The sequence below is a fragment of the Schistocerca gregaria genome, chromosome X (assembly GCF_023897955.1).
Source record: "Schistocerca gregaria isolate iqSchGreg1 chromosome X, iqSchGreg1.2, whole genome shotgun sequence".
NCBI lineage: Eukaryota > Metazoa > Arthropoda > Insecta > Orthoptera > Acrididae > Schistocerca > Schistocerca gregaria.
The window spans coordinates 97,832,515-97,904,603 of NC_064931.1; the positions used below are offsets into that span (position 1 = coordinate 97,832,515).

The window sequence follows — 72,089 nt, forward strand, 5'->3', positions numbered from 1 at the left end:
ATGAGTGAGTTCCAGGGTCAACAGTCGCAGCTCATGGGAATCGTAGTAGCAGTTAGCTTCGCCGCTAACTCAGAGACAGGCAGCACATAGCAACCCTAATAGTGTACATAGCTAACTTAGGACTTCACCAGCAGTGAGGCTAAAGAGGACTATTACAGAGAGTTTGTACCAAAACACAATCTTGAGATAAACAACTTTCTATTCTTATGAATAAAGAACCCAGTCAATGAATGCAGTTTGTATTATAGAAAGAGGATACCGGTCACCAAACAACATTCTCTCCTTGCTTCCCGTGGTACAGTTCTATGGAGAAAGGAAGACGACAAAAAACAACAGTTGTGGAATACATGTGGAGTACTTGTCCGATGTTGGAGAATGCAAAGTACGCCCCATCTTTAAACACAAATCGTCCACAGTAACCGTAAAACCCTTGTGTGTTTGCAACTATCTTTGCTCTTTGTTATTGTATAATGCGTTGGATGTTGTGTAACGCCTGTACATTTATACCACAAGTTGTACAATTCCTGTTATCAGCGAGTAGGTTAAAGGACAGTTATATAGTATTAATGCATACACTGCAGTGCCCACACGGAAGTTATGGCTTATTAGAATTCAATACGTATAGCCTTAGTTCCAGTCTTCACCAACTCTCGTTGCTTCGAACGATCTATCAACACTATTGGTGACAAATTCCTTAAACTTCTGTAGGCTTACCGTGCATCCGAAACCATCGCCAATCTCACAATATGAGTTAAATCTTGCCTCCGTCTCATACAATAGTCCATACGCGTTTCTGCCCCAGCCGAGCTGTAAATTATCAAACAGAAAAAAACTGGGAGTAGGTAAACTCTTGCACGGATTAGATTTCAACTGTCAAATACGCTTAAATCATTTCCAGGATTCACCTTTCTACATGTCTGCATGGTTAAAATAACTAAGCAAGGCATTTCTAGTCGGGTAGAAGTCTTAAGAATCCATGCTCGTCGTGATGATTGCGGAAGTATCGGGTATTCAAACAATTGCCAAGAGCGGAAAGTTACGGGCAGTTGTACTCCTGAATTCAGAACACATAAAAGTTTCAGATTCTCTTCGTATGGTAGCTATAGGTGCGGCACATTTCTACATGAATTTATGCTCTTCTTCTCCCCGTCCTAGAATGTGTTGTAAGTAGGCTGTTTAGGTTCTCATATTGGTAACGTCGCCGCCACGTAGCGCTCTGTATGAAAATCACTGGCTGTGCTGTGTGCAGTCTGTGGCTGCTTTGCATTGTTGTCTGCCATTGTAGTGTTGGGCAGCGGCAGCTGGATGTGAACAGCGCGTAGCGTTGCGCAGTTGGAGGTGAGCCGCCAGCAGTGGTGGATGTGGGGAGAGAAATGGCGGATTTTTGAAATTTGTAAGACTGGATGTCATGAACTGCTATATATATTATGACTTTTGATGATATTAAGGTAAATACATTGTTTATTCTGTATTAAAATCTTTCATTAGCTAACTATCCCTATCAGTAGTAAGTGCCTTCTGTAGTTTGAATCTTTTATTTAGCTGGCAGTAGCGGCGCTCGCTGTATTGCAGTAGTTCGAGTAACGAAGATTTTTGGTGAGGTAAGTGATTTGTGAAAGGTATAGGTTAATGTTAGTCAGGGCCATTCTTTCGTAGGGATTTTTAAAAGTCAGATTGCGTTGCGCTAAAAAATATTGTGTGTCAGTTTAAGCACAGTCTTGTATAATTGTTCAAAGGGGACGTTTCATAGTGTGACTTCTAGCCTGTAACGCTTCGAACTAGAAGCAGCTCCTGCTTAGCGTTCATCAAAATTCGATTGCTGTCTTCAAAGAAGACCATTAAAAGTTTGAACTGAATGCACACCATAGAAGAGTTATTTATCGATCTGTCTGTGAACCATACTGCGTTTGTAGAGCATTCAGACCCGATGCTGAAGCAGAGACGTATGCCTTGAGTGTAGATGTGATCCCCACGTTTCTGGTGCAGTCGGTTTCATCTCCATTAAACTCGTATCTTATTTTTTGAAACAGAAAGGCAAATGCACTACGTGTAAGGAACGATGTCACTAATTGCGCCACGGCTTTCTTAGGAGTAAATACCCTCTCCAAGCATAGGAAGTTCTTGCTTGGAAGTGTCAATCCATATTGATGTTGTACAATAATTCGTTCCTCATCATTAAATTAAACGTTACTGATGCAAACTGTTTGTGTGAATAATATTCTTGGCTAATGATACACTCGTTGTACTAAATTGGAGTCGTTACTTCTTGTGACGTCACTACAAGGTTTCAAACCAATGGATTTAACGTACTCGTAATTCTCGCGTATTATCGCATTCTGTTTCCACTGGAGTAGATAAGCCATATTTATGTTTAATACCCATGATTTTGCTTCAGAAGAAAACGTACTATAATTATTCACCGCGTAAATAAACTAGATTTGAGTTTTGATCTACGATATTCTGCTCGAGATGGTCCAATGCCTGAACAGTCAAGGGAGATATATGTTATTACTGGGAACCTTTGGAATTTTATAACTGGGGCCCACTATAGGAAATAATGCCTATATGGTATGGACTAATCTGTCGTTAAGGTAAGAATTTGTTACGATATTACAATCTATACTAAATGTACCCACTAGCAGTATGTACACTGGCTGATTCGACTCCTAATTTTATCAGTATCACGCTCCAGCACTTGTATCCATCTAAGAAACCTGGTAGCGGAACTTTAGTGACGAAAGCCAACTGTCTCTTCTTCAGATGGAATTATTCCACCAGATGTCTTAGGCATCGGCAGGACACTAGGCGTTTGAAGACTGCTTTTCCTTCCTCCTTTCTGCCTCAAAGCCCCTTTCGCCGCTGTTAGCGTTGATTCGATGCAACGTTTTAAACATCCCATATTCTTCTTCTTCTTCTTTTGTGTGCGACGAGCTGAATTCATTATCTGCTTGAGGGTTATGTCAGCATCCAATTTAAGTTTGGCACACATTGCCTTATCGATCACACCTGCAGCAATACGTTGCCCTACACCAATATCCTTTCTCCAACGTATCTGTCTAGCCTTATCACATAATATTTGATCTGCAATGCGACGATCTTTATTTGTAGCAAAAGCAATGTTGTGCTCTTTGCATGCGTTGTCAAGGATCTTAATTCCCTTATCTCCATGGGTTAGGCGCTGTTTCAGTTTCGTTCTAGGTTAAAAAGAATTGTATCCAGGGATGGGGAGTTCGAATGGTAGATTCTCGAGAATACCGCCTCCACCTCTGTTTTTTTTGCTAACAGTCATGTCACGCTACTCTGTCATTTGAGGTTCTCGTTTCCTATTGTACGGGATGAATCACGTAAAACTTGCACTCCGGTTATTGCGGAAATGGAAAGTGTTATTGATGTGCGGTTTTAACAGAATGGATTGGTAGTGAGGCGCTTGTATTGTTATCCAAGAAATAGATTGTAATAACACAAATTGTGACTTATGTGCAAACATACACTTTTTTAAATGGAACAATGTCAGTTGACATCAACAAACTAAAAGCAGTTTAAATTAGAATGACAGTAGTGTCTGTTGCAGGATTCTAGTGTGCGTCGTTTACGAGATATCGTTTTTTCAATAGTTTCCACACCGACATTTGTTCGTGCCATCCAACCGTCTTAGTTGCAAGATGCGATGTTGTTATTTTGATTACAGTGTGCGTCTGTGTTTCTTTTGTGCATTGCGAGTTGCTAGCCACACAGTGTGTGACAGTTCAAGCTGTAGGTCGTGAGTGGACGATGGGATTTACCAATGCAGAAACCACCGACATTCTCATGGTGTATGAATAGTGTAATAAGAATGCAGTTCGTTCTCGTATGGTGTATGCAGCAAGATATCTCAATGAAGGTCAACCATCTAGGCAATTATTTATCAACCCCTTCAACTAATTACATGAAAGTGATAGAGTAGCGGCTAGACAGCGTAACAGAAGGAAACAAGTGACGACAGAAGAGGAGAAAATTAATGTTCTTACTGCTGTTGCAGTTGATCCGCATTTATTCCCACCCTATCCCACGAGGAAGTGGCACGTGTCAGGCAAGTGTCCTACGCATTTTCCATCGACATAGTTCCCATCCCTATGGCATCTTTCTCTGCATAAAGAGCTGCATGAAAACGACTACGATAATCGTGTTAACTTCTGTACATGGGCATTAAGATGGTATACTCCACATGTATCATGTATCTTGTTTAGTGATGAAGCCACATTTACCAGTCATAACCAGGTCAACATGCACTATTGGTTTGTTAACAATCCTCGTTGGCTTCATCGAGTGGAACGTCAGCTTCCATGGAGTATAAACGTGTGATGTGGTACAGTGAGCCAGCAGCTCAGGGGTCCGTGTTTCATAGATGGAATACTGAATGCGTACAAGTATCACAGCCTCCTAAGAGACCATCTTCTGCGGATGCTAGACAACATTCCTCTGCAGACAAGGAGGGACTTGTGGCACGAAAATGGTGTCTGTCCAGTTAATAGTGTATGAAGTACTACAACATGTCTTCTCGAATTGTTTACAAGTAGTTGGATTGGACGCAGGGTACCTGTACCTTGGCTGGCCCATACCCCAGATTTGACTCCTGTAGACTTTTTTCTGTGGGGAAAGCTGAAAGACGCTGTCTATAAGGACATACCAACTACATCTGATGTATGCAATATCATATTATTGCAGCTTGCTTGGACATCTCTGCTGAAATGCTTTTTTTGTACAAAATTGTGTGCGTTATTTAGGAACACACATTTTCAATAACTTGCCAGCAGCCATAAAAAGCTTAACAGCCAATTAAATTCAGTTTAAGAGAAGCCTAAAGGATTTATTGATGGCCAAATCCTTCTACTCCATTGATGAATTTCTCAGTAGAACCAACTGAAACTTGTGCACAATTTCAGTGCAGTAATGTGTTAATTGTAAATAAGTGTGTGTATGTGTGTGAGTGTGTGTGTAAGTACAATCTAACTTCTGCACCAGTTCAGTGCAGTAATGTGTTCATTGTAAATAAGTATTATAGTAGTTGTATTACACGTTTATTACCTCATAAATAAATAAAAAACTTTTTATTTTAAATTCAGTGCATTAGTATTTGTAAAATGATTCTTTCATGTAGCGTTCATTAAAAAATGACGACCATGCCGCTTGGGACCTGAGGAATGGTACATTAGCTTATTTGTTTGAGTTGTAAATATTTGTCATGTATTGTTGTTTTTCTAACATGTTCTACGTCCTGGAGGACCTCCTCACTACGGATCAATTGGAATGAAAGTAAATCTAATCTAATCTAATCTAATCATGTATAAAGCAGTCATTCCAGACCACACTGGAAGTGTGTATTACTGCTGTCGATGGTCAGTTTGAATACAACCTTTGGTGTCAACGGTTTCATTGCTGGTCAGAATCCACATAACTAGTGTATGCAGTTGCGTTCTTCTTTAGTATACTACCACAGGTATTGTGCAAGTGTCAGTGTGGGAACTTTCCAAAATGCGATATCTCGTAAATAACTCACACTAGAATCCTGCAACAAACGCCACTGACCCTCTAATTTATCCTACTTTTAGTCTTTTAATGTCAGTAGGCATTGCTCCATTGAAAAAGTGTATGTTTGCACAAAAAAATACAGTTTCTAAGGATTATTACAATCTGCTTATTGGATAACAATACGAGCCCCTCACTACCAATCCATTCTTTGAAAATCGCACATCAATAGACTTTCCGCTTCCTCAATATTTGCGGTGCAAGATTTAGGTGATTCTCCACTTATAGCAAATTAAAAACTTTCACCCAGCTGTTGTGCTTTGATGAGAAGCCACGCCATTCCACCAGTGCACTGTTCCCCTAACGTCTTATGACCCGCTCTATGAGGAACATTTTTGGTTCAGAGCTTTCCTGGAATTCCTGTGTGTAAACATTCCCCGCAATTTCTTTACCGTCACTGTCTTTTAAGATGTGCGTTCCGAGGTTTGTGTGCTGCACCTTGGAAATTGTAAATATCTCTGTTGACCAGTTCGGTAGGTAGGACTTCTCAAACGCGGTTTTGTATTTCGAAATACATAGCAAATCATCTACGTCGAGCTTCTACTTGCGTACGGTTGTACACTGTAGTTAGAAGTCCATTATCATGGAGACCAATAGGTCTCTCTGTGCAGCTGGTCCCGCTGGAGGTTCGAGGCCTCCCTCGGGCATGGGTGTGTGTTTGTCGTTAGGATAATTTAGGTGAAGTAGTGTGTAAGCTTAGGGACTGATGACCTTAGCAGTTAAGTCCCATAAGATTTCACACACATTTGAACATTTTTTTCTTCTGAATTGTATGGTAAATAGTGTTGGTAAATAGTGTTGGTAAATAGTGCATTCATACTCGTCAATGATTTGTGGCAGGATGTTTAGCCGTTTGTATGTCCCTTGGAGATTAAACTGCTTCCACAACTGGATTTTGATAGTGTTGTTCAATCATTCGACAATACTAGCTTCCAAATAGGAGACTGTTGAGTAATGATTTATCCCTAATCGTATTGTATAATTCACCTCCATGGATGGTCTGAAGGATGTTCGGACACCAGTTCATTCCATTCTGCAGCAGTTGTTGAAAAATGTTCGAAACTTCCTGCCCCATCTTTATTTTCATCTTTACCCTCACAGGTAGGGCCCAAGTGAATTTGGAATATGTATCTATGACCATTAGAATGTACTTGAAACCGTTATTTGATTGTGAGTAGTGTGGCATATCTGCAAGGTCAGTCTGCCATAAATCATCCAATCCTCGTATTATCACGTCTGTGCATAAATGTTCCGTTGCAGGTCTGTGAAGCTCATGAACAACTGACTCCATAACTACTGAATGATGGATCGTTGTCGAAGCTCAGATATGACGGATAACATTTGATTCGGGTGACCTGTATTCATGGTGGCAGGTGTGCTTAAGTAGTCATAATCAATCTAACATTTCATTTGAGTCATCGTAATATACACACTCTAGAGGTAGTTCGTTCAGTCTTTTACACCGATCTTCAACTCCTTTACCCACGATATGTGCAGCAGCTACCGCTAGTTTTATTATATTCTTGTATTTATCACTCTTTGACGATTTCATTCGTCCTTTTGGGGTTCTATGTATGTTGATCATGTGTAACACACTGAGGAAAAAAAATCGCAACACCAGAAAGTAATTAATGCAATCTAATGAAATTTTTGGAATAGGTTTGTCTAGGTAACATATTTAAGTGATTAACATTGCAAGATCACAGGTTAATGTATGCGCTGAGGTAAACCATTAAAAATGTGAAATCCTGGTACATTAATAACCGGTGTAACCGCCAGAATATTGAATGCAAGTATGCAACTGTGCAAGCAATCTGTTATAGAGGTGCCACATGTCAGTTTCTGGGATGGAGTTCCATGCCTGTAGCACTCGGACAGCCAATACACCGTTAAAGCTGTTTGTGGGTGATGCTGGAATTTTCGTCTGATGGTGTTCCATATGTGCTCGACTGGAGACACATCTGGTGATCAAGCAGGCCAAGGGAACATGTCGATATTCTGTAGAGCATGCTGGGTTAGAACAACGGTATGTGGGCGCGCGTTATCCTGTTGCAGAACAACCATTGGCTTACAAAATTGTTTTTCGTGGCCATTTGTTGACAAACTGCCTATTGGCTCCTGTCTCGGGTTCTTCGGCCGACGTTCATCTAGTGATTTTACTGACGTTTCGCCAGCATGAATGGCTGGCATTGTCGAAGCTTCGCCCTCCATTGCCGGTGGTGAACTGGAGCCGAGCTCGCGGTCGCAGACTATATGTATCTGACGCGCCAACGTCCGAGGGCTTCTCCTCGGTCATTTCCGGTGCGGTTCTCCTCTTGCTACCTGCGACAGTCTTTCGCTGTAATATGGGAAGCCTTGATCAGTTTACCTTAAGGCTTCCTCTTTCCTCTTGAAACTGTTCCTGTGTTTTTGTATTTCTACAGCTTCTCTGAACAAGCGCTTCTATACAGCCAGAACTTCCGTGTCGGCGAATTTTATTACGTGGTCGGTCTCACTCAGAGCGTGTTCTGCCACGGCCGATTTTCTCCACCTGCACCAACCTGCAATGTCGCTTATGTTCTTTGATCCTGGTACTGATTGATCGTCCAGTCATTCCAACATAAACATTTCCCCATGTGCATAGTATACGGTATATTCCCGACATTGCAAGTGGGTCCCTTTTCTCCTTTGCTGATCTAAGACACTCTTTGATCTTCCTTGTCGGTTTGAAAATCGTCTTTACGCCATGTTTGCGCAATATGCGACCGATGCTGTCCGTCACTCTGGGAATGTATGGCAGAAATGCCGTACCACATATTTATTTATCTGATTCATTACTTCGCCGAGTGTTTGGCTCTGTTGCACTTCTGATATAATTTGTGGAGTACCCATTGCTCCTCAGAACACTTTCCAGGTGTTGCATTTCGTGTCTGAGGTGCTGCGGCTCACAGTTTCGTCCTGCTCTCGTTACGAGCGTATTAGTCATGCCTCTTTTCTGGCTCGGGTGGTGGTTTGATAGTTTGTGCAGATATCGGTCCGTGTGTGTCGGGTTTCGATACACGATGTGTCCCAGGTTTTCGCCATCCCTTGTGACCAGCACATATAGAAATGACAGTTTTTTGTCCTTTTCTACTTCCATGGTAAATTTTATGCTGGCATGGAGGCTGTTCAAGTGTCTTAGGAAGTCACCGAGCTGTTCATCACCATGGCTCCACACAACGAAAGTACCATCAACGTATCTGTACCATTTCCTAAGAAACTTGAACAGCCTCCATGCCAACATAAAATTTGTAGTTGTACCCGTTTTTTAAAAGTTTCCCAACAGTCGACACAGGAACTTGTAATTCACGGCTAGCCTTCCGGACTGATTTCTTTGGGCTATGAGTGAACGACTCTCTCACTCGCTCAACAGTCTCTTCACTAACTCTTGGTCGTCCTGTGCTCTTCCCTTTACAAAGGCAGCCGCTATCTTCAAATTGATGATACCATCTACGAATATAATTATCACTTGGAGAATCACAACCGAACTTCAGCCGGAACACACGTTGCACAGTAACTTCAGGTTCTGTTTTTGCATACTTCAAAACACAAAACGCTTTCTGTTCATTAGTCGGCATCTTCGCTACTACCGCTGTCTAGCGAATTGCGACGGAAACATTGCGCGCTGCGCATGTGCACTAGTGCCAAACACAACTGCTCCTTCATTTGGCATATCATTTATAACTGTAAGTTTAATGCAATAAATATTATAAAGCGCTAAAACCCCGATATTCATTTATAAACACCCTGTATATCACGTGCAGCCGCGCGGGATTAGCCGAGCGGTCTCGGGCGCTGCAGTTATGGACGGTGCGGCTGGTTCCGGCGGAGGTTCGAGTCCTCCCTCGGGCATGGGTGTGTGTGTTTGTCCTTACGATAATTTAGGTTAAATAGTGTGTAAACTTAGGGACTGATGACCTTAGCAGTTAAGTCCCATAAGATTTCACACACATTTGAACATTTTGAACATATCACGTGCATTACATTTTACCCAATGTACTGTATATTATCATGTTTCCGCCACGCGGGATAGCGGCGTGGTCTAGGGCGCCTTCTCACGGTCCGCGTAGCTCACCCTGTCCCAGGTTCGAGTCCTCCCTCGGGCATGAGTGTGTGTGTTGTCCTTAGCGTAAGTTAGTTTAAGTTAGATTTAGTAGTGCGTAATCTTAGGGAACGATGACCTCAGCTGTTTGTTTCCATGAGATGTTACCACAAATTTCCAAATTTATCATGTTTCCTTTCCCATACCTTATGATGCGACTGTGTGTGTGTGTGAATGCACATTTATCTGGATTATAAGGGATAGCGTTGTCTTGCTGCTTTCCGTCTGCTGTCGGTGCGGGTGTTTTATCTTGGTGCAGGGTAACCAGACTTGGGATCCTGTCTGTGAGCAAAGAGATTTATCCCCGCTGTCCGAGGGTAAACTTCGTGTTAAGCTGGGGGTGGAAGGAACACTCTGGTCACTTCCGTTTACCTGGGAGCTCCCTCGACAGCGTCTGTGTTCAAATGTTCAAATGTGTGTTAAATCTTATGGGACTTAACTGCTAAGGTCATTAGTCCCCAATCTTACACACTACTTAACCTAAATTATCCTAAGGACAAACACACACACCAATGCCCGAGGGAGGACTCGAACCTCCGCCGGGACCAGCCGCACAGTCCATGACTGCAGCGCCTGAGACCGCTCGGTTAATCCCGAGTGGCCAGCTTCTGTGCTGAAGTAACTCTGTCCTGAGCTACTGGTGAGTTCACGTCGTATTCATTAAGCGTGGTCTTAGCCTTGTTAAGTTCTGTTGTCAAATGTGAAAGTTTGCTTCAGACTAGCTGAAGTTGTATAATTTTCTCTTCCAGTTGTTGCGGGAAGTGTTAGGAGTGCCAGATTTAATAATTACTTCGAAGTCGCATTGTTTCTTCAGAACATTGTGTGGCGTAGAACAGCCCAATACGTTAAAACGTTTTTAACTTCTGTGAATGTGAGAATAGTTGTGTTTTCATATGCGTGTGCTATCTCTGTTCTTTTCCTGTTTTTTTTTTGCGATGTTAATAAGTGTTTGCCAATTGATCTGTCTCGACGTGTGCCTTGTAACGAGCCCTCAACTCAGATCTCATTCACTGAATGAGTAAACTCTTTCTTGTATTTCAGGTTCCCGTGAGTGATGACTGTTTTGCAACTTGTACTTTAAGGGCGTGAGTTGCAAGTGCTACTCCGAGATGAAGAGGTTGGCACAGGAGAGGAATCCGTGGCGGGCTGCATCAAACCAGTCAGAAGACTGATGAAAAAAAAAAAAAAGCGAATTAAGCGGTAATTCGTAAGCTGTTTCCCTATGTACTGAATTGTGTTCAAATTATCTTGCTTTCGATTCAGATTTACCGTTAACCCCGCAGTCGGTACAAATCTCCTTACTGTATTTTCATTTATGTAGCATTGGCGGAGTTCTGATCCAAGCTTGTCTTATTATGGACGTCTATGAGTGAATGTGCGATCTATTTCCCTACCTTTACACGGGGATTATCCATATAGACTATGAAATTGTGAATTACTGGCTCATTCTCAAATTATCCTGTGACTTTGAGTTCAGGCACCAGCAAAATTTTGTTTATATTGTCTTTCCTTGAACCCACCATCTTGGCTTCGTCAATAGATAATTTTGTTAAAGTTCAATTCGCATGTATTCCGCGTATTGAATGAAGACTCCTTTACTGAACCATTTTATTTGAAATTATCCTCTTTTATTAATTCTGTGTGGCTCCATGGTTTAAGCTTTGTTGATCATTCACGTAAATTACCTTGAAATCAATTAATGCAGCTGTGTAAATTTTTCTAGTCCAGCTTTCATTACATTTACATGTAGAGTAGTGTCTGAGCTGGTGGCGAACCTGAAAGTCAAATTTCAAACAACTTTAGAAATTATTTTCTTCGTGAGGGGTAGGAACCCAGTAGAAACACCGTCGTATGATATATGTGGCGTCCCCAACCATAGTCGGCAACAAGAAGCAGTTAGAATGTAACAGAAAAAAATTAGAACCTTGCAACCTCTGTACTTTTGTGACAACACTACACGTATTTAGTAAGAGCAGTAACAATATTGATCCAGTGTTGCAACCCATCACACGTTCATGTGGAAAACATAACACAAATTATGAGAACGTTGTTTTCCGCGGCGACATTCTTGGATAACACTTTCTTGGATTTCTTGCCACGTCATATTTGTATGTAAACTCAAAATTCCAACGACTCCATATGTCGTCATCTTCAGGGGTAATCAGTAGGAGGAGGAGGAGATTACTGTTTAACGTCCCGTCGACAACGACATCTTAGAAACGGAGCACAAATTGAGATTAGGGAAGGACGGGAAAGGAAATCGGTCGTGCCCTGTCAAAGGAACCATCCCAGTATTTTCCTGAAGCGATTTAGGGAAATCTTGGAAAATCTAAATGAGGATGGCCGGATGCGGGTTTGAACCGTCGTCCTCCAGAATGTGACTCCAGTGTGCTAACCACTGGTGTTGTGGTACTTTCGTTCTTAGTTAGATGAATTATGCCATTGAGACGTCACGAACTCACGGAATTTCCATATGCTACCAGAGATTACGTCATGACTAAGAAAGACGGAAATTACTAGCGGTACTGATTCCGCTAAACACTAGGCAACGCAACTTACTTCTCTGTACACTTTCAGCATCAGGCGCCCTTTCCCATGCACCACTAAGGTATTACCGCTGTCCCAGTTAAAGTAGTTGTTATCCATTGTGATGTCAACGGCTTCTTTCATTACAAAATCCCAGTAGGTAGATGCATAGTATATGATTTTTGCTTGCTTATGTAGCTGTGTTAGGCAACAGCAGATTCGTCGAAATCGAGACATTTAATGTGGAATCAGTGGTCTGTGCAGCGTTCTGAAATCGTTGGTGTTGAGTGACCAATATAACTGCCGCTGCATTTACAAAAGCTTTTATCAGTGCGAAGGACATTGAGAAAAAAGGCCGTCCTTTACTTGGCGTATCATATCTTTAACTTTCCTGCGTCATTAGAAAATGGATTGAATCTGTTGTACTTTCAAAACTCTGCCTACTTTATTTGTTGTAGCTCCAAGTAGGCTGATCATCTTGCCATGATTATCTGCGTGTTTTCATTTCTTGGGGATGGGTTATGTAACATCTCGTTCACTGTAGCTGTTCATATGGAACATTGTCAGGAATAGTTTTAGCTCTATGTTTTTTTCGTTTTTTTTAAGCACCTCATCTCAAGCACATTAACTCTCTTCTTTCTCTGTCTCCACAGAGTCCATAATACACTTCTATGGCCGGCCGGAGTGGCCGTGCGGTTCTAGGCGCTACAGTCTGGAAACGAGCGACCGCTACGGTCGCAGGTTCGAATCCTGCCTCGGGCATGGATGTGTGTGATGTCCTTAGGTTAGTTAGGTTTAATTATTTCTAAGTTCTAAGCGACTGATAATCTCAGAAGCTAAGTCGCATAGTGCTCAGAGCCATTTGAACCACACTTCTATGTATCAATGTGTTTAAAACTTTCTGATCTATTTGTCACTGGATGACGAAAGTTTTGACTACTCAATTGTAATTTAATATGCGTAAGTTTGCGGTAAATAGTGTGACAGAGCCGCCCATGTGACTTTCGTACAAAAGACACATCTAAAAATGGCAATTTTCCTTCTCTATTCTTCTCAGCGCTGAACTTGGTATTAGTGTACCTGCTATTCATATGATCAGTTAATGGGTTAAGAGCTTCTATTCCACGTGGCCGGCCGGCCGCTGTGACGGAGCTGTTCTAGGGGCTTCAGTCGGTAACCGCACTGCTGTTACGGTCGCAGGTTCGAATCAGGCCTCGGGCATGGATGTGTGTGATGTCCTAGGGTTAGATAGATTTAAGTAGTTCTAAGTGTAGGAGGCTGATGACCTCAGAGGTTAAGTCCCGTAGCGCTTAGAGCCATTTCAAAGCCAATCACGTGGCCGGATCATAACGAAAGAAGCTAGATTCACGAAGAGGATCTGAATTAAACGCGTGTTCTTCGAAATACTCCACGAAGAAATTAACCATATTGTGGGAGAAAATGGAGAACCTACGGCGCCGGCCGGTGTGGCCGAGCGGTTCTAGGCGCTTCAGTCTGGAACCGCGTGACTGCTACGGTCGCAGGTTCGAATCCTGCCTCGGGCATGGATGTATGTGATGTCTTTAGGTTAGTTAGGTTTAAGTAGTTCTAATTTCAAGGGGACTGATGACCACAGATGTTAAGTCCCATAATGCTCAAAGCCATTTGAACCATTTAGAACCTACTGCTATTCAAAAGTAATGTAAGAAAATTACGTACAAATGAGATGAAGCATTAAATCCGAGATAGTATTTATCAAAAGCCAAAAATAGAATATTACCCATAGAGCCAGTCCTGACAAAACTCTACCATCTGATGAGCAAGATGTATGAGATAGGCGAAATACCCTCAGGCTTCATGAAGAATATAATAATTCCAATCCCAAAGAAAGCAGTCGTTAACAGATGTGAAAATTACCGAACTATCAGCTAATAAGTCACGGCTGCAAAATACTAACGCGAATTCTTTACAGACGAATGGAAAAACTGGTAGAAGCCGACCTCGGGGAAGATCAGTTTGGATTCCGTGGAAATGTTGGAACACCTGAGGCAATACTGACCCTACGACTTATCTTAGAAAATATCTTAAGGAAAGGCAAACCTACGTTTCTAGCATTTGTAGACTTGGAGAGAGGTTTTGACAATGTTGACTGGAATACTCTCTTTCAAATTCTGAAGGTGGCAGGGGTAAAATACAAGGAGCGAAAGGATATTAACAATTTGTACAGAAACCAGATGGCAGTTATAAGAGTCGAGGGGCATGAAAGGGAAGCAGTGGTTGGGAAGGGAGTGTGACAGGGTTGTAGCCTCTCCTCGATGTTATTCAATCTGTATATTGAGCAAGCAGTAGAGGAACCAAAAGAAAAATTCGGAGTAAGTATTAAAATCCATGGAGAAGAAATAAAAACTTTGAAGTTCGCCGATGACGTAATTCTGTCAGAGATAGCAAAGGACTTGGAAGAGGAGTTGAACGGAAGGGACAGTGTCTTGAAGGGAGGATGTAAGATGAACATCAACAAAAGCAAAACGAGGATAATGGAATGTAGTTGAATTAAGTTGGGCAACGCTGAGAGAATCAGATTAGGAAATGAGACACTTAAAGTAGTAAAGGAGTTTTGCTATTTGGGGAGCAAAATAACTAATGATGGTCGAAGTAGAGATGATATAAAATTTAGACTGGCAATGGCAAGGAAAGTGTTTCTGAAGAAGAGAAATTAGTTAACAGCGAGTATAGATTTAAGTGTCAGGAAGTCGTTTCTGAAAGTATTTGTATGGAGTGTAGCCATGTATGGAAGTGAAACATGGAAGATAAGTAGTTTGTACAAGAAGAGAATGTGGTGCTGCAGAAGAATGCTGAAGATTTTATGGGTAGTTCACATAACTAATGAGAAAGTATTGAATAGGATAGGGGAGAAGAGGTGTTTGTGGCACAACTTGACAAGAAGTAGGGGCCGGTTGGTGGGACATATTCTGAGGCATCAAGGGATCACTAATTTAGTAGGTACTGGGAGATGAAGAAGCTTGCACAGGATAGAGTAGCATGGAGAGCTGCATCAAACCAGTCTCAGGACTGAAGACCACAACAACAACAACAGCAACAACAATATTTATCAAAAACCAAAAATAGAAAAATTGTTCAAATGGCTCTGAGCACTGTGGGACTTAACATCTGAGGTCATCAGTCCCCTAGAACTTAGAACTACTTAAACCTAACTAACCTAAGGACATCACACATATGCATGCCCGAAGCAGGATTCGAACCTGCGACCGTAGCAGTCGCGCGGTTCCAAACTGGAGCCACTAGAACCGCTCGGCCACACCGGCCGGCTCCAAAAATAGAGTATTGCCCATAGGTGGAGATTAAGAAATTCGGAGCAGTTACTGAAATCGTCGAATCTGTTTGCTCGCAGCTTGAGTCCGTGTACGGTTTTGTAAGTTTACGACAAGGACTAATTGTTTACTGTGCAATTCCTTTATTTACAAATATATAATAATTTAATGCGTGAATTAACATAAATGCGTGAGGAAGACGGATGAGAAGAAGCGTCGTTTAGCCGAGGATGGCCTTGGTGTGCAGGGGAGCGGCGTAGGCGGCAGGGGCGGCGTACGCAGGGGCGGCGTAGGCGACCGGGGCGGCCACCTTCGCGTACGCGGGGGCGGCGTAGGCGACGGGGGCGGCCACCTTGGCGACGGCGGGGGCGGCGACGACAGCCTTGGCGGCCACCACGGGCTCGCGGTGCACCACGGCGTTGAAGCCGTTGACGGGGTCCGCCGTGTACTCGACGGTGCGGCGGGAGCCGTCGGGTTCGACCAGGCTGTAGCTGCCCTGCACCACGTCGCCGTTGCGGGTCTCCTGCTGGCCCTTGGAGTCGCCGGTCAGCGCGTCCTGGATGTCGTACGCGTAGCTGTACTGAGGGTTCGGGTCGTAGTCGTCGACGACGGCAGCCTTGGCGACGACGGGCGCGGCGCGCGTGACGGCGACGGCCGGGGCGGCGTAGGCGGGGGCGGCGTAGGCGGGGGCGGCGTAGGCGGGGGCGGCGTAGGCGTGGGCGGCCAGCGGCGCTCCGGGTGCCACGACGGCGGGGGCTCCCAGCAGACCCGCGCTCGCCACGGACAGCGCTCCGGCCAGGACCAACAGCTGCGGTCAACGACACTCTCTCACTATCCGCTTAATTAATGCGTGCCATAAACTTTTTCGGCTTGTCCCTTTCCTCCTCGGACACCATTTACAATGGATGAGGGAGATTCTGACTACCTTTTATCTCAATTCCTAGATATTTAAAAGCGAATTTATGCAGTATATTTAGGGAGACGACCGCAGTCTTTTGCCCATCTACATTTACATCTAGATACGCAGGGACCTCAGAAAGTACACTACTGGCCATTAAAATTGCTACACCACGAAGATGACGTCCTACAGACGCGAAATTTAACCGACAGGAAGAAGAGGTTGTAATATGCAAATGATTAACTTTTCAGAGCATTCACACATGCTCCCAGTTTCAAGGGGAAATAAAAACACGTCGGCTATTGTTAGTTCTCAATGAAAGGCTTCGTGTATGCCTAAGAAAGATGAAAATTTTTGATGAAATCAAGTGTATTCGCTGACAGTTTTACTGGCAGACCTCTTTCTACCTTCGGACTAAAACAGTTTTACTGAGCAAGGTGACGCAGTGGATAGCTCACTGGACTCGCATTCGGGAGGACGACGGTTCAAACCCGAGTCCGGCAAGCCTGATGTAGATTTTCCGTGATTTCCTTAAATCGCTTCAGGCAAATGCCGGGATGGTTCCCTTTCCTATCCTTCCCCAAAAAGGTGGGACCAATGAGCTCGCTGGTGGATTCCCTCCCCCAAATTAACCAACCAATCAACTAGAGCAGTTTTCTTCTCAGCTGCTAAACCTGATGCTTCATTCTGTCTTAGCCTACTGATTAGCAAACTCTGTGTCTCTTGGTGATCAAATTGTTATATTACCTTTATTTGCCTCGTAGGAAGGTTGTTTTTCTAATACTGTGTATGAAACTCCTTAAAGAAACTGTAGCTATTTGATTAACGCGGATCACGTTGCGCCTGATATGCACTACGTAGCTTATTTTATCTTGGTGTGTGGAATGTTGTAAGACTGAAAGGCAGGGGAAGAAGCTACTGCAATGACCGATTTTATTGTATTAGCACATGCTTCACCTAGAGTTCCAAAAAATATTATTTGTTTATTGTTCTGACCTATAAAGATATGTTTTCCGTATGGAATGTCTCGAGAAACTGTGCAATCTGTGTGAAAATGACAGAATCCTAGAAATTTGATCTGACACAATAAGCTTCATGCAAACCATATTTTTGCTTATTCGAGACTGGTTGATTAGAGATTTAACGTAGACATTTCAGCGTCAATAAATAGTAATTCGTTGAAGCAGTAGTCTGAAAATAGGCATCTAACAGTCTTAAGTGTATTAAAATAACCCCATAAATTAGAAACGGGACAGTAACTTAGATTCTGTTATACTCTCCAATGCAAATTGTCTTACCACCTACTCTGCTCTATAATTCTTGACAGCGATGACTTACGTCAGAATCAAATAAAATTTCAAAGCTGATTGATGGATTGAACGATTTAGAACGGTTATCACAACTCTGGCAGAGCTGTGTTCTTATTAAACTGTGTGTTAATTCTGGAACAACATCTGTTATTACAATGGTCTTTAGGTTTCTAATCGCATCTGCTTACTTTGGCTTTCTTTAGCTCTCTTGCCTGTGAGAAACTACCTTTCCCAAAACAGTGCCATCTACAATACATTATGATTTGCTTCATAGGAACAATGCCTTTTACGTAAATATGACGAAGGTTTTCGAACTATTATGAGAGGCTCGTGATATGTTCAGACGATGATGGTTTAATTTTTTTCATACTTTGTTGACAATAAATAAATATAACGTTCTGTGTATTCATTCTGATACGTTATTGCACCGAACAGCAAAGTTAACAGAGTAGCAGTTATGCGATTTCGAATACAGTCGTAATAATGTGGAAGAAATATTAGAAGAGGCAACTGTTTCATTGTCATTCATTTTGCATTTGTCATTCTGATTATATAAATGAAGTTAATCTGTAAATGCTCACCTTCTGTTGGCTTATGCTTTGTATAACAACAGTGGACAAGCAAATACACATTCCTGAAACTTCTGGCATATTCCATTGCTTTTTTATTTACGAGATTAAATGTAGGAGTAACTGCTAACATAATAAATAAGGACTATTAACAGTACTTTAGTGACATTTTACTTAAAATTACACTACTGACCATTAAAATTGCTACACCACGAACATGACGTGCTACAAACGCCAAATTTAACCTACAGGAAGAAGATGCTGTGATGTGCAAATGATTAGCTTTTCAGAACATTCACACAAGGTTGGCGACGGTGACGACACCTACAACGTGTTGACACGAAGAAAGTTTCCAACCGATTTCTCATACACAAACAGCAGTTGACCGGCGTTGCCTGATGAAACGTTGTTGTGATGCTTCGTGTAAGGAGGAGAAATGCGAATCATCACGTTTCCGACTTTGATAAAGGTCGGATTGTAGCCTATCGGTTTATCGACATTGCTGCTCGCGTTGGTCGAGATCCAATGACTGTTAGCACAATATGGAATCGATGGGTTCAGGAGGGTAATACGAAACGCCGTGCTGGACCCCAACGGCCTCGTATCACTAGCAGTCGAGATAACAGGCATCTTGTCCACATGGCTTTAACGGATCGTGCAGCCACGTCTTGATCCCTGAGTCAATAAATGGGGCCGTTTGCAAAACAACAACCATCTGCACGAACAGTTATACAACGTTTGCAGCAGCGTGGACTATCAGCTCGGAGACCATGGCTGCGGCTACCCTTGACGCTGCATCACAGACAGGAGCGCCTGCGGTGGTGTACTCAACGACGAACCTGGGTGCCCGAATGGCGAAACGTTATTTTTTCGGATGAATCCAGATTCTGTTTACAGCATCATGATGGTCGCATCCGTGTTTGGCGACATCGCGGTGAACGCACATTGGAAGCGTGTATTCGTCATCGTCATACTGGCGTATCACCCGGCGTTATTGTATGGGGTGCCATTGGTTACACGTCTCGGTCACCTCTTGTTCGCATTGACGGCACTTTGAATAGTGGACGTTACATTTCAGATGTGTTACGATCCGTAGTTCTACCCTTCATTCGATCTCTGCGAAACCCTGCATTTCAGCAGGGCAATGCACGACTGCACGTTGCAGGTGCTGTACGGGCCTTTCTGGATACAGAAAATGTTCGACTGCTGCCCTGGCCAGCACATTTTCCAGATCTCTCACCAATTGAAAATGTCTGGTCAATGGTGGGCGAGCAACTGGCTCGTCACAATACACCAGTCGCTACTCTTAATGAACTGTGGTATTGTTTTGAAGCTGCATGGGCTGCTGTACCTGTACACGCCATCCAAGTTCTGTTTGACTCAATGCCCAGGCGTATCAAGGTCGTTATTACGGCCAGAGGTGGTTGTTCTGGGTACTGATTTCTCAGGATATATGCACCCAAATTGCGTGAAAATGTAATCAAATGGTTCAAATGAGCACTATGGGACTTAGCTTCTTAGGTCATCAATCGCCTAGAACGTAGAACTACTTAAACCTAACTAACCTAAGGACATCACACACATCCATGCCTGAGGCAGGATTCGAACCTGCGACCGTAGTGGTCGCGCAGTTCCAGACTGTAGCGCCTAGAACCGCTCGCCCACCCCGGCCGGCGAAAATGTAATCACATTTAACTTCTAGTATAATATATTTGTCCAATGAATACCCGTTTATCATCTGCATTTCTTCTTTAATGGCCAGTAGTGTATTTCCGGCTCGAGTGTTGACATACAATAAAATTATAATTTTTACCGAAAATTTCGTTGTAGATCACATAAACTACTTCGCTATATTCCTGTGTATTAGGAATTTACTTATCAAAAAAAAATCTGTATCATATCTGATAGCGACTGAAAGTTTGATTGAGCTTCTGACACGGATAGTAATTAACATAAATTTTGTACAGTGATAGTAAGAAAAAAGAGGCCTGTGAAAAACCTGAAAAACACCCAGGAAAAAAGTAGTTGTCTTTCATTCACCGTCCTGTCAAGTGGGATGTAATTTAAGGAGGACACATTTCACATACATTCGTCACCGTGGTCAAACAATAAGCGCCAGAAAATCGTTAACTGTCACCAAAATCAGTGTCACTTTATAGCGGAGTATACGCTATCAGGAAACTTCCTGCAAATATATAATTGTTCGCGGCCCTAGGGTTCTAACTGCGTTCCAGAACCATCAACCATAATTTAAAATCAATTATAGATACAATGCAAATTTCTATGCAAACTGAAAACAGACTCTTGGACTGTAGCTTGGACATATTCCACAGTATAGCCTACGTCTTTCCAAAGGGGCTAGCTGTGTGAACAATGTGCAGGAGATGCTGTAAACTTAGAATGCATAAAGAAGAGGCGACAGATTGAAGCTTTGCCCACGAAACGTGTTCTATAGCTTCAGTCTGAGTGAGAAATGCCCGTGGAAGTCGCTGAACCGAGATTGAAACCTGATCCGGTGTATAGCTTTAATCTGCCACAGTTTCATTACCATTGCACAGCAATTTAGGTATAACGTTGACGACGAGGGCGCATCCATTTCGGTGAGTCCTAGTGCATAGACGCCCCAAGTAATTTACGGGAAGATCACGACAGCTATAGGTCTCGACTAACCGATCACGGAGAGACGACTGTAACAAGATGGCTGCAATACTACAGTTGGACAGACTCCAAGAAAAAAGTGCAATATGCTACGGGAAGAGAAACAAGCACAATGTAAGAGCAAGAGTGCTGCTTACCGTGACTGCCATTGTGGTGGATGTGAACTGACTGTTGGCTTCTCTGGGCCCGGGTGGGTCTTATATACCTGGCCGGACGTCCAGTTGATGTAATCGGGCGCTCTTTCAAAATTGACCACGCCTGCGTGGCGGGCAGCTGAGCTCAGTGCGTCTACGCGTTACAGCGATCTATTTGGAGTGACCCCGGCTTCAGCCCCGGGGCGTGACCGAAATCGGCGCCCCGCTTCTGTCGAAAGCCGGCCGGCCGCGGTTACACCACAGCATCCAATGTCGCTTTCACCGCCTTATCTTACACGCCCTCCGCTTTGCGTCTCCGCGCAGACATCGCTTATTGTCCATAGCGTGTCCCTGCGTTCATTCATCATTACTTGACACATTACACTGAGGCAAAATATTGACCTTCGCAGAAGAAATATTTCGTGACGCTTACAAGGAGAAAACTGTGTTTGCAGCTTATAATATTAGAAGCACCACGAAACTAGGATTTCTTTTATGTTTCATCGCCACTGTTATTATAATCATTGATAATTTTCATTTCAGACATCTGTGAATGCCCTTTTTGATGTGATCTACGTTTTAGGTAAATGTGAGCAATTAGTATCAGAGAAACAATATGTGTCAGATTATCTTTTCGAGAGATTTGATTTAATGGGTTTATTTTGACGCTCACAGAGTCTGAATACATTGAGTCTAAATGCATTGAACACTGAATAATGAGAAAGAAGGTCGTTAAGTCTCAACTGCAAGAAAAAAAAATTAATACAATGTTGGCATTTAGACTGGGTTACAGGTAAGTGTTTAAATACTTACAAGCAATTGTTGATGTAATGTATAAGACTGCCAAGAAAGCGTTAATTAGACCATATTTACCAATCGATAAATTAAATGCCAACTTACAGTCGCCATATTACCAGTCTGTTTGTATGCCCTCTGCGGCGGACACATTTATTGTCAGTATTCCAAATATTTCTCTAGATAATTTAATTACATCCGCACAATGACGTTGAAGTGCCTCGTTAAATTAATGTAGCACAGGCAAAGGACACATCACTGAATACGAATTTTTTAAAACAGTATTGTGCAGTACGGTAGTATTAAGTGGACACCAATATAAGCGAATGGATTACATGGTAAATAAGTGAATAATCTTTGTATATAACTTGTCCTACGACGGCGTTCAACTGCTGGCATGCGACTGTTGATTGTTGAAATGTCCAATTCTCCCTTTTACGAAGAATTTCTAACATGAAAAACATTCACCAGTGTTCCCTCGCTACATTTCACACTTCTGCAGATTACATTAAAAATGACAGAAAATGTTAACAAAAGTGCAACCGAGTGTACTGCCAAAAGTCGTATTTTCATAGAGCTGGAGAGAGCTTACAGTGAAACTAGCTGCTTTGGAGCAATACTTAAGATAAAGCAGGATGGATTGTGAAAACTCTGTCGAAATGACATTCATCTTAAGTTTGAGCAGGTATTCTACTGACCATATGTAGAAACAAGGTCTGCCAAATTTCAGAGAAATGCATTGCTGTACGTTTGATTCCAGTTGGGTGTAGAGTCTATTTGCTTTTACTAACCCGTCTTGTTGCTATTCAAATGAACAAGAAGGGTAAGTTTCCACTGCGACCGGAAGAAATTTGATGACTGTTACATGGCCCACATTGTATACTACACAGAACTGGAGGAACGTCCTAGAATAGCCCAATGGTTTAAGGAAAGCAGTGCTATTAACTTTAAGTTACTTTTTAGCCCACTTATATGTTTGACTGTGGATAGAACGGTGCAATATTTAGATGCTGTATACCACTGCGTTCACAGAACGTTTCAAATTCGTTTGAAGTGAACTAAAAGCCGTTGTCAGACACTATGACTTCAGATAAACCTTCAAAGCAAAAAATAGAGGACAGCACCTGAATTGTGCTACGTGACGTTGTCGAGTTCATTGGCACAGCAAAAGGAAACTTGATACACGGGTCAACCCCAATTAGCCATTGAGTATTCCAAAAAGCTCCCGCGCAGTCTATGTGCAAAAAAATGTTCGAATGTATGTGTCTTATAGGACTTAACTGCTAAGGTCATCAGTCCCTAAGCTTACACACTACTTAACCTAAATTATCCTACGGACAAACACACACACCCATGCCCGAGGGAGGACTCGAACCTCCGCCGGGAGCAGCCGCGCAGTCCATGACTGCAGCGCCTCAGACCGCAAGGCAGTCTATGTGCATACGGTACCATGGTTAATGAGACTTAGGCCAAGCAGAGAGTTTTTGTGGCGGATCGGACTGATTTTCTACACATGCGTGACACTGAGACGTCATCTGTTCTATTTAGGTGTCCATACCCTGCCAAGTACAGTGTAACTGTTTCGTACGAAAATCCCCCAGTCTCCTTGGTGAAGTAACTGCAATACTTCTTTTTGCAAAGCTTTAGAGATCAACACACGTGACTGTCCACTGTCATTTTGAACAAGAATCAATCCTTTCTGTATAGCGAGGCTATGCCGACGTGCAAAGTATCGGCCCACTACGTTGTTCGTTATGCTATGCAAGGAACGAGGCCAAGATGTGCGAACGTATGTGAGCAAAATGTTGAAATCTGCATCAGCCTCCGTGGTCTGCGCAATTTCCCTGTAGTTCAGCGGAAAAGATTGAAGCGATTCAGAATTGTGAGCATCGATGTGACAACAAGATGCAGCAGAAGCGTCAAATTCTGTATCAGGGCCAATCGGAAGACGTGAGGGCGAGTCCGCTTGCTATGTTGAGCTGTCGAACGCCACACAATCTCGTACTGGTATTGAGACAACAACAAAGTCCATCTTTGAAATTTTTGGGCAGTTCGTACAGGAACCGATTTCGTCGGATGAAACAAGGACTGCAAAGGCTTGTGATCCGTTACTAAGTAGAATTTTCTGCCATACAAGTAGTGGTGGAATTTGGTGACACCATACACAATAGACAGTGCCTCTTTTTCTGTTTGTGAATAATTACACTGAGCTTTTGATGTTAAAGCAATAGACCTGTCTTTATCACCAATTCTGTGTGAAAGCACTGCAAGAACCGGTTTGTCAGGATCAAAGTGAACCAAGCATCGATCACTGAGCAATTCATCTTTAAGTTTTTGAAACGCTTCTTAGCACTCATTTGTCCAAACAAATGGGACATTTTTGTGATGCAAGAGAGCTGCGATATGTGCAGCATTCGGTATGAATCGAATACAACAGTTCATTTTCCATAAGACTGACTGCAATTCTGTGACATTGGAAGGAACTGCCAGGTCACGTATGGCTAACAAATGTGACTGAAGATGATGTACACCTTGACTGTCTATGAAATGACCACGATATTGCAACTCAGGTTTAAAAAAATCACACTTGTCCAGTCTACACTTTAGTCCTGCATCAGATAACATACGACACAAAGCACGCAAATTGGCAATGTGTTCCTCAGGTCTATGACCTGCTGCGACAATATCGTCCAAATAGTTTGAGCAGTTTGTTACTCGAGAAGTCAACTGTTCCAAATACCGTTGGAAAATGGAGGGTGCGGGAGCACTGACAAAAGGCAAACGCAAATATTTAAATAAGCCAAATGAGTGTTCACAACACACACTTTTTGAGATTCTACATATAGTGGTATTTGAAGATATGCGTCGCGCGAATAAATTTTTGAAAGTAACAACCAGTGACTAATTTGTGCATGAGATCCTCTGGATGTGGCAATGGACAAGTATCAATCACCGTCTGTGGGCTGACTGCAGACTAAAAGTCAACACAGAGGAGGATGCGACCTGAAGGTTTGGGGAGCAAAACCAGTGGACTTGCCCATTGACTAGCTTGTATGGGCGTAATAGCTCTGCTATTTTGCAATTCCTTAGGTTCGGCAGTGACTTTGTCCCGTACTGCAATGGGAAGAGTTGAGGCCCGGCAAAATTTCGTCTGAGAATTGTCCTTCAGAGTAATATGTGCAACAAAATTGTTACCCTTACCTGAATCTTTAGAAGAGAGTTCGGGGAATTCTTTTAGCAAGCTAGCTACACTGTCTTGTGCATGGAATGCAGACACTGACAAGACATTGTTCTGAATGTTAAAGCCAAACAAATCAAATGAATCAAGACCAAATATGTTCTCACAGTCACGTGATTTTAGCACCGTAAAAGTCACTGTTCGCGTATGCGAACGATACATAGTTGCTCCATTAATGGAGAAGCTCCATCCTTAAGGGATAAATTTGATCATGTTGCCATTATACTTTTCTAATAAAAGGTCAAACCTTTATTTGTAGAGGTTATATTCTCCGAGAATGGGAATGTCTTGTCCATTATAAGCTGTCAGTTGCATGCTAGTTTGAGACAGGCATGGGGAGCCTAACAGTTCATAAGTGTGACGATTCAGAAATGTGACAGAGGCATCCGTACCTAACTGAAATTTCACATGTTTCCCGCAAAGAAGTAAATGAGAAAAAAATTTTTGGACTGGCGTAGCGCTGAAGAAACTGCTCGCTTGCTAGTTTTGCAAATGCCTGCAGCAGTCTTGGAATACACTGCCTTAATGACATGGGTCTTGTGACTAGATTTTTGTGAGTGAGCCGAATTCTTATGTTTCGTCCTTTGTAAACATACAGAGTGTACATGTTCTTTCTTGCCACACGCATTACACTGGACTTGTCGGGAGGGTGGTCTTCGCGTCTGTGCTGTGAACAATACTGAGGGCAAGACTTAATTCTGTTTGCCTGTGTAGCCGCTTGTTTAGCGAGCTGCTTATGTTGCGTGGAGCGTTGTTTACTCGATGTGGCGAGCACAAGCTGCCACTGCCAAATGGGCCGGTCGCAAACAAGGGACTCTACCCGAAAAATAGCTGTGTGCTCAAATGTATCGGCTGACAGGGCACCTGAATCGTACTGATCTAGTATTTGCATTCCCTGCTGAAACGATGGATCGGACTGTTTCAAAATCTGTTCTCTTAGTTTGACATAAGGAACATTGTACACGAGCACATCATGCAACATAACATCTGAATATAAAGCACCACAAGCACATTAGAATTTGCATTTCCTCGTCATACCCTGCAAATTTGTTCCCCAGTCATGATAGGTTTGTTCTGACCTTTTTTACAATTAAAGAATTTATACCTAGCTGTTAGCGCATTCACATGTTGGTCTTAATAGCTAGTTTGCAAAGCTACAACCTGATAGTAGGGAAGTTTACTCGGAGGGGCGTTAGGATCTAACTTCTGGATAAGTCTGAACATTGCACTTTCTAACGTGGTAAAAGATCTAAACCGCTTCTAGCGCCTCTCCTGAGCTCGTGTTCATATCGATTAGACCCTAGACGACTGGATAACCGTGGCCAGGTCAGATGAGTTCCGATTTCAGTTGGTAAGAGCTGATGGTAGGATTCGAGTGTGTGTAGATCCACGAAGCTATGGACCCAATTTGTCAACAAGGCATAGTGCAAGCTGACGGTGGCTTCATAATGGTGTGATGTAAACCGATAATTGAGTAGACATGGTGATGGTCAGCTACTTGGAGACCATTTGCAGCCATTCATGGACTTCTTGTTCCCAGACAGCGATGCGCCATGTCACTGGGTTTGAAGACTATTCTGGACAATTTGAGCGAACGATTTGCCCACCCAGATTGCTCGACATGCAACCCACAGAATATTTATGGCACATAATCGAGAGGTCAGTTCGTGCACAAAATCCTGTACCGGCAACACTTTCGCAATTATGGACGGCTATAGATGCAGCATGGTTCAGTATTTCTGCCGGGAACTTCCAATGATCTCTTGAGTCCATGCGACATCGAGTTGCTCAACTACGCAGGGCAAATGTAGGTCCGACAGGATCTTAGGAGGTATCCCACGACTATCATCGCCTTACATCTACATCTACATTTATACTCCGCAAGCCACCCAACGGTGTGTGGCCGAGGGCACTTTATGTGCCACTGTTATTACCTCCCTTTTCTGTTCCAGTCGCGTATGGTTCGCGGGAAGAACGACTGTCTGAAAGCTTCCGTGCGCGCTCGAATCTCTCTAATTTTACATTCGTGATCTCCTCAGGAGGTATAAGTAGGGGGAAGCAATATATTCGATACCTCATCTAGAAACGCACCCTCTCGAAACCTGGCGAGCAAGCTACACCGCGATGCAGAGCGCCTCTCTTGCAGAGTCTGCCACTTGAGTTTGCTTAACATCTCCGTAACGCTATCGCGCTTACCAAATAACCCTGTGACGATACGCGCCACTCTTCTTTGGATCTTCTCTATCTCCTCCGGCAACTCGATCTGGTACGGATCCCACAACGATGAGCAATACTCAAGTATAGGTCGAACGAGTGTTTTGTAAGCCACCTCCTTTGTTGATGCACTACTTTTTCTAAGGACTCTCCCAATGAATCTCAACCTGGTACCCGCCTTACCAACAATTAATTTTATATGATCATTCCACTTCAAATCGTTCCGCACGCATACTCCCAGATATTTTACAGAAGTAACTGCTACCAGTGTTTGTTCCACTATCATATAATCATACAATAAAGGATCCTTCTTTCTGTGTATTCGCAATACATTACATTTGTCTATGTTAAGGGTCAGTTGCCACTCCCTGCACCAAGTGCCTATCCGCTGCAGATCTTCCTGCATTTCGCTACAATTTTCTAATGCTGCACATTCTCTATATACTACAGCATCATCCGCGAAAAGCCACATGGAACTTCCGACACTAGCTACTAGGTCATGTATATATATTGTGAAAATCAATGGTCTCATAACACTCCCCTATGGCACGCCAGAGGTTACTTTAACGTCTGTAGACGTCTCTCCATTGATAACAACATGCTCTTTTGTGTTTGCTAAAAACTTTTCAATCCAGCCACACAGCTGGTCTTATACTCCGTAGGCTCTTACTTTGTTTATCAGGCTACAGTGCGGAACTGTATCGAACGCCTTCCGGAAATCAAGGAAAATAGCATCTACCTGGGAGCCTGTATCTAATATTTTCTGGGTCTCATGAACAAATAAAGCGAGTTGGCTCCCACACGATCGCTGTTTCCGGAATACATGTTGATTCCTACAGAGTAGATTCTGGGTTTCCAAAAACGACATGATACGCGAGCAAAAAACATGTTCTAAAATTCTACAACAGATCGACGTCAGAGATATATGTTTATAGTTTTGCGCATCTGCTCGACGACCCTTCTTGAAGACTGAGACTACCTGTGCTCTTTTCCAATCATTTGGAACTTTCCGTTCCTCTAGAGACTTGCGGTCCAGTGGACTTTCCTCTGTTGAGTGATTCCAGTTGCTTTTCTATTCCTTGAACACTTATTTCGATGTCAGCCATTTTTTTCCGTTTGTGCGAGGATTTAGAGAAGGAACTGCAGTGCGGTCTTCCTCTGTGAAACAGCTTTGGAAAAAGGTGTTTAGTATTTCAGCTTTACGCGTGTCATCCTCTGTTTCAATGCCATCGTCATCCCGGAGTGTCTGGATATGCTGTTTCGAGCCACTTACTGATTTAACGTAAGACCAGAACTTCCTAGGATTTTCTGTCAAGTCGGTACATAGAATTTTACTTTCGAATTCACTGAACGATTCACGCATAGCCCTCCTTACGCTAACTTTGACATCGTTTAGCTTCTGTTTGTCTGAGAGGTTTTGGCTGCGTTTAAACTTGGAGTGAAGCTCTCTTTGCTTTCGCAGTAGTTTCCTAACTTTGTTGTTGTTCCACGGTGGGTTTTTCCCGTCCCTCACAGTTTTACTCGGCATGTACCTGTCTAAAACGCATTTTACTATTGCCTTGAACTTTTTCCACAAACACTCAACATTGTCAGAGTCGGAACAGAAATTTTCGTTTTGATCTGTTAGGTAGTCTGAAATCTGCCTTCTATTACTTTTTTTTATATTCCTATTAACTTCCATATTCAGCGATGCTGCAACGGCCTTATGATCACTGATTCCCTGTTATGCACTTACAGAGTCGAAAAGTTCGGGTCTGTTTGTTATCAGTAGGTCCAAGATGTTATCTCCACCAGTCGGTTCTCTGTTGCTCGAGGTAATTTTCGGATAGTGCACTCAATATAATGTCACTCGATGCTCTGTCCCTACCACACGTCCTAAACATCTGAGTGTCCCAGTCTATATCTGGTAAATTGAAATCTCCACCTAAGACTATAACATGCTGAGAAAATTTATGTGAAATGTGTTCCAAATTCTCTCTCAGTTGTTCTGCCACTACTGCTGCTGAGTCGGGAGGTCGGTAAAAGGAGCCAACTATTAACCTCGCTCGGTTGTTGAGTGTAACCTCCACCCATAATAATTCACAGGAACTATCCACTTCTACTTCACTGCAGCATAAACTACTAACAGCGACAAACACGCCACCACCGGTTGCATGCAATCTATCCTTTCTAAACACCGTCTGTGCCTTTGTAAAAATTTCGGCAGAATTTATCTCTGGCTTCAGCCAGCTTTCTGTACCTATAACGATTTCAGCTTCGGTGCTTTCTATCAGCGCTTGAAGTTCCGGTACTTTACCAATGCAGCTTCGACAGTTTGCAATTACAATACCGATTGCTGCTTGGCCCCCGCTTGTCCTGACTTTGCCCCGCACCCTTTGAGGCTGCTGCCCTTTCTGTACTTGCCCGAGGCCATCTAACTTAAAAAACCGCCCAATCCACCCCACACAATCCCTGCTGTCCGTGTAGCCGCTTGATGCTTGTAGTGGACTCCTGACCTATCCAGCGGAACCCGAAACCCCACCACCATATGGCGCAAGTCGAGGAATCTGCAGCCCACACGGTCGCAGAACCGTCTCAGCCCTTGATTCAGACCCTCCACTCGGCTCTGTACCAAAGGTCTGCAGTCACTCCTGTCGACGATGCTGCAGATGGTGAGCTCTGCTTTCATCCCGCTAGCGAGACTGGCAGTCTTCACCAAATCAGATAGCCGCCGGAAGCCAGAGAGGATTTCCTCCGATCCATAGTGACACACATCATTGGTGCCGACACGAGCGACCACCTGCAGATGGGTGCACCCTGTACCCTTCATGGCATCCGGAAGGACCCTTTCTTTCCACATCTGGAATGACTCCCCCCCCCCCCCCCCCCCCCCCGGTATGCACACGGAGTGCACATTGGTTTTCTTCCCCTCTATTGCTGCCATATCCCTAAGGGGCCCCATTACGCGCCTGACGTTGGAGCTCCCAACTACCAGTAAGCCCACCCTCTGCGACCGGCCGGATCTTGCAGACTTAGGGGCAATCTCTGGAACAAGACAAGCAGCCATGTCCGGCCGAAGATCAGTATCAGCTTGAGACAGAGCCTGAAACCGGTTCGTCAGACAAACTGGAGAGGCCTTCCATTCAGCCCTCTGGAATGTCTTTCGCCCCCTGCCACACCTCGAGACGACCTCCCACTCTACCACAGGTGAGAGATCAGCCTCAATGTGGGCAGTATCCCGGGCAGCCACAGTCGTAGTCCGATCGGGGGATGCGTGGGACGAGCTGGCCGTCCCCGACAAACCCCCATCCGGACCCCCACAGTGATGCCCATTGACAACAGCCTCAAGCTGTGTGACCGAAGCCAACACTGCCTGAAGCTGGGAGCGAAGGGATGCCAACTCAGCCTGCATCCGAACATAGCAGTTGCAGTCCCTATCCATGCTGAAAATTGCTGTGCAAAGAACGTCTGAACTAATCTACAGAGAGCACAAACAATTCGACACAAAATTTAAACGGTTATTAAAATACAAGATTGCCTAATAAACACAGTAATGCTGCTACTTGCGCACTGCTGACACACTGCTCGGCGGTGGAAGGAGACTACGCGATTTTACACTATTCAGGTACTAAAACGCGATGCTACAACTCTCAAATACTATAATACACCAGAAATTTATGAGTTATACAGTGCAAATACCAAAAACACACAAAGAAATTAAGAATTAAAATATGTAACAAATAAGTGAGCTAAGAGTATACGACTTGCTGCTGCAGCTGCTTATCCAACGGCGGCAGGGAGCACGCTGGCTGTGACTAACCGACAATGGCCGTTCAAAACAAAAACAGAAGACAGACGACAACTTAGTGTATAAACACGCTGCATTAGTAAGATATCAGGGGTGACCTTCTGGGCAAAATAGACAACACCGAAATGGCGGTGGGTCCTGTCATATTTTAAAAAAAAGGGGGCAATAAAAAGTTTTCTATACTCTGGACACGGTGTGCAGAGGGTGGCACGATTTTGGTTTTTGTAACAAGGTTGGCACTATCCTGGTACATTGATCCGCTGGACAGAGTTGGCCTTTGCTCCCTCTGACGGAAACGATGATCCCACAGCACCAGGTGGTGCCAGAACTTCACTGTGAGCCGAGTGGAGCGTTCTTGACTGTGGAGTGAAGAGGCACTCCCGTATCCTATTGGTGGAAGTGCAGACTTGCTGTTTGAAATATGTCGATCGCTTATGTTATGTGGGCGGTTGAGACTGTCGTTTCTAACGTGCCTGCCAAGCTAACCCATGGCGCGTGCGAGCGAATGAAAGTGTTTAACAATTGCCTAGACAGGTAGTGCTTCGATCAGGGGTTGTAAGCTGATGTTCCGATAGTTTTGCCCTCAGATAGCTGCTGCAGTGATTGTACTGTTTTAATTCCACAGAAACAGATGTATCTTTTTTATGTACTGGCCACGTTACATGTAGCAGGTTGCGTTGTCTTTCAGAATCCGTTATTGTTTAAATCTACGAGTATTTCAACTGATGTTGTGACATGTTATTGTCTTGTGGCTGGTACTGTATTTTTTCCGGTGTACATTTTAGTCATGAATTATGATGTAAGCTATATACACTACTGGCCATTAAAATTGCTACACCGGGAAGAAATGCAGATGATAAACGGGTACTCATTGGACAAATATATTATACTAGAACTGACATGTGATTACATTTTGACGCAATTTGGGTGCATAGATCCTGACAAATCAGTACCCAGAACAACACCTCTGCTCGTAATAACGGCCTTGATACCCCTGGGCATTGAGTCAAACAGTGCTTGGATGGCATGTACAGGGACAGCTGCCCATGCAGCTTCAAAACGATACCACAGTTCATCAAGAGTAGTGACTGGTGTATTGTGACGAGCCAGTTGCTCGGCCACCATTGACCAGACATTTTCAATTGGTAAGGGATCTGGAAAATGTGCTGGCCAGGGCAGCAGTCGAACATTTTCTGTATCCAGAAAGGCTCGTACAGAACCTGCAACATGCGGTCGTGCATTATCTTGCTCAAATGTAGGGTTTTGCAGGGATCGAATGAAGGGTCGAGCCACGGGTCGTAACACATCTGAAATGTAACGTCCACTGTTCAAAGTGCCGTCAATGCGAACAAGAGGTGACCGAGACGTGTAACCAATGGCACCCCATACAATCACGCCGAATGATACGCCAGTATGGCGATGACGAATACACGCTTCCAATGTGCGTTCATCGCGATGTCTCCAAACACGGATGGGACCATCATGATGCTGTTAACAGAATCTGGATTCATCCGAAAAAATGACGTTTTGCCACTCGTGCACCCAGGTTCGTCGTTGAGTACACCATCGCAGGCGCTCTTGTCTGTGATGCAGCGTCAAGGGTAACCGCAGTTATGGTCTCTGAGCTGATATTCCATGCTGTTGCAAACGTTCGTGCAGATGGTTGTTGTCTTGCAAACGTCCCCATCTGCTGACTCAGGGATCGAGACGTGGCTGCACGATCCGTTACAGCCATGTGGATAAGATGCCTGTCATTTTGACTGCTAGTGATACGATGCCGTTGGGACCCAGCACGGCGTTCCGTATTACCCCCCCTGAACCCACCGATTCCATATTGTGCTAACAGTCATTGGATCTCGACCAACGCGAGCAGAATGTCACGATATGATAAACCGCAATCGCGATAGTCTACAATCCGACCTTTATCAAAGTCGGAAACGTTATGGTACGCATTTCTCCTCCTTACACGAGGCATCACAACAACGTTTCACCAGGCAAGGCCGGTCAACTGCTATTTGTGTATGAGAAATCGGTTAGAAACTTCTCTCATGTCAGTATGTTGCAGGTGTCGCCACCGGCGCCAACCTTGTGTGAATGCTCTGAAAAGCTAATCATTTGCTTATCACAGCATCTTCTTCCTATCGGTTAAGTTTCGCATCTGTAGCACGTCATTTTCGTGGTGTAGCAATTTTAATGGGCGGCAGCGTTTCTCGATGAGGATTGATTGTTTACCAGTCTACATGTGTAATGGAACCAGGCCGATGTTAATAGCAGCCATGTTTAACAAGACTGTGCGACTTATAATCGGAACCAGTGAAGAATTATTTAAGGGAACCGCTCTTCCTAAAAGTGTGATTTCTATACTATAATCATTTTGAACTCTTTTTTTGTCATTAACCTGTTTTTCCAAATGTGGTAATGAGTGTTACGGTGTTGCTCATGTGACTTTTTCGGTATAAGTGTTAAGTGTGTAAGTTTTAAGTTTTTCATACAAAACGAATTTCATGACTGAAAACTGTTTTGTTGTCACCTGTGATGTCATTTCAAGGTTATTTTACAAAAATAAATGTAAAAAAGTTGGTATTTGTTACTGAAAACAATCAATCGGACCCAATCTCGAATCCTACAGCGTAGTACTTCGACAGTAGGTGATATTGTTAACGCAATCTCAGAATCCACATTTATTGCCTGTGAACAGGCGGAAGATTGGTTAGCACTACCACTGCAGAAAACACGGGTGAGATGAGCACTGAAAGACAAAACACTAGAAGTGAAGCAACACCTTCGGTTGTCCTTTGAGTGCAAGGGGCTAACGTTCGTACAAGTTTCCCCCCTGACCAAGATGGTAATTTTGGTTGTGGACTTCATGCAACAGCATGACACTGTGATAGATGTGTGTAAACGAGAAATTTATCTTGCTGTTGGAAGACGAGACGTTGCAGTCTGTTTCAACGGAACAGAGCCAAGCAGTAGCGATCCACCACAATGCTAAGTGATCGCAACATCGCCACAGAAGGTGGTTTGCGAGGGCGCGTCTGCCTCTCCCTGTGACACCCCGCCGCGCGGGATTAGCCGAGCGGTTTAAGGCGCTGCAGGCATGGACTATGCGGCTGCTCCCGGCGGAGGTTCGAGTCCATCCTCGGGCATGGGTGTGTGTGTTTGTCCTTAGGATAATTTAGGTTAAGTAGTGTGTAAGCTTAGGGACTGATGACCTTAGCAGTTAAGTCCCATAAGATTTCACACACATTTGAACATTTTTTGTGATACCACAAAGAGATGCAAATGGAAATCTACAAAACATGAAGAGATACTCCATAAGATAGACATGACATCGGAAGTTCACTGAGGCTTTTTGCAGATAATGCTGTGGTGTATCGAGAGGTTGCAACAATGGAAAATTGTACTGAAATGCAGGAGGATCTGCAGCGAATTGACACATGGTGCACGGAATGGCAATTGAATCTCAACGTAGACAAGTGTAATGTCATGCGAATACATAGAAAGATAGGTCCCTTATCATTTAGCTACAAAATAGCAGGTCAGCAACTGGAAGCAGTTAATTCCATAAATTATCTGGGAGTACGCATTAGGAGTGATTTAAAATGGAATTATCATATAAAGTTGATCGTCGGTAAAGCAGATGCCAGACTGAGATTCATTGGAAGAATCCTAAGGAAATGCAATCCGACAACAAAGGAAGTAGGTTACAGTACGCTTGTTCGCCCACTGCTTGAATACTGCTCAGCAGTGTGGGATCCGCACCAGTTAGGGTTGATAGAAGAGATAGAGAAGATCCAACGGAGAGCAGCGCGCTTCGTTACAGGATCATTTAGTAATCGCGAAAGCGTTACGGAGATGATAGATAAACTACAGTGGAAGACTCTGCAGGAGAGACGCTCAGTAGCTCGGTACGGGCTTTTGTTAAAGTTTCGAGAACATACCTTCATCGAAGAGTCAAGCAGTATGTTGCTCCCTCCTACGTATATCTCGCGAAGAGACCATGAGGATAAAATCAGAGAGATTAGAGCCCACACAGAAGCATACCGACAATCCTTCTTTCCACGTACAATACGAGACTGGAATAGAAGGGAAAACCGATAGAGGTACTCAGGGTACCCTCCGCCACACACCGTCAGGTGGCTTGCGGAGTATGGATGTAGATGTAGATGTAGATGTAAATATTTCCAAGATACAGAATATTCCAGAAGAGAGGCGAGAAGAACCCAGGAATATGTAGAAGTCTTTTCTAGCAAAATGGGTACTTTTAAAAACCTGAGAATTTACTGTTAACTTCTGTCGCCTCTGTATCAATTAAAAGTTTTAAATCATAATGTTCAATAATCCCCCCTGTAGGATTATAATGTAGTAATTCCCCAGTCGCTACGCTCATACGAGTAGTACGAGTTTGATCTCACATTCATGTACGTGCCAGTACTAGACTGCTGGCTGCTCTGTCCTGTCCACTGTCACTTGCCACACCGCCAAGCCACAGCTACTGCTCATCGGAAGACCAGTCACAAAAAGTTATTATTATCTTTGCTTTCTCTGACCTCCGTAAATTGTGTCGTGTGAATGTAGCACCATTAAACTTTTCTTCTTGTTTAATAATTTATTTCTTAGACATAAGCTCACAGTAAGGTTCAAATGGCTCTGAGCACTATGGGACTTAACATCTGAGGTAATCAGTCCTCTAGAACTTAGAACTATTAAAACCTAACTAACCTAAGGACATCACACACATCCATGGCTGAGGCAGGATTCCAACCAGAGACCGTAGCGGTCGCGCGGTTCCAGACTGAAGCGCCTAGAACCGCTCGGCCATAACGGCCGGCTCACAGCAAGGACCCGCCAGGTTAGTCGAGAGCGGTAATGCGCTGCTTCCTGGACTCGGCGAGGCGCGCCGGCCCCGGCGGATTAACGACGGAGGCAGGAGTGCCGGTCAGTCTGGATGTGGCTTTCAGGCGGTTTTCCACATCCCACTAGGTTAATACCGGGCTGGTCCCCACGTCCCGCCTCATTCACACAGCTCGCAGACATCTGAACACATTCACACTATTCCATGGATTACACTAGATGCGGACAGTTGTGGTACACTAATTCCGTCCCGGGGGGTACGGGGTGGCAGCAGGAAGGGCATCTGGCCACCGCTTGAATTAACCTTGCCAAATCCGATTAACCTCGCCGATCCTGCGTCGCTGCGGGAAACGGGCACACGCAAAAGAAAAGGAAAGAACATAAGCTCACAGTAAGATCAAAATCTGGACTTTTGTGAAGGTGAAGGGACGTAAAAAGTATAATTACTATTAAGTATTGTAATAGTGTCGACATTTTCGATCCTCCTTCTGAGGCTATGGCAGGGAGGCGAAGGGCCACGTGCCGTACTGCTAGTGCTCAGTCTCCCTCTTGCTGATCTTAGCACGCTTCAGATCAATCTCGGAGAGACTGGAGTTTTACGCGATGCCTCCGCATATGTAAGAGCTCTGTATCCATTATTTTCAATACATCACATTGGTGTCAATTGTGCCTTCTTATTATTACCACTAAAGTCACAGCCTATCCTGTCGCCTACACACCTAGGGTGTCTGTTCTGCACACGAGCAGAAGATTGTGGACAAAATCACAAACATTGCTAAAGCGACGATAAGGAATTAGTAGAGAAATGCCAAGAGCGCAAAGCAGCGATTTCCCTATATGTACCACAAAGTATTTGTAAGGAATCCCGGTTTGTTCTGCCTGCAAAGCGAAAAATTAGTCATACCTTCCGCGATTTGCATTTTCTTCATATAGTGAGTTGACCCTCTCGCTGCTTACGTCAGACAGGCTGCTGCAGCTTACGTCGGTAGTCATGTTAACAACACAACCAACACGGTGACAACGCCCTGCGCAATCAGTGCGGTCCCGAATGGCTGGCTCATCAGCTAATCCGCCTTTGGTCTGCTCTGACTGTTTCTTTCCTGTAAGCATCCCTTTGTGCACACCATACCTCACTTTTGCTGCAAAATAGAAAGAGGTTCCTATAGGCATATTTCTACTTAAATACATTTTTATCTAACCAGTTGTTAAACCATCATAAAATTTGATTATGTTTGATTTTTAAAAAAAGTGTGTGTAAACACGAAATTTTCGATGCGATTTGTAATGCCTAGCACCACAGTTAACATATTAGTGAATAATAGAGAAATGATATCAAGATGGTTTGCACAGTTAAGTTCTACTCTGCACAAAAAAATTAATCCTATCATCAAACTTCTATATGGTTTAAAGTGTTACTCCCTCCCCTCTTCCTCCCACCCAAGAAAAACATACGTTATTAATACTGTTGTCCTTCATGCTCTTTCATTTGTTTTTCTTTGTAATCATGTTAGTGAGATGTAGGCTCTGCACATGAAGTTTTTGGTGAGTGGTGAAAACGGTAAAAACAAATTGTTTCTGAAACTTCCTGGCAGATTAAAACTGTATGCCGGACCGAGACTCGAACTCGGGACCTTTGCCTTTCGCGGACAAGTGCTCTACCAACTGAGCTACCCAAGCACAACTCACGCGCCGTCCTTACAGCTATACTTCTGCCAGTACCTCGTCCCCTACCTTCCAAACTTAACAGAAGTTCTCCTGCGAACCATGCAGAACTAGCACTCCTGAAAGAAACGTCCCGAGTTCGAGTCTCGGTCCGGCACACAGTTTTAATCTGCCAGGAAGTTTCATATCAGCGTACACTCTGCTGCAGAGTGAAAATCCCATTCTGGCAATTGTTCCTGCTGGCTTCTTCGTAACAGTTCAAAGTAGCACAGAGAAAAAAAAAACATAGGACCCTAAGACAAATAAAAATCATTATCGCCCAATGCTCTCCTGGCAAACAGGTGTCTGGTAAAAACTCTCATAACCTCACTCAAAACTTATTGCCAGCACCGCAGCATATTTTCGCGCTACCAGCGGCACGCCTTTTTTTATAAAAACAATAGCCTGTAGTGTGTCTTATGACCACTCGGCTCGTCTAAGAAAAATCTAGAAATATTCTTCATGCCATATGGTCTAGACTTACACTTCATATAAAAATGAATTCAGACTTATCCTTCTAAATTTTATACAAATAGAGAAAATCATAGCCTCTACAAAAAAATTAAAGAACTCAGAACATACTGTATTTTTAACATAGTAGTAGTTGACGGAAATGAAAAGAAACTGTTTCTGGAATAGCTAAATTAAGAGGAAAGATACTTGGTGTCTTTGTTACATTTCCCATTGCACTGCTACAGGGCTGAAAAGAATAAAACAAATATAGACATGCACATCGGACAACTCATATTAATGTTACTGTAGCACTTTATGTAGAACATTTGAGAAAACAATCATTATATTTGTGTGCTTAGGATTACTGAGCTATGTGCTTACTGGACGTTTATACAACACAAGCACCATAGTAATAATACTTTGGAATACCAAATGAAATCTTAAGATTGACACAGGTACTGGGGCAGGTGCACCTATTTCCAGCACCCTCCACTTTTACAACATATTATATATGGTACAGGAATCTAAATGTTTATGGGCTATTAGCACAAAATCCAGTATTGCTATACCAAAAAAATTATGTTTAACATACACAAATAAAGTTTACAGAATGAAAGGCTTTATGTTTCATAAGTAGTGGATACCTATTATCTTTTCCGTGCTTAGTGTTGTTAGAACTACAGCAATTCTGAAAATTAGACGCTTTATGCAAAACAGCCCAACATGAAAAGTAGCTGAAAATCGCAGAATGATCGGAACAGTCGCGCCGGAATCATTTTCTACTGTTAAGACAAGAAGGATTCAATTTTGTATAATACTATAATTTCTTGATATAAAAAAAATGTTGTAAAGGAACGATTATTACTGTTTTGCCTGTGACTGCAACGTAAATTGTGTTATACCAAGTGTTATGAGCTAGTGTGAAAATTTACTATTAAACGTGAGTTCACGTTTATTCCGATGGGTCAGTCATTACAAAAAGGTAGCCAGATAGGAAAATATGTTACTGTGTTACAATCAATTTCGGCTGGCTTGGACACCAACCAAGTTATATTTTTAAACAAAAACTTCATTACATGCAATTTTGCTGGCATGTTAATTTTTTTGAACAATTAGTTTTGTTGTATACTTAGCTTTTCATGCACAAACAATGTTGTCATTTTCATACAATTAAATTTAGATATATATATATATATATATATATATATATATTTCTTCATTTTGCCATTATGCTGGTATGTTATCCTGCTAAACTATAAGTTTTTGTGGAATGCATCAACATTATATGTAAGTATTACTGTTTGCCATTATATCGGCAAATCACTCTGTTACTTTCAGTAAACAGAAAAGCAAGAAGCTCCTGTTACCACGTTGTAATTAAGTTGTGTGAAAGTTCTGCTTGCATAGAGAGATTTTTATTTACGTATAGGTATTTGTTCACATCCTTTTAATTTTATGCAGATGTTTTGTATTTATCATGTTAACATATACATAAGAGGCAATCATCCTTTCCCAATGATATGTATAGAGCTTAAGGTACTGTGCATACACACAGATAATTGTTTTGATCTTCGGTCATTTTTCAAAAGCCTCAATTGTCACTGCGGGAAAGAAAGGAAGGTATTTTTATTTTCAGCTTTACGTGAGTCTGAATTTGTCAATGTCCCTTAGAATCATTTTGTTGCATTTATTTAGATAAGCACAAGAAGTTTTCTTTTTTGCCAGTATTACTTTCCAGTTTCTTCTTCTCATACAACTGTAGGATGGGTCAGTTTCTCTGCGGTGTCAAAAGAAAGTCACGCACAAATGTACTACGAAAAAAAAATGCATCTACTATTTTTATTTAATTTTATTTTCCTTTTTTTCTTTTTAAGAGACAAGGAGAGGATGTAACCTGACTGGTACAGATCGCTTCGCGATTCTTTACATGTTTGGTTACATTTTATTTTCACATACACACATCAAAAAAAGTGATGCATCACCTCGGTTCCGAGAGTTCCGGAACCTGTACAGAAAACTGGAATAAAGATCAACATAAACATCATTTCCGCCCTTTTTATTGCTCATGAAAAGCACACATTACATGTTGTATCACCATACAGCGAAACCTTCAGAGGTGGTGGTCCAGATTGCTGTACACATCGGTACCTCTAATACCCAGTAGCACGTCCTCTTGCATTGATGCATGCCTGCATTCGTCGCCACGTACTATCCACAAGTTCATCAAGGCACTGTTGGTCCAGATTGTCCCACTCTTCAACGGCGATTCGACGTAGATCCGTCAGAGTGGTTGGTGGGTCACGTTGCCCATCAACAGCCCTTTTCAATTATCCCAGGCATTGTCGATAGAGTTCATGTCTGGAGAACATGCTGGCCACTGTAGTCGAGCGATGTCGTTATCCTGAAGGAAGTCATTCACAAGATGTGCACGATGGGGGCGCGAATTATCGTCCATGAAGAGGAACACCGCGCCAGTATGCTGCCGATATGGTCGCACTATCGGTCGGAGGATGGCATTCACGTATCGCACATCCGTTACGGCGGCTTCCGTGACCACCAGCGGCGTACGTCGGCCCCACATAATGCCACCCCAAAGCCGCAGGAAACCTCCACCTTGCTGCACTCTCTGGACAATGTGTCTAAGGCGTTCAGCCTGACCGGCTTGCCTCCAAACACGTCTCCGACGATTGTCTCTTTGAAGGCATCGGTGGAGAGAAATTGATGCCAATCCTGAGCGCTCCATTCGGCATGTTGTTGGACCCAATTGTCCCGCGCTGCATGGTGTCGTGGTTGCAAAGGTGAACGTCGCCATGGACGTGGGGAGTGACGTTGGGCATCATACAGCCTACTGCGTACAGTTTGTCGTAACACGAAATCCTGTGGCTGCGTAAAAAGCATTATTCAACATGGTGGCGCTGCTGTCAGGGTCCCTCTGAGCCATAATCTATAGGTGGGGTCATCCACCGCAGTAGTAGCCCTTTGGCGGCCTGAACGAGGTATGTCATCGGCAGTTCCTATGCCTCTGTATCTCCTCCATTCTTTGGTTCTCTCCGAGATGCCTGGACACTGCCCTTGTTGAGAGCCCTTCCTGGTTCAAAGTAACAATGAGGACGCGATAGAACCGCGGTCGTGACCATCTCGTCATGGTTGAACGACAAACAACACGAACCGTGTACCTGCGTCCTGGTGGAATAACTGGAACTGATCCGCTGTCGGATCCCTCCCTCTAATAGGTGCTGCCCGTGAATGGTTGTTTGCATCTTTGGTCGGGTTTAGTGACATCTCTGAAAAGTCAAATGGACTGTGTCTGTGTTACAATATCCACAGTCAACGTATATCTTCAGGAGTTCGTGAACCGGGGTGATGCAAAACTTTTTTTGATCTGTGTATAGCCGGCCGCGGTGGTCTCGCGGTTCTAGGCGCGCAGTCCGGAACCGTGAGACTGCTACGGTCGCAGGTTCGAATCCTGCCTCGGGCATGGATGTGTGTGATGTCCTTAGGTTAGTTAGGTTTAAGTAGTTCTAAGTTCTAGGGGACTAATGACCACAGCAGTTGAGTCCCATAGTGCTCAGAGCCATTTGAACCATTTTTTTTTTTTGATCTGTGTATAAAGCAGGCAGTACTATCTGTTAGGTGGCGGCTGAAATATTCTCATTCAAGGAAGTGGATATCACGACATCTGATATTTACTGTGAAGTGCAGCAGCATAGCTTTGGTCTAGGGTTGGGTGGTCGCCGAATTATGTAGTAGCGATTTCTTGGCAGTAATCCTTGAAGTGCTGTCGCAAAGGTGCCTTAGGCCCCAAGTGCTCACTTGATATGTAGCAAGTATCTATTCAGCGTTGATGTCAACAAGAATTCTGCCTTTCCATTCTCACGAAACGTGATAAATTTCGAATCATCTCAGCAGTATTTCTGTGTGGCCAATCCTGCAACTTCTTCCCGTATTAGACACTTTGTATGCTACGTCAATCAATAGTAGAAGCCCAGTAAAACACGGTACCAACCTTAGAAAGTGTTTATACGTATTTTTATGCCATTTTAGGGGAAATTTGCAGCGTTCCCCTCTATTTTCATGACTCGGTGGAATTCCGTTTGGTCACATTGGCTACAAGCATGCTGTCACCGCTCCAACAGAGTTTGTGCTGAAAACAGTGACCTTGTTATTCGTCTCATTCGCTTCCTGGTTGTTGTCCCATGCTGATTGTGCAGTCTGGAGATGTTAAGTGTCGCTTTTTGCTATAGCATAAGGTGTTAGTTTCATATCGTAAAGTCTGTAACCTGAGAAGCTCGCATGTATATGGCTTTTTTGGGCATCTTGAATGTGTAGTTGGGGTATTTCTCTTGCGCAAATGAGGAACTCTGATTTATACTTCTTTCAGTTTTATTAACGATGCCAGTGGATGTCACTCATTATTAGCTTGAGTTTTTCATGTTAATTTTCTGTGTTTTGGTTTTCAGAAGTAACATTGGAGTAAGATTCCATGTTGTTTCTCAAATCTGAATAAACGTCCAGTAATTTGTGAAACCGATTTCCTTTCATGAACCCTAGTTTCTGCAATTTCTCCAATCATTAGGCGACTCTTTTTTAAGAAATTAGGAATACGCTAAGATATTTCAATATGATGGTGTTTCCATTGTGCACATAGCCAAATTATTAATGAAATGTTGCATAACATTAAAAGCTGTTTATTGCAGTAGCGAGTGGGTAGCGCTCGCACTTTTTTATTCCACAAGGGGCATCGCGCCTACTCGTGATAAGCGATTTCGTCCAAGTTTATTGTTTATTCACGGCTTGGATAGAAATGGAAGTGACGGAAGTGGGAGCTACAGATGCCCAAAAGTTAAAAAAAGCAGCATTTTTGTCGCGGGTTGGGCGAGGCATAGTTTCTGGGAGCGGTTGGCGCGTCGGAAAGAGTACAGAACAATAATCCGGGAGTCGTAGGGTCGAGCCACTGTGGGCCGTTGAGGACAACGCTAGCATCGTGTAATACATTGCCTGTAGAATAAAAAAGTATCTAATTTAATGTATGGATTTCTCGTGTAAGTCATACAAATCCTTGTCATGCCTTTTATGAAAACATTAATAAATATTAGTACAAATCAATAATACTAATTAACTGTGCATTTTTCGGTATATTCGCAGTACAAGTAACGTAAAAACTGTAAACAAGAAAAAAGAAAAGTGTGTTTCTACGTAGAGGCTCGATCCCACGGTCGTCTGATTACTGTTCTGGGATCTGTCTCCTGTGCCTACAGCTGTCCGGATGATGATGAAGATGTTGGTTTGCGGGGCGCTCAGCATCGTGGTCACCGGGGCCCGTACAAGTTCCTAATCTTCCCATTTCCAGTTTTGCCATTTCACGAATGGTGATGAGATGATGATGAGGTCATTAGGACAACACAAACACCCGGTCCCCGGGCGGACTCCGCTGCCTGGAAGCTTTTGCCCCGCCCGATCTGCACCAAAAATGCTATTTGTTCTAAATACTTGCTCATCAGGAGCTCCTACTTCTGTCACTTTCATTTATGCCCAAGCCCTGCATGCTCGGATACCCCAAATTTGGATAAAATCGTGACGACGACTGGGCGCGGTCCAATTGTCAGAAATCAGACGGTGAGTAATGCAGATTAGTTTAACATGTCAGCGGGGCGCTAAAAGAGTGATGTTCAATAACACTGTCCGATTGCGAATGCAGATGCCTAACTGAAAGATAGACCTGAATGAATAGACACCCTGCATCGAATCAGAAGAGTAATCTAAGCTACGTAGATATACTTACACTAACAGCAAAGGAAAGGAGGTAATAAATAAGTTCCTTCTAATTAGGGGGCATTATCTTGAATACCGCATCCAACAATGCCATATGACCTTTTATTTATGCTTTCACTGTTGTGAGTGCACTTTTTTCTAGGAATATTAAGAAAAATGCCGCTTAACAATTACTAAATAAAGCAATAAAGTAATAAAATACAATTAGAAATACATGTTTAAAATTTAGGAAAGTATACATCATTTTACACAGAGTACGCGAAGGAACTTGCCCCCCTTCTTGCAGCGGTGTACCGTAGGTCTCTAGAAGAGCGAAGCGTTCCAAAGGATTGGAAAAGGGCACAGGTCATCCCCGTTTTCAAGAAGGGACGTCGAACAGATGTGCAGAACTATAGACCTATATCTCTAACGTCGATCAGTTGTAGAATTTTGGAACACGTATTATGTTCGAGTATAATGTCTTTTCTGGAGACCAGAAATCTACTCTGTAGGAATCAGCATGGGTTTCGAAAAAGACGGTCGTGCGAAACCCAGCTCGCGCTATTCGTCCACGAGACTCAGAGGGCCTTAGACACGGGTTCACAGGTAGATGCCGTGTTTCTTGACTTCCGCAAGGCGTTTGACACAGTTCCCCACAGTCGTTTAATGAACAAAGTAAGAGCATACGGACTATCAGATCAATTGTGTGATTGGATTGAGGAGTTCCTAGATAACAGAACGCAGCATGTCATTCTCAATGGAGAGAAGTCTTCCGAAGTAAGAGTGATTTCAGGTGTGCCGCAGGGGAGTGTCATAGGACCGTTGCTATTCACAATATACATAAATGACCTGGTGGATGACATCGGAAGTTCACTGAGGCTTTTTGCAGATGATGCTGTGGTGTATCGAGAGGTTGCAACAATCGAAAATTGTACTGAAATGCAGGAGGATCTGCAGCGAATTGACGCATGGTGCACGGAATGGCAATTGAATCTCAATGTAGACAAGTGTAATGTGATGTGAATACATAGAAAGATAGGTCCCTTATCATTTAGTTACAAAATAGCAGGTCAGCAACTGGAAGCAGTTAATTCCATAAATTATCTGGGAGTACTCATTAGGAGTGATTTAAAATGGAATGATCATATAAAGTTGATCGTCGGTAAAGGAGGTGCCAGACTGAGATTCATTGGAAGAATCCTAAGGAAATGCAATCCGACAACAAAGGAGGTAGGTTACAGTACGCTTGCTCGCCCAATGCTTGAATACTGCTCAGCAGTGTGGGATCCGCACCAGGTAGGGTTGATAGAAGAGATAGAGAAGATCCAACGGAGAGCAGCGCGGTCCGTTACAGGATCATTTAGTAATTGCGAAAGCGTTACGGAGTTGATAGATAAACTCCAGTGGAAGACTCTGCAGGAGAGACGCTCAGTAGCTCGGTACGGGCTTTTGTTAAAGTTTCGAGAACATACCTTCACCGAAGAGTCAAACAGTATATTGCTCCCTCCTACGTATATCTCGCGAAGAGACCATGAGGATAAAATCAGAGAGATTAGAGCCCACACAGAAGCATACCGACAATCCTTCTTTCCACGTACAATACGTGACTGGAATAGAAGGGAGAACCGATAGAGGTACTCAGGGTACCCTCCGCCACACACCGTCAGGTGGCTTGCGGAGTATGGATGTAGATGTAGATGTAGATGTCCATAAACACTTAATACAGCGTGTCATTGCCACACGCAGCAACGTAGCGCATAGAATAATGCGGTAATTGTGATGCTGTTGAAGATACGGAGGTCTGTCAATCCGCCAAATATACACAGCACTCGAAATAAAAATAAGTAGCTTCGGGGTGTTGTAAATGGCGCCGGAACCGAGCGTGGTTGTTTGTACATTAGTCTCGTATTCGGAAGGACGACGATTTAAAGCAGCATTCAGACATTCATACCTATGTTTCCCGTGATTTCCTTAAATCGCTTAAGGCAAATGCCGGGATGGTTCCATTGAAAGCGCAAGGCACAGTCCTTCCCCGTCCTTTTCTATCCCGAGCTTGTGGCCCCTCTCTAATTATCTCACTGTCGATGGGACATTAAACTCTAATGTTCATTCCTCCCTTTAAGATGCCGACTCGAATAACTCACATCTGGGAAAGACTACATATCCTCGTAAATATGGGAAACATTACCTACCACCTAGATGACCAGACCAAAACTCGATGAACTTGTCCGTCAAAGGCATGTGGTAAGTGAAATGCACACAAAAACGCCATTGAAAACAGATGTCAGGGTATGCAGCGTGTGTAGATGTTCTCATTATTTCAGGAATCTATGAGTCAATTGCCGGCCGGGGTGGCCGAGCGGTTCTAGGCGCTTCAGTCCGGAACCGCGCGACTGCTACGGTCGCAGGTTCGAATCCTGCCTCGGGCATGGATGTGTGATATGTCCTTAGGTTAGTTAGGTTTAAGTAGTTCTAAGTTCTAGGGGACTGATAACTTCAGAAGTCTAGTCTCTTAGTGCTCAGAGCCATTTGAAACATTTATGAGTGAATTCAACAGATGGTGGTTCGCAGGTGTCAGGTATGGCGCAGTGCTTGCGACAGTAACTTCTAATGCCTCTTGTAATTAATTTTTGTTGCTTTTAAGTATTTGCTTGAGAAAAAAAATAGCGCAAATTCTTCGAACTTCTTTGGTATTTTTTGATGACGGGCAACAAATAATATGTTGCTCTCTATATGGGGCCCTCGAAGAAGATGAAATCAATGTGTTAAAACAAAACAGCTACAAAGTTAAATTATGGCTAGAGAGTAAACTTGAAACTAGAATGGGAGAGAACCTCGTAGTTCACATATGGAACTCGTTTTCCTCTATCTCACCTACTAGTGTCCTTCTTTTGGAAGTATTCTACCACAGGGCGTTGTTTTCCATGGCTCTGAAACAGGGACTGCGTTTTGTTGAACTCCGGTGCTGAGCTGGTCTCATCGTCCGATGTAAACACCGTAGCGGCATAACTGTTTGAAGATGTATTTGGCGGCGTGTCTCTATAAACTGTCTTCATAAAATTCGGAATAGTTATGCATTTTAAAGTCGTTTTGTTCATTGAGCAGTTTGACTGGATCCTTTCAGCGACGCGCGAAAGCATGCATAAATGCGACAACAGACTGCAATGAATATCTTCACTTGACACAGTGTCAAGCTTTCAGTTACACGTGAAGAATTTGGCAGAGAGTTCACATATCCATTTACAGACTATTTCTCTGCCGTTCCACTCTCGAATATCGCATGGAGAAAATGAGCATGTTAATCTTTCGGCGCGAGCTCTGATTTCTCTTATTTTATCGAGATGGTCATTTCTTTCGATGCAGTTGGAGATAAACAAAATATATATGGTTCTCGGTCGAGACGTCGGATGTGATAGTGAAAACTCCACAATATTTCATCAGCGCAACTGGCCGACATCTTCAGGTGGGACGAACGCACTGCTAAGGCAGGGCCAGAGCCCCCTATTTGTTAAATAAATGACATCCGACGTCTCGCCCGGGAACCATATATACAACATGTCTATCGGGAAAGCCTCAAGCAACACGTAAACAAAATACTTTAGCAATCTGAAGAGAAAGTCGTTGACTGTTAGGTTATTAAGAAAGGAAGAGACTCACATTTGGATATAAGGTTTTTATTTGAGATACTATGATTGTTCGGCAGTGAGTGGGTGTAATAAATGAAACAGGTCGAACCGGTGAGGAGGTGAGGGAGGTGCTAGCCGATGTAGGCCTGGGTGTGGAGCGGCGCGAAGCCGACGGCGGCGGGCACCTTGGCGACGCCAAAGGGGCCGACCGGCTTTTGCACCCCCGCCGGCGGGCCGACCACCGCCTTGCCGCCTACCACCGCCGCCTCGCGGTGCACGACCGCGTTGAAGCCGTTGACGGGGTCCGCCGTGTACTCGACGGTGCGGCGCGAGCCGTCCGCCTCGAGCAGCGTGTAGCTGCCCTGCACCACGTCGCCGTCGCGCGTCTCCTGCTGGCCCTTGTTGTCGCCGGTCAGCGAGTCGGCGATGTCGTACGCGTAGCTGTACTGCGGGCTGGGGTCGAAGTCGGTGTCGGTGCCCGCCACGGCCTTCACCACCGGCGCGGGGCCCCTGGCCACGACGGCGAGCGACGGCCCTGCCGTCAGAACCCCGTGTCCTCCGATGATGCCACCGCACGCCACACCCACCAGCGACGCTAGCACCAGTACCTGCAACACGGAAAACAATATAGCATCTTCACCGTAGGTCGCAGACTTACGCTACTGGCCATTAAAATTGCTACACCAAGAGGAAATACAGATGATAAACGGGTGGGTATTCATTGGACAAATATATTATACCAAAACTGACATGTGATTACATTTTCACGCAATTTGGGTGCATAGATCCTGAGAAATCAGTACCCAGAACAACCGCCTCTGGCCGTAATAACGGCTTTGATACGCCTGGGCATTGAGTCAAACACAGCTTGGATGGCGTGTACAGGTACAGCTGCCCAAGCAGCTTCAACACGATACCACAGTTCATCAAGAGTAGTGATTGCCGTATTGTGACGAGCCAGTTGCTCGCCCACTGTTGACCAGACGTTTTCAATTGGTGAGGGATCTGGAGAATGTGCTGGAAAGGGCAGCAGTCGAACACTTTCTGTATCCAGAAAGGCCCGTACAGGACCTGCAACGTGCGGTCGTGCATTACCCTGCTGAAATGTAGGGTTTCGTAGGGATCGCATGAAGGGTAGATCCACGGGTCGTAACACATCTGAAATATAACGTCCACTGCTCAAAGTGCCACCAATGCGAACAAGAGGTGACCGAGGCGTGTAACCAATGGCACCCCATACCATCACGCCGAGTGATACGCCAGTATGGCGATGACGAATACACGCTTCCAATGTGCGTTCACCGCGATGTCGCCAAACACGGATGGGACCATCATGATCCTGTAAACAAAATCTGGATTCATACGAAAAAATGACGGTTTGCCATTAGTGCAACCAGGCTCGTCGTTGAGTACAGAATCGCAGGCGCTCCTGTCTGTGATGCAGCGTCAAGGGTAGCCGCAGCCATGGTCTCCGAGGTGATAGTCCATGCTGCTGCAAACGTCGTCGAATTGTTCGTGCAGATGGTTGTTGTATTGCAAACGTCCCCATCTGTTGACTGAGGGATCGAGACGTGGCTGCACGATCCGTTACAGCCATGTGGATAAGATGCCTGTCATCTTGACTGCTAGTGATACGAGGCCGTTGGGATCCAGCACGGCGTTCCGTACTACCCTCCTGAAACCACGGTTTCCATATTCTGCCTACAGTCTTTGGATCTCGACCAACTCGATCAGCAATGTCGCGATACGATAAACCGCAATCGCGATAGGCTACAATCCGACCTTTATCAAAGTCGGAAACGTTATGGTACGCATTTCTCCTCCTTAGACGAGGCATCACAACAACATTTCACCAGGCAACGCCGGTCAGCTGTTGCTTGTGTATGAGAAATCGGTTGGAAACTTTCCTCATGTCATCACGTTGTAGGAGTCGCCATCGCCGCCAACCTTGTGTGAATGGGCTGAAAACCTAATCATTTACATATCACATCATCTTCTTTCTGTCGGTTTATTTCGCGTCTGTAGCACGTCATCTTCGTGGTGTAGCAATTTTAATGGCCAGTAGTGTCGTATAGTTTGTGAACACTGAAGAAGCGCAGAACTTACACCGGCTCCGTTAAAATGGTAATGAGACAGATTTCAGCGGCAGGGGGGCAGCGTCTCTCGTAAGGTCTAGCTAAACCTAATCTACTCTGTGGCGTCAGTTGATAGTGGCAACTGGTGTGTTCTTTGGGCGTCGTTTCCGTGGGGGTGCACTTTTAGGATAGGCGAAAAGAAAGAGGAATTGAGAAGTAGGAGGGGGAAGAAAAAGCAGAAATAGATGAGAAGGAGAAGTATGGAATCGCTCGGAGGGCACTACAAAACTAAGTTTGTACGACACGATTGGCTAGGAAACCCTTGATAAGCGTGCTCAACCGTCTGTTTGCGAGTTCTCTCAATTTGACGCCACTTCGGTGACTTGAGCTCCCTTATCGTACCTGAGTAATGCCATCCAGGAAAAGGACCTACAGTTGAACATGGTCCCTGGTTCTTGGTATATCTTCCCATGAGTGAGAGGTGAAAGCTAGCCAAATGGGCAACTGATTCCACTGGGATATCTACACTCCTGGAAATGGAAAAAAGAACACATTGACACCGGTGTGTCAGACCCACCATACTTGCTCCGGACACTGCGAGAGGGCTGTACAAGCAATGATCACACGCACGGCACAGCGGACACACCAGGAACCGCGGTGTTGGCCGTCGAATGGCGCTAGCTGCGCAGCATTTGTGCACCGCCGCCGTCAGTGTCAGCCAGTTTGCCGTGGCATACGGAGCTCCATCGCAGTCTTTAACACTGGTAGCATGCCGCGACAGCGTGGACGTGAACCGTATGTGCAGTTGACGGACTTTGAGCGACGGCGTATAGTGGGCATGCGGGAGGCCGGGTGGACGTACCGCCGAATTGCTCAACACGTGGGGCGTGAGGTCTCCACAGTACATCGATGTTGTCGCCAGTGGTCGGCGGAAGGTGCACGTGCCCGTCGACCTGGCACCGGACGGCAGCGACGCACGGATGCACGCCAAGACCGTAGGATCCTACGCAGTGCCATAGGGGACCGCACCGCCACTTCCCAGCAAATTAGGGACACTGTTGCTCCTGGGGTATCGGCGAGGACCATTCGCAACCGTCTCCATGAAGCTGGGCTACGGTCCCGCACACCGTTAGGCCGTCTTCCGCTCACGCCCCAACATCGTGCAGCCCGCCTCCAGTGGTGTCGCGACAGGCGTGAATGGATGGACGAATGGGGACGTGTCGTCTTCAGCGATGAGAGTCACTTCTGCCTTGCTGCCAATGATGGTCGTATGCGTGTTTGGCGCCGTGCAGGTGAGCGCCACAATCAGGACTGCATACGACCGAGGCACACAGGGCCAACACCCGGCATCATGGTGTGGGGAGCGATCTCCTACACTGGCCGTACACCTCTGGCGATCGTCGAGGGGACACTGAATAGTGCACGGTACATCCAAACCGTCATCGAACCCATCGTTCTACCATTCCTAGACCAGCAAGGGAACTTGCTGTTCCAACAGGACAATGCACGTCCGCATGTATCCCGTGCCACCCAACATGCTCTACAAGGTTTAAGTCAACTACCCTGGCCAGCAAGATCTCCGGATCTGTCCCCCATTGAGCATGTTTGGAACTGGATGAAGCGTCGTCTCACGCGGTCTGCACGTCCAGCACGAACGCTGGTCCAACTGAGGCGCCAGGTGGAAATGGCATGGCAAGCCGTTCCACAGGACTACATCCAGCATCTCTAGGATCGTCTCCATGGGATAATAGCAGCCTGCATTGCTGCGAAAGGTGGATATACACTGTACTAGTTCCGTCATTGTGCATGCTCTGTTGCCTGTGTCTATGTGCCTGTGGTTCTGTCAGTGTGATCATGTGATGTATCTGACCCCAGGAATGTGTCAATAAAGTTTCCCCTTCCTGGGACAATGAATTCACGGTGTTCTTATTTCAATTTCCAGGAGTGTATCTGTTTAGCTAACACCAAACGCTTCAATTCCCCCCCCCCCCCCCAAACAAAATCATAGACGTAAAATGCAGGAAACGTGGTGGCCAGAAATTGGCCCACCCCTCCCAATCCAAGAAATGGGGAAACATAATCTTAATGTTCTCTGCCATCAACGGCAAAGTGTGGTGCGACCCCGTCATGCTGGAACCATAATCGTCTCATGACTCGGGAGGACGGCGGTCCAATCCCGGGTCCGGCCATCCTGATTTAGGTTTGCCGTGGTTTCCCTATATCTCTCCAGGCATATGCCGGGATGGTTCCTTTGAAAAGGACACGTCCGACTTCCCTCTCCATCCTTCCCTAATCCGATGAGACCGATGACCTTGCTGTCTGGTCTCCTGCCACAAAACAACCCAAATCAACCCCGGCTCATGACTGCTAGTGGGACATGTCCAACATTTCCGGTGGTACTACACGGAGAAACATACGGTAGTTTCCTCCACCAATCGTGTTAGACAAAAGATACGGCCCAGTCAGATGGTCGTGAACAATACCAGCACAAAAATTTATGGTAAATCTCTGCTGCCTCTATAACACACGAGTGACTCTAGGATTTCCTAACTCCCAGACATGACTATTGTGGATACTGAATATTATTTCCTTCCTCAGTAAATAAATCACGCATTTGGAAGTTAGGAATGTTGACAATTTGATGTAGATACTGATGGCTGAATTAAGGTGCCGAAGAAAATTATTAATTGCCAGGTCTTCTACCATCTGATACTTAGAACGGATGCATGCCCGTCTCCTACAGGATGTTCCACGAAGTGGCGTTGCAGTTCTTTAGATAATGAGCTGCTGCTGGGGTTGTCCCCACTTCACCGTAACACAGCTTCCTCAAACTATACAGTTCCCATAGAGTGAGGTCTTCCACTTTGCCATCGGTCTGGTCTAAGGGATCCTGCTTTACGACGACGGCCATTAAGTCTTTGAAATGTGACATGATTTTGTAGCCTCCTCCCTGAAAATCGTTTTGCATACAGGCACCTTGCTGCTCGACTGTAGCATCGTCTCTTCCCAAAAATGAGATGCATGTCAGATGAGTCGATTAGAGTGTAATCAACCATCGTGAACCTGTTAACAACAGCAGAGACTTTCATGTAAACACAACACAACATGCATAATAATGACGTAATTGTTTGTCCACGGACGTGGACTCCGCTAGCAGTAATGAAAACTCATCCTTCCTAGTAGTAAGATGTAAATGTATTAAAAATCTGATTCCAATGTCAGCATGTTGCATATCAATCAGTCAGAACAACTTTGAACGTTTGGCCTAAAATAAGTTCAACGTCAGACCTTTCAAGGACCCATAGCGCCGAAACGATGCATTTGTGACATCTGTGTTACATAATAAAAGTGTTTCTCTTTAACTCTCCTATTAACTCTAAAAATACGTGTACGTAGTTGTTTACACTTTATATACAGACCTTATCTGGAGAGGGAGAAGAGATGGCATAGTGAAGATTCTGACACTAGATTTTACGCCAATGGCCTGGATTAAATTCGAAATCTGTCCGTTGCGCCCCTGGAAGTGAGGGGGTGTAACATGTTTGGCAGCATTCATTTGGCTGGTGTCCTCATGTTCGATCCTCTTGTCTGTCGATATCAGGTTCATCCCTGCCCTTCTCTCTTCATCAACACGAATACTATACTACACTATATATGCACTCACTACTAAAAAAAAAACTAAACTCCACCCTAAAAGGCCATGGAGGCCGAACGGTAGCGACCGGCCGCCGTGTCATCCTCAGTCCACAGGCGTCACTGGATGCGGATATGAAGGGGCATGTGGTCAGCAAACCGCTTTTCCCGCCGTATGTCAGTTTACGAGACCGGGGCTGATACTTCTCAATCAAGTAGCTCCTCAGTTTGCCTCTCAAGGGCTGAGTGCACCCCGTTTGCCAACAGCGCTCGGCAGACCGGATGGTCATCCATCCAAGTGCCAGCCCAGCCCGACAGCGCTTAACTACGGTGATCTGACGGGAACCGGTGTTCCCACTGCGGCAAGGCCGTTGGCACATGCACGCACTACAGTCATCAAAAATTTGGTCGCAGCCGGCCTGAGCGTTTCTGTCAAGTCTCAAGACATCCCTAGATCTTTGCGGCAGTAGATCATTGGACACAGACTTCCTTTACGCAGATTACATCTACCTGGATCGTCGAGGGAGACCAAGAGATGAATACACTAAGCAGATTCAGAAGGATGTAGGTTGTAGTAGGTACTGCGAGATGAAGGAGCTTGCACAGGGTAGAGTAGCATGGAGAGCTGCATCAAACCACTCTGTGGACTAAAGACCATAACAACAACAACAACAACACATAATATATATGAGTAACCTGGACATCATAGAAATACAGCAGCCTAGTCGATCGTATTTATTGGCTGTTGAGAACCAGCCAGTCCAAGGTATCATGTACCGCTCACCATCGGTCTTCCATTTAAAAACACTACTGTCATTAAGTTTACTTGCATGAGATACAGGAAAGCTAGGTATCACACAACACTTGGTCTGTTAGTATTTGTGAGTATATGTACGAATATTCTTGGAAAGGATCCGCAGCATCTATCCCTCCGTTGTCTTCTTCAAAGCAATGATGTGTCAAGTTCGTTAAAACAACTTTTCGACCAGACGATCAATATTAAACGTAATGGTACATTAAAGTTTGTATAGCTGGCTGCCTAAATGGATGGAAAGAAGAGTGTGAAACGAAGTGACAACAGAAATTCTGCTCCTGCAGGACACCACTAAGAGTTACCTGAATTGAACGACTGTGCCGGACAGCAAAAAAACAGTGTTCCTTAGCTACAACGCAATGTACTGTGGGGAGACATGCGATTTAGCCTAAAATATCTGGAGATTTAGAGCTGCACGTTATAAGTTCTCCTACCACAGAAGACGGAGCTCCCATGTGGACATCTTTCACCTCTTAGGACAGAATCTGCAATATAATTACCTTAGTCAAGACTTTTGCCTTCCAGACGGCAATTTCACCATCTGAAAATGTGTTTGACACCAGTCCAACAACCAACTTAGAAGAATTATTCAAACGTCTTCTAGGAAAGTCCGAAAAGTTGCTTTACTCTTTAGTTACCCAGCTTCGTTTCTAGCCACTTTCGATATGGAAGCAAATGCGCTGCACAACAAATTAAAGGATAACTTTTTCGGTATTTAGGAATTGTCTCCCATTGCGACGTATAAGACTGAAATTTGGCCCAAAGGCTTCTACAGCCTTCATCTATATTTGTGCAAAACTGTGGCGCCCTGCGACATCAGTCACGGTCTCGACGAAGCTTCGTACAGCAGTGTGTCGACACATGCGAAGACAGGCCACATCTCAGAAGTTCATGCGAGGTGCAAGGTGGGTTAATGATGTCACACTGACATCAAATTTCACCAAAATTCTGCCCAATGGCACAGTGAAAGTATGACGCGATTGAAATGTCGCCACACCTTCTCTTACCCAAATTTCGCCCCATCTTTTGACGCCTCTGTGTCACTCAGCGTTGAAATCAGGCTATTTACGTGCGGGTGGCCGAGGAAGAGATTTCAGACACTCCGGTCGACATAAAAAGGCCTGTGGGGATGGCATGAAGGGCGTAAATGAAACCCTCCCTTTTCTTGGGGTTTTGATTCTCGCACATTTCGCGGTCGAAAACGATAGTTCTCAGTGTGATGACCTACAGATGGTTCAAATGGCTCTGAGCACTATGGGACTCAACTGCTGTGGTCATCAGTCCCCTAGAACTTAGAACTACTTAAACCTAACTAACCTAAGGACATCACACACATCCATGCCCGAGGCAGGATTCGAACCTTCGACCGTAGCAGTCGCACGGTTCCGGACTGCGCGCCTAGCACCGCGAGACCACCGCGGCCGGCGATGACCTACAGGATGACGTTATTGACAACATTTGAAGCTGCTGACGTCCCCGGATCTTTCAACCCCTCTCTAAAGGCACTCTGGCGTGCATCCCAATTGAACGTGATACGACCCCTTTGGAGCGCAGTGTGAACACAATGTTTGCTCTTGTGCACTCTGGGTAACCACTGGGGACCGTTCAGAATCAATCTGAAAGTGATCTGAAGCAGGAATGGCTGCTTATGCGTTTTGGGGCCTCCTGTCCAACGCCCTCCTGCGACTTTGACACGTATGTCAATACGACGGTAAAGAGTCCCTCTAAGGCCCTTCCGATTCGGCAGTACCCTCAACGACCCCCGCCCACATTTATTGAGAAATTATAACGTGCCTTTACAGAGAAAACCTTCAAAACAGTCCTAGGCACCTGCACCTAGGCAACCACTTGACATCCGTCCGATACTAGCTACCTTCCTGCTGATGTCTAGGACTATTTCGCAGGGTTTCTCTTTAAAGTCACATTTTTAAAACTCTCAAAAAAATGTCGGTGGGTGCCACTGAGGGTGTTACCAAACTGGGGATTCTTAGACGAGGGATTGAAATGTCCGGCGGGAAGGAAAGGTGTGAGCAACGTCGAAGGTGGTCAAGAACGACGTCCTGTTGGTCATCGCACGTAGAACTGTTGTTTTCGTACGCGAAATGTGCCACAGTCAACGCCCCAAGGAAAGGGGTGGTCACATTGACAAGCCGGTCGGAGTGGCCGTGCGGTTCTAGGCGCTACAGTCTGGAACCGAGCGACCGCTACGGTCGCAGGTTCGAATCCTGCCTCGGGCATGGATGTGTGTGATGTCCTTAGGTTAGTTAGGTTTAATTAGTTCTAAGTTCTACGCGACTGATGACCTCAGAAGTTAAGTCGCATAGTGCTCAGAGCCATTTGAACCATTTTTGTCACATTGACACCTTTTATGCCACCCCCTGAGGTCTATTCGTGTCGAGCGGTGTGTTCGAAATTTTTTCCTCGGCCATCCATAAGAAAACCGCACGACTTCAACGTTGGGTGACGCGGTTCTGACCTGAATTGCAGTGGCATCAAAATAAGGCGTGAAATGTGGGTAAGAGGCGAGGGGGTGACGACTTTCCCATCGAGTGACAAGTCCACGGTGGCGTTGGGCAGAATTTTGGTGAAATTTGGTGTCGAAGTGACATCATTAACTCACCTGATACCACACATAAACAATGTGACATCATTAACCTAACTTACACACGAACTTCTGAGCTCTGGACCGAGCGAGATGGCGCAGTGGCTAGCACAATGGACTCGCATTCAGGACGACGACGGTTCAATCCCGATTCCGACAATCCTGATTTAGACTTTCCGTGATTTGCCTAAATCCATCCAGGCAAATGCTGGGATGGTTCCTTTGAAAGGGTACCGCCGATTTCCTTCCCCGTCCTTCCCTAATCCGATGACACCGATGACCTCGCTGTTTGGTCTCCTTCCCCAAAAAACCCAACCCAACCCTTCTGAGCTCTGGCTTTTTTTCACATATGTTGACATCTTGATATATGAAGCGTCGTCGAACACGAGGGTGACGTCGTAGGACGCCACGATGTTCACGATTACAGAGGAAGCTTGTAGGCACCTTTGAGGCAAATTTCAAACTTTTGCGTCTCAGTGTGAGTCAGTTACTGGGTTTCGAAAAAGTAATCCTTTGATTGTGTTGCGCAGTGTAGTACGCCTTTATCACCTCAAATTAAGGGAGGGGCCAAAGACCACAAAAAAATCACAAACGATTTTATTTCTAAATCTTACTACCGCATGTTGTAGGTAAGTCAAAAATTTCTTTCCACAATTTCCACAAGTCTCTATAAATTGAAACTCGGAACCAATGTTTTTTTCCTTAATGAATGAGTTTGTCTTAGGCGCTAGTGATGTGCTAGTTACTTAAAAAGAGTAGATTAATCCACTCTTAATGTATGGACTGTCAACTGGACGGCTAATAAATATTACATCGCCAGTGTTGAGTTCCACATCTATCTACCACCTACCTATACCACATCTCATGTTTATGAATTTCTATGGCTTCCCTGAACAAGCGGGCGTGATAGCTCTTCCTACAGTGAGAATGTCCGTGTCAGCGTGTAACAAAATTCGCCGTGATGGAGATTCTCGACTTTGAGAGCCATAGAAATTCGCAAACATGACAACAGTTTAATTAATAAAGAAGAAAGCTTCATGCTGTGATTCCTGTGCTGAACTGAACGACCGTTGCAAGTAGCAAGGAGAGAACCACAATGGCAATAACCAAAGAAAATCCTGCGATTTTGGGAAGGCGGGTTACTTATTCCCATATCCGGCTGCGGACTCGACTTCAGCCTGCTACCAGCAAACGGGGGTAAACTTTTGACAACACCAGCCCCTGGTGCTGGCGAAACGTCAGGGAAATAGTTGAACAAACGTCGATCGAAGATCCCGACGCAGAAGCCAATTTGCAGGCACTACATCAATCTGAATGCAGTGCATATAATGTAATCTGAATTATTAAATTAAATAAGAATAAGGAATTTGGCCTCATGGTTATCACAGCGCATCAAACGTTGCATATAACTAGAAAGTTAAGAAAACCCGGTAATATTTTCGAAGAAAACATGGATTGTCATGGGATTTAAAAACAAAATCATTACGCCGTATAGAAACCGGTGCAAAATAATAAATCTGATGTTTCGAACAGTCCGTAAGAAACTTGAAACTCAAACTTCCTGACAGATTAAAACTGTTGCCGGACCGAGACTCGAACTCGGGACCTTTACCTTTCGCAGGCGAGTGCTCTACCAACTCAGATACCCAAGCACGACTCACGCCCCGTCCTCAGAACTTTACTTCAGCCAATACCTCGTCTCCTACCTACCAAACTTTGCAGAAGCAAAGCTCAGTTGGTAGAGCACTTGCCCGAGAAAGGCAAAGGTCCCGAGTTCGAGTCTCAGTCCAGCACACAGTTTTAATCTGCCAGAAAGTTTCATATCAGCGCTCACTCCGCTGATGAGTGAAAATCTCATTCTGAAGTCCGTAAGAATATTTACTAGGTAATTAGACAGTAGCAGAAGTCGCACAATTTGAGAGCGACCTCTGCCGCTATTTTTTAAATGTGTGTATCATTATTATTATTCTATTGTCCGGGGGAGAAGAAGTTTGTGTTTTGGAGCCATATCGAAATACGAGGTATAATTGGGGATGCTGGACTTACAAACAAAAGCTGTGGTACCTTGTCACAGATAGCAGATTACTAGATCGCATAAATATTTACAAAAATATAGAATACAAGATTCCACGTGAGAGTTGCACTCATAACAAAACTTCCAAACTCGCTGTTAGCATGACACTGAGAAGAAGCGGCATTAACTTGCCTTAGTTTCGATACAAACGTGTAGAGAACGCTGGTGGTACGCACCTTGTAAGCCATGGTTGACGAGAGACTGTTAGCAGACGGTGACTGCCGTCGCTATATATACTGCGGAGTTGAGCCAGCCGCCGTGGGGACCACACCTTCAGCTGATGGCCCTGCCGAGCTGTTAGCCTCCTTGCATACATCCGTTGTGACATCGCTCATATCGCACAGCGATGACGAGCTGCAACAAAAACCCACTAAGCAGAACACCTCCCATACTGCCTCAACCACTGATCTTATCCGCGTGTTACAGCTAACGGCTTCTGTCTGGAAACAGCCTGCCGCAAACTTAATTACTTTATCACGTCGTCGCGAAATATTTTGGTCTAAAGCCTTTTGCCTCGTGAGCATAGAGAAGAGCGGGAACTACGTTTCGTCTAAGTGACAAATGAAACTAACTACCTTTTTAAAAGTATGACGTAGTGGCATACTCAGTGAACAGTAACAACAAAATATAAAGGACACTGCATAGCTAGGACGCACCATTAGACCCAGAAGAAGGCCGCTGCAACCGTTGCCGAAATGTTGGTTTTTCTCCAGCAGCAGTAGTTTTTTACATTATGACGCCGTACCATACCCAGAAAACTTTTATGTCGTACGTTTCGTCTATTGGCAAATCAAAGACGGACATGATTACAAATGTCTGGCGCAACACCAGAGAAAATGCTCCTCACGACTCTTAGGAGAGACATCCAACATGGCTATGTATGATGAATGACTACTAGATACAAAAATAAGACACCGGCACTTTATGCAAATTCGTTTTTGCAGTGTTTAGCTACTGTCACTCCAAACAAATACTGCTCATCACATCTTTCATTTGATGCCCGGTGTCAACGGAAAGCGTCGGTTAGTTTTCCATGTTGTTGTTGTTGTGGTCTTCAGTCGTTATTTTGCTCCCCAAATAGCAAAACTCCTTTACTACTTTAAGTGTCTCATTTCCTGATCTAATTTCCTCAGCATCACACGATTTAATTTGACTACATTCCATTATCCTCGTTTTGCTTTTGTTGAAGTTCATCTTATATCCCCCTTTCCAGACACTGCCCATGCCGTACAACTGCTCTTCCAGGTCCTTTGAAGTCTCCGATAGAATTACAGTTTCATCGGCAAACTTCAAAGTTTTTATTTCAAATGGTTCAAATGGCTTTGAGCACTATGGGACTTAACATCTATGGTCATCAGTCCCCTAGAACTTAGAACTACTTAAACCTAACTAACCTAAGGACATCACACAACACCCAGCCATCACGAGGCAGAGAAAATCCCTGACCCCGCCGGGAATCGAACCCGGGAACCCGGGCGTGGGAAGCGAGAACGCTACCGCACGACCACGAGATGCGGGCGTTTTTATTTCTTATACATGAATTGTAATTCCTACTCCAAATTTTTCTTTTGTTTCATTTATTGCTTGCTCAATATACAGATTGAATAACATCGGGGGTAGGCTACAACCCTGCCTCACTTCCTTCCCAACCACTGCTTCCCTTTCATGTCCCTCGACTCTTATAACTGCCATCTGGTTTCTGTACAAATTGTAAATAGCCTTTCGCTCCCTGTATTTTACCCCTGCCACCTTCAGAATTTGAAACAGAGTATTCCAGTCAACATTGTCAAAAGCATCTACAAATGCTAGAAACGTAGGTTTGCCTTTCCTTAATCTTTCTTCTAAGATAAGTCGTAGGGTCAGTATTGCCTTACGTGTTCCAACATTTCTACGGAATCCAAACTGATCTTCCCCGAGGTCGGCTTCTACCAGTTTTTCCATTCGTCTGTAAAGAATTCGCGTTAGTATTTTGCGGCTGTGACTTATTAAACTGATAGTTCGGTAATTTTCACATCTGTCAACACCTGCTTTCTTTGGGATTGGAATTATTATAGTCTTCTTGAAGTCTGAGGGAATTTCGCCTGTTTCATACATCTTGCTCACCAGCTGGTAGAGTTTTGTCAGGACTGGCTCTCCCAAGGCCGTCAGTAGTTCTAACGGAATGTTGTCTACTCCCGGGGCCTTGTTTCGACTTAGGTCTTTCAGTGCTCTGTCAAACTCTTCACGCAGTATCATATCTCCCATTTCATCTTCATCTACATCCTCTTCCATTTCCATAATATTGTCCTCAATAACATCGCCCCTGTATAGATCCTCTATATACTCCTTCCACCTTTCTGCTTTCCCTTCTTTGCTCAGAACTGGGTTTCCATATGAGCTCTTGATAATCATGCAAGTAGGTCTCTTTTCTCCAAAGGTCTCTTTAATTTTCCTGTAGGCTGTATCTATCTTACCCCTCGTGGGATAAGCCTCTAGATTCTTACATTTGTCCTCTAGTCATCCCAGCTTAGCCATTTTGCACTTCCTGTGGATCTCATTTTTGAGACGTTTGTATTCCTTTTTGCCTGCTTCACTTGCTGCATTTTTGTATTTTCTCCTTTCATCAATTAAATTCAGTATATCTTCTGTTACCCAAGGATTTCTACTAGCCCTCGTCTTTTTACCCACTTGATCCTGTGCTGACTTCACTATTCCATTCCTCAAAGCTACCCATTCTTCTTCTACTGTATTTCTTTCCCCCATTCCTGTCAATTGTTCCCTTATGCTCTCCCTGAAACTATGTACAACCTCTAGTTCTTTCAGTTTATCCAGGTCCCATCTCCTTAAATTCTCACCTTTTTGCAGTTTCTTCAGTTTTAATCTACAGTTCATAACCAACAGATTGTGGTCAGAGTCCACATCTGCCCTTGGAAATATCTTAAAATCTAAAATCTGGTTCCTAAATTTCTGTCTTACCATTATATAATCTATTTGAAACCTTTTAGTATCTCCAGGGTTCTTCCATGTATACAACCTTCTTTCATGATTCTTGAACCAAGTGTTAGCTAGGATTAAGTTATACTCTGTGCAAAATTCTACCAGGCTGCCTCCTCTTTCAGTTCTTACCCCCAATCCATATTCACCTACTACGTTTCCTTGTCTTCCTTTTCCTACTGTCGAATTCCAGTCACCCATGACTATTAAATTTTCGTCTCCCTACACTACTTGAATAATTTCTTTTATCTCATCATACATTTCATCAATTTCTTCATTGTCTGCAGAGCTAGTTGGCATATAAACTTGTACTACAGTAGTAGGCGTGGGCTTCTTGTCTATCGTGGCCACAATAATGCGTTCACTATGCTGTTTGTAGTAGCTTACCCACATTCCTATTTTTTTATTCATTATTAAACCTTTTCCTGCATTACCCCAATTTGATTTTGTATTTATAACCCTGTATTCACCTGAGCAAAGGTTTTGTTTCTCCTGCAACCGAACTTCACTAATTCCCACTATATCTAACTTTAACCTATCCATTTCCCTTTTTAAATTTTCTAACCTACGTGCCCGATTAAGGGATCTGACATTCCACGTTCCGATCCGTAGAACGCCAGTTTTCTTTCACTTGATAACGACGTCCTCCTGAGTAGTCCCCGCCCGGAGATCCGAGTGGGGGACTATTTTACCTCCGGAATATTTTACCCAGAGGATGCCATCATCATTTAATCATACAGTAAAGCTGTTTCCATAAGTAACAAAAGGATTTTAAGTGGATTTTTACGAACTGACTCGATAGAGCAGTCACATTAGTCTATTCCGATATTCAACAAAATTTTTCTGGGTTTGAGGCCGCATTGTCATGTGTAAAATTCCGACGTTTCGGCGTCTGTTGCAAGGCGCCTACCTCAGGGTGTATTGCTAACAGCTGAATGATCAGTAGTTAAGATACTTATATACTATGGAGGAGAGCTGCCATTGGATGTGAGGGTGAGGAGGAAGGATATTAGGAGTTCATTTTATTGGTCTTTGTATTGCGTGTTGTCATTGGCAGAAATGGGCGTTTTCCACTGGAGTTTCCTTTACTGCTTGCCATTGGTGGAAATCGGCCTTGCAACAGTCGCCGAAACGTCAGAATTTTACCGATGACAATGCGGCCTCAAACCCAGAAGAATTTTATTGACTGTGACAACGGCCGCGGAAGCCTACTTTTACATACTCCGATATTCGTTTTATCGATATGTATTAACAGGGACATTAAAACACCTAGAATAACCATCCCAAACAAATATTGCTCATCTCATCTTTCATGCGACGCCCGGTGGAAACGGAAAGCGTCGGTTTGTTTTCCATAAGAAACAAAATGATTTTAAGTGGATTTTTACGAACCGACTCGATAGAGCAGTCGCAGATCAGACCACTCCGATATTCGTTTTATCGATATGTATTAACAGGGACAATAAAACACCTAGAATAACCAATACTCCATCAGTGACTGAGCAGCACCCTGGCGTGCACTGACAGCTGCCGCCATGCAGCAGCGCTACTTAGTCGCTGCCGAAGTACTGGTTATTCTACGAGTTCCAGTGTCTCTGTTAATACATACTAATAAAACGAAAGTCGCATTGGACTACTCTGGGATCACACTGTCAAATTCTTTCTTTCTTTCGCTACCGCCTTTATCCCGCATTGTGGGCACGGTCGGCAGGGTTAAGTACGCAGTTGGCATGGTTAATTTTAAGGGGTGGCTGGATGCCCTTCCTGCCGCCACCCCATATCCCCTGGGACGGAATTAGTGTGCCCCAGCTGTTTGCGTCAAGTGTAAATCGTGAAATAGCGTGAATGTGTTGCAAATGTCTGCGAGTCGTGTAACTGAGGCGGGACGTGGGGACCCGCCCGGTATTCACCTAGTAGGATGTGGAAAACCGCCTAAAAACCACATCCAGGCTGGCTGGCACACCGGCCGTCGTAGTTAATCCGCCGGGAGGATTCGATCCGGGGCCAACGCGCCTACCTGAGTCTAGGAAGCAGCGCGTTCGCGCTCTCGGCTACCCTGGCTACTCTGTCAAATAGGGTGGTAAAGTTCCGCACTAATAATTTTGTTCAAAATGGGGGAAAAAGCCGACGCTTCCACCCACGCTGGGCAACGTATGAAATACCTGATGAGCAGTATTTGTTTTGGGTGACATCAGCTACACATTGCAAAAATGAGATTCCAAATGTCCCCGGAAACACCAGAGAAAAAGCGTCTGACGACACTTAAGAGGGACACCTGGTATGGAATATCGGATCAAACAGATAAGACAGGCACCCCAGATACGAACTCTCCCGTAACGTGCACCTTTACTCTACATTCAAAAGAGTTTTCAGTAATGATGGTACGAGGGCGAGCTGAAAATTAATGCCCACGAATTTTTTTTACCACTTTATTCTTCATGTCTAGATATTTATTTCTCAAAATAGTCACTAAGGTGACGAATACATTTTTCCCAACGAGAGAAAAGTTTGTTGATACTGTCACTGTAGTAAATCCGACTTCGTTGCCGGAGCCGCTGCTTCAGCTTTGCTTTCACCGCTTCATTACTGTCAAAGAGGAGTCCTCGAAGGCGTTCTTTAAGTTTTGGAAACAGATGAAAATCGAATGTGGCCAAGTCGGGAGAGTGTGGAGGATGATTCAAAAAATGGTTCAAATGGCTCTGATGACTATAGGACTTAACATCTAAGGTCATCAGTCTTCTAGAACTTAGAACTACTTAAACCTAACTAACCTAAAGACATCACACACATCCATGCCAGGGGCAGGATTCGAACCTGCGACCGTAGCAGTCGCGCTGCTCCGGACTGAAGCGCCTAGAACCGCTCTGCCTTCGCGACCAGTTGTGGAGGATGATCGATGACAATGAACCCAAGGCGTGGGATTTTTACAGATTTCGCAACGCTCGTGTATAGTTTAGCATTTTCATGCTGAAGGAGAGAGGGCTCCGTATTTGGACGAACTCTTCGAATTCGAAACTGGATTACAGCACGCACCAACGCAGTTAACATTACCCGCCGCCTTGTTACACGCTAAAATTCAGAGCTCTCTAGCGGGAGAGCGCACGGAGAATAAAGATGTAGAATGTTACCGTTCGTTTAATTTAAAAAGCCTTAAGTGTTTTCACATAAAATATTCGGAGGCATTACGTTTCAGCATGCCTTCGTATATACAGACTGAATAAATATATCGAGGTGCGGTTTTCTCAGAGTTACAGCTGGCAATATGGCGAATTTTCTGACGTTCGCAAGTGATTTTTATCGTTTGTAGTCGCCGAATTACGACACCGACTTTATTCTTCTCTGTAGCATTAGAAAGAAGCCTCTAAGAGAATTTCAACGACATAATTTATCAAATAATGTCAAGTACTGTCCCACCGTCAGGAAAAGAGATTCCACAAACATCTGCCCTGGTGCATGAAATGTAAAGAAGCACGTAGCTCAGGTACAATTCTTGTTTACCTGCACCTGAAGCCCCTCAGTGTCTTTTCTGCTCTTGTAGGAATCAGATCACTTGCTCGTAAAGCTACTGAGACATTCACGATGGATATAACTGTCGAGAAAGTGAATATCGTTTAGAGCGAATGTCGCCAAACTATTAGAGCAGCGGTACTGTTGTACGCTGAACTGGCAGCAGAGGTCATGAATAATATGTATATTAAAGTGATCGATAAATAGTTTACCCAGTAGTTACAGAACCCGTCAAAGACTAAGGATGTCGAGACATATACCAACTGCGAGGCAGTGTAAGTAATAACACTGACGCTGATGAGTAGGAAAGAACAGATGTGCTTAACAAATACACTCCTGGAAATGGAGTAAAGAACACATTGACACCGGTGTGTCAGACCCACCATACTTGCTCCGGACACTGCGAGAGGGCTGTACAAGCAATGATCACACGCACGGCACAGCGGACACACCAGGAACCGCGGTGTTGGCCGTCGAATGGCGCTAGCTGCGCAGCATTTGTGCACCGCCGCCGTCAGTGTCAGCGTTTGCCGTGGCATACGGAGCTCCATCGCAGTCTTTAACACTGGTAGCATGCCGCGACAGCGTGGACGTGAACCGTATGTGCAGTTGACGGACTTTGAGCGAGGGCGTATAGTGGGCATGCGGGAGGCCGGGTGGACGTACCGCCGAATTGCTCAATACGTGGGGCGTGAGGTCTCCACAGTACATCGATGTTGTCGCCAGTGGTCGGCGGAAGGTGCACGTGCCCGTCGACCTGGGACCAGACCGCAGCGACGCACGGATGCACGCCAAGACCGTAGGATCCTACGCAGTGCCGTAGGGGACCGCACCGCCACTTCCCAGCAAATTAGGGACACTGTTGCTCCTGGGGTATCTGCGAGGACCATTCGCAACCGTCTGGGCTACGGTCCCGCACACCGTTAGGCCGTCTTCCGCTCACGCCCCAACATCGTGCAGCCCGCCTCCAGTTGTGTCGCGACAGGCGTGAATGGAGGGACGAATGGAGACGTGTCGTCTTCAGAGATGAGAGTCGCTTCTGCCTTGGTGCCAATGATGGTCGTATGCGTGTTTGGCGCCGTGCAGGTGAGCGCCACAATCAGGACTGCATACGACCGAGGCACACAGGGCCAACACCCGGCATCATGGTGTGGGGAGCGATCTCCTACACTGGCCGTACACCTCTGGTGACCATCGAGGGGACACTGAATAGTGCACGGTACATCCAAACCGTCATCGAACCCATCGTTCTACCATTCCTAGACCGGCGAGGGAACTTGCTGTTCCAACAGGACAATGCACGTCCGCATTTATCCCCTGCCACCCAACGTGCTCTAGAAGGTGTAATTCAACTACCCTGGCCAGCAAGATCTCCGGATCTGTCCCCCATTGAGCATGTTTGGGACTGGATGAAGCGTCGTCTCACGCGGTCTGCACGTCCAGCACGAACGCTGGTCCAACTGAGACGCCAGGTGGAAATGGCATGGCAAGCCGTTCCACAGGACTACATCCAGCATCTCTACGATCGTCTCCATGGGAGAATAGCAGCCTGCATTGCTGCAAAAGGTGGATATAGACTGTACTAGTGCCGACATTGTGCATGCTCTGTTGCCTGTGTCTATGTGCCTGTGGTTCTGTCAGTGTGATCATGTGATGTATCTGACCCCAGGAATGTGTCAATAAAGTTTCCCCTTCCTGGGACAATGAATTCACGGTGTTCTTATTTCATTTTCCAGGAGTGTATATCTGAGAATATTCACGATTGAATGAAGGTTTGAAGTGCATCCTAGAGATCATAGATACATAGTCCAAATTTGCTTGGGCTCTACCTGTAAAGAATCAGACAGGGAAGAAGGTTGCGGAGGTATTGGAACAATTGCTACAGACTGAAATTAATTAGTGTGCTGACAACTTTCAAAGCGTCCATACAAATGAATTTTAAAATAGGCATTTCAAAACGGCATTGGAACAATGTGGAATAAACCACTACTTGACGACCTCCCATTTGAAAGGTAATATTAATGAACAACTGAATAGGATGATAAAAAACTAGATGTGGATGCAATTTAAACTTAGCAAGTCATAAAACGACTACATATTCTACCACAAGTCATTGACGAGTATAACTGCACCGCCCATCATAAAATTACGGTGAGACCTATTGATGTCTGTTGTAATGGGCTTCTAAATACAGTATACAATCGTTTTCAGAGGGTTGATCCACCCAAGTAGAAGGTCAACGTAGATGATTTGGTCTGTATTTCGAAATACAGAACAGCGTTTAGCAAGTCCTACCTAGCAAACTGGTCAACAGAGACATTTACAGATTTTAAAGTGCAGCACACAAACCCGAGAAATTACATCTGAAAGGAGAATGATGTTGAAAAAATTGCAGCATTAGTGAAATGGCTCAGCTTCCCACCAAAGGGCAAGAGTTGATGGATGCTTGAGATTTTCTGTGTAATCGGACACACAAAGCTCAAACCACGCAATAGCGACGCATGAGTGCTAGTAAACGCATCAGCAGATGTGGGAGTTGTATTCTCGATAACCTGCCAGTTGAACTTCATAACCAGGATACGACTTTTGTAGACCTAGAATGAAGTTAAAAAAGCGCCTAGCTCATGGCTATAAGAAAATTAATATACTGCATGATGCATGTAAGGTGCACAATACTGGTTATGCCACAAATGCAGATTGTCGCATTCTGGACCGAATACAAGCTGATACAGCAAGACAGTCATACCGAAGAAATGATACTGGTGCAGGACAACATATTATTGCATTCGTGGTTAACAGGGAAACTTAAATTGGATGTTGGAATATCATTCAGGCAGGTTATGAAAGCAGCTCGTGACACATTAAAGAAGAAGAAAAAACCTATGGGATGTTTAAAAAACGACATCCAACCAGAGGTGGCGAAATGAGCCTTAAGGCAGAAAGGAGGAAGAAAAGACTTTTAAAACACCTAGGGTTCTGCTGAAACCTAAGAAATCTGATGGAAAATAATTCCGACCCTCATCCCTGAATATGCCAGGCTGTCAGCCATTGGCTCGTTAGCAGGAGAAGCCGCTGCCATTACTCAAGCAGTAAAGAATACAGGAAATACAGAAACACAACTACAGGAGCTTAAAGACATAATATGACAGTGAAATCTATCGCCATCGGCAAAGGACTGTATTCAAACCATACACGAAAGGGTTTTGGTTGATCATAAGAAAAGCTTATAGCGATCCTACTGGACAGATCGCTTACATACATAGATGTGCTTAAAGTCGTGAGGAAACTCAAAATCCGAAGACTTCGAAGTTTGTTTATGCACGACACATTGTCAGAGACGATGTGGAAATGCAGAGAATGCAGGATTATCAGTTAGATTTTGTGGGGGGTTCTGGGACTAATTGGGTTGCGTATGTTAAAACAAACCCGAATACCATCTACTACTTTGATTTCAGTGATATGAGACCAACAGAAGAATTGTGTCGTTTCTTCACCAACAATAACCAGGTGTTCTACAATTTTCGACGCTACCAAGACTTCAGGTTATATCTCCGCGGTCGTCTATTTCTAGCGTATTTCCTGACGATTGCGTAAAAACGACCAGTAGGCATTTCACTGCATCAGTTGAGGTCTACATGCAACGCCATACACTCTAACCTTAAAAGAATTTCGTGTACATTAAAAGCAAACTAATTTCCTCCAATATATCTAAGCGAGGGGAAGTGGAGTATTGCGTCTATAAACATATAAGGGGCGATCAAACAATCGGTTTGTCAAACAGGCAACATCATCGTGAACGTTGAGGGAATCATCCCACCGATGCACCAGGTTTAAGATACCTGTTTAGTAAATACCACAGCGTGAAGAAGTCTGTCACTGTCTGCTGCAAATCCTCATCTGACAGAAATCGTCGACCCTTCAAGGCCTGTTTTTAGGGATCAAAGGTGTAATGATTGCGTAGGGAGAGATTAGGACTATAAGACGGGTGCTTGAGTGTCTCCCACTTGAATGAGTCTGAACACCCAGATCGACCAGCGTTTTGTGTCGCATTGTGCCCGTATGGAACTTGGCACATCATTCTACAACGGTTGTTTTTGACAGACATGCTGCTCCATATTCATTCTTCATTCTCCAACGGATGTATGCCGGTGTTTGTCCTTCGACAGCCAAGAGAAGAATAACAGTACTGTGGTCCAAATTTTCATTTTCGCCATTCCATTTTACAACTCATTCGCCTATTCGGTCTTTCGCAATTACGAATACATTTAATGTATTTCATAACGGCTGTAGTCACCGCAGTGACTGTTCCTCAGAACATGCATACGTGTCCGAAGGAACGTTGCATCGTATTTCAGAACAACACAGGCACTTCAAAATCAGATTTTCCATGTAGTCACCAAAGGAAGTTCATTCCATCTCTTACTTTTTGTATGTTTATTTGTCCCTAAATGACGAAAGAATCCCTAATAAGCTTCGTACACAGCTTCTTACTTTCGCAGCTCGTGATAGTGGTGGCGTGCATCATCACAGTTCCAGTCCGATAAGGTGTACAGAGGCAATTATGCAGTTAAGGTAAAAGTTTGTCAGCAAATTCGGATCAACTCCCGACAGTTGACTATTACGGAAACAGTTTAGTGAAGGATCACCAGCTTCGGCTTGACACGCGAGACGAGGATAAAAACGGTACCACATATCGACTAATATCAGCTCTGTAGCAACCATGTTATTTTACCTTACGTTGCAAATTCCTACCACTGAACTGAAACATACATAGCCACGTCTCCACTTAAGTGATTGCTTTTAACGTCCAGTTAAAATATTACAATGTCATCAAAAATCAGAGCAAAGAAAAATTCTCATGACAATGTCAAAACTAAGAAATATTCAGCGCTTACAGGAAATAAAGCGCATCAGATCTCACGAAAACAGGAAAAAAAGCGTATTTGAATTATAGTGAAGCCGATATGGAGTAAGGCCAGCTATTTTGTTTCTCTCATACTAGATTTCATAATTTGGGTAAACGTTGTCCGAAATTTCGCATCTTTTCCATTCTAGTGAATTCTTACAAAAGATAAGGAATAAAGTGGAAACTTGTAGCTTTGAAGTTTGTATTTTTTGTTGTTGAGACTATTACCCCTCTCCTCTATCCATCAAACCACGTGAGATAGACGTCAAAATGATTTTCTGAATACTTGAATTCATATGCTCATGGAAGATAATTTTGTTGCTTTTATATTTACTCTAAACCGTCCGAAGCTATCATTTCAAGTTTCAAAAGACGGACATAAGCCATTTTAGAAAACAAAACTTGTTGGTTAAATTGGTTTTCCTTTCTCAGTTGCCGGCCGCGGTGGTCTCGCCGTTCTAGGCGCGCAGTCCGGAACCGTGCGACTGCTACGGTCGCAGGTTCGAATCCTGCCTCGGGCATGGATGTGTGTGATGTCCTTAGGTTAGTTAGGTTTAAGTAGTTCTAAGTTCTAGCGGACTGATGACCACAGCAGTTGAGTCCCATAGTGCTCAGAGCCATTTGAACCATTTGAACCATTCTCAGTTACGCCTGAGCGGTAGACAAGGGAGCCACTATAGGAGCGTTCTTAAAACTTTCATAGCTTTTGTGCCTCACGTTTGTTGTTATCCAGATGTTCCCGCTGCGATTCAGATATTTAGTCGGATCCATAATCTGTGTCGTAAAAGTAAGCAACTCTTACCACACTGGTCACAGAGGAATACAGAGTGAACTTTGGATAGCTTGCATTTCCTACATCAATGACACGCTTCCTCAGTGTGACATCACACCCTGGCCCGATTTTTATGCTGCTGTTATCAAATAGTCAAATTTTTCTGTCTGTTAGTCTAATGCGACCCAGTTTTTTTGCTATTTAGTGTACATCCATTTTTATAATAAGTATCGATAGATAAGTATTTTACAGACAGGATGAATAGCAGTTTATGGCTGTTTGCTGATGACGCTGTGTTGCACGTGACAGTGTCGTCGTTGAGTGACTGCAGGAAGATGTAGAGCGAGTTAGATAGAATTTTTAGCTCTTATGATGAATGGCAGCTTACCCTAAATGTAGAAAAATGTAAGTTAATGCGACTGAGTAAGAAAAACAATCGTGTAACGTTCGAATACAGACAGTATGAGTAGTGTGCTGCTCGACACACTGCAGCTCGACTGTTTGGCATTTCCAACAGATCGCATTAAAGGAGGACATCGGAGCAGTCAAGAGGCATTCTTCCGCTTCGTAAACCCAAATGGGAGCCGCTGGTGAGAAGACGTCGATCTTTTAACGAGGCACTATTGACGAAATTTAGAGGAAAGTTGTTTGTGGCCGACTGCAGAACGGTTCTACTGCCACCAATGTATATATCGCGTAAGAGCCACTAAGACAAAATTAGAGAAATTAGGGCTCGTACGGAGGCTTATAGTCAATAAGTTTTCCCTCGCTCTATTTTCAAGTGAACAGGAAAGGAAATGACTAGCTTCCTTGTTCCTAGTTTCCTTATTGCTTACATGTGACCCTTATTCCTGGCCCGGCGTAGCTCCGTCTACGTTTTTCTTATTGTTTTTAGTATTGACAGACGTAATCTTATGATTATGCGTCTTTATTCTGTACTAGTTTTATTCTGTGAAATTGACAACGTTTGGACCTAAAAATAATTTAATTTTTGTAAGTATCACGATTTTCCTTATTATGAAATCATTAGATTGATGATGTATTTCATTGTTTAATATGTATGTCCGTATGGGTTAATTTATAGGTTCTGAAGAAGATACCATTATTGGCATCGAAACCTAGGTAAGCTAAAAAAAATTTACCTTGTAACTGAAGGTTGAATTTCTTATTGCCTGACACTAGTAATACTGTATCAGAACTTTACAGGTTTGATCTTCCAATTCATC

The 72,089-nt window shown here is 44.2% G+C and overlaps 1 protein-coding gene, 1 non-coding gene and 1 pseudogene across 2 annotated transcripts; all 3 read right to left on the minus strand.

Moving 5' to 3' along the window:
• Window positions 1–15,639: 15,639 nt before the first annotated feature.
• LOC126297919 (cuticle protein-like) lies at window positions 15,640–58,905 on the minus strand. Its single transcript, XM_049989234.1, has 3 exons — window positions 58,882–58,905; window positions 47,654–48,115; window positions 15,640–16,327 (listed from the first exon to the last, which is right to left on the minus strand). The coding sequence occupies exons 1-3, from the start codon at window positions 58,891–58,893 to the stop codon at window positions 15,740–15,742; spliced, it is 1,062 nt and encodes a 353-aa protein (XP_049845191.1). The 5' UTR covers window positions 58,894–58,905; the 3' UTR covers window positions 15,640–15,739.
• On the minus strand, window positions 37,580–37,654 carry Trnas-cga (transfer RNA serine (anticodon CGA)). The gene has a single exon. It is a non-coding gene; the product is annotated as a tRNA-Ser (tRNA).
• LOC126299742 (5S ribosomal RNA) lies at window positions 53,474–53,591 on the minus strand (annotated as a pseudogene).
• Window positions 58,906–72,089: the final 13,184 nt, after the last annotated feature.

Coding starts and splice junctions, on each gene's coding strand:
- LOC126297919 (XM_049989234.1), bottom strand. Junction 16,328..47,653: donor TCGCGCCGCTCCACACCCAG/GCCTACATCGGC, acceptor CGTTGACCGCAG/CTGTTGGTCCTGGCCGGAGC.